This window comes from Podarcis pityusensis, assembly GCF_964106645.2.
Source record: "Podarcis pityusensis genome assembly, chromosome: 3".
Lineage (NCBI taxonomy): Eukaryota > Metazoa > Chordata > Lepidosauria > Squamata > Lacertidae > Podarcis > Podarcis pityusensis.
In genome coordinates this window covers 46,548,814-46,620,902 of record NC_138026.1, presented here as the reverse complement: position 1 = coordinate 46,620,902, position 72,089 = coordinate 46,548,814, and the positions used below count along the sequence as shown (strand labels likewise).

Sequence of the window (72,089 nt, the reverse complement as noted above, 5' to 3'; positions counted from 1 at the left end):
ACCTTGGAATATGCTTTTAAATACTTTTTGGACTATATTGAGGATTGTGGGGAGTGGGGCTGTGGGGAATGGGCGGATTTGATGAAGGGAGATGGAGACAATTTTGGCTTGGAATCCCCCAGAGGCCTACCCCTCAATGAGAAAGGAAAGAAACTAAGAAAGAGACCAACAAAAGACAAGGAAAAGGGCAAGTATAAACAAGAAGAAGAAGAATTGCAGAAGGGACATGGAAGAGACTTAAGGGCCTCGGATATAAGGCTTCCAGGTTGATGGACTAGATGGAATGGGCAGTAAGGACTGACACGATCCGAGACCAGGAAGAAGGGACGTTGGATGAAGAGTGGAAGAAAATTTATAAAGAAAATTTTCTATTTAGGGAATTGGCTAAAAATTAATGAATATTAGGGAAAATGTTGGAATGAAACTATATGACTTTAGCAGAAATGATATCAGGAGTAATGTATATTTGATAACTAAGATTCAAGCTTTAAGGTATTTTAGGGTAAGATAAGGTTAAATAAATTAAGGTAATGTGAATAATAGAATATGGGGAAAGATGGAAAGGATTTGTTGAGCTAATTATTAGGTTAAATTAGGTTAGGATAATTTTTTTTTTTAACAAAAATTGAGAAAGACGGAAAGAATTTGCTGAAATAACTAATTAAACTAGAATACAAAAAGGGAGGTGTGAGGAAGTCAATGAAACAAGCAAATGGAAGGTTTAGATATGTAATTTGGGATTTGTGTTGTTTTTTCTTTTTCTTTTTCCTGTTGTATCGTTGTATTGGTTTTTGTGTGTTTTCTTTTCTTTTTATGTATTATAGTGTTGTTGTTTTTAATGTTTTTTTTCTTCTTATAATCCTGAAACTACTAATAAATATTATTTTTATATTAAAAAAAGATACTAGTTTCACGACTGCTGAAATTCCATACCATGAAGATACAACTTGCTTGATCTCAGTAAAGAGGGCACATTCAGAAAATAAAAAATGCTAATTGTGCAAAAAATGATGGATAGAATATACAAAATGAAGTGAGAATCTAGCCGTACTTATAGTAACTAATTAAGCCAACTATAGCAAATGCTGCTGCCCTGGATTCTTCCAGGAGGAAGGGTATGAAACAAATAAATAAATATATAAGAATACAAATGCATACACCATCCAGATCCATTTGGCTGGAAAGGTTCAGCACTCCCCCCCTTTTTTTCTGCAAAGCAATCACATACTATGAAAGTAGAAAAAAGTCAGTTTGAAAAATGAAAATATTTCTGCATCTCCAATGCCTAACACTTGCATTATATCTGGATCAGTGACTTGTGGTTCCTCACTCCCAATTACACGTTTGCCACCTTCAGGTTTATTTTACAGAAGTGCAAGGTAGAAAATTTAAAAATAAAGTAAATACTAAGCCGAGGCAATGATTAAGAAGGCACAGGTGTTTTCAAGTGATTGTGTTAGCTACAGTCCAGTTCAAGCGATCAGAGGATGGAGAGAATTCTGGGTGTAGATGGTCCTTTGGACCAGGCCTTTCATGCAAATATAAATGTACTGGGGGGGGGGGGGAGAACCTCATCCAGAACCTAGAACGATGCACCTGGCGTCATTCCCTGGAACAGGTTATAATGCTGAACCAACAGTTGTTGCATTCAACTCGGATTATGTTAACTGCCTCTTTGGAAAGTTGATGGACTGTTTCTAGGCACCCGGTTTTCTTCCTTCCAGTTGAATACAGGAGAAGGGAAAGAATATTTGTATTCCTGAGACGGCCTTGAAGCACACTGCACCTTGAATCACGTTGTTAGAAGGCTGCTTGAAAAAATTGTTCCTTGCCTCTTATGTTGCATCCTAGCCTTAAACACACATAATTGATCCATAATAAAACCATATATTCCTTATATTTTTAACCATTTGTTATTTTGTTTAACCATTTCATCAGGATGCAGCAGACAGAGCACTGCAGGACTGCTACTTAAACTCTGTTCTGCTGGCCTCTCCTCTTCCTCAACTGTCACGTGGCAGCAGAGGGTTATATGGGAAGCAGGCCCACTCTATCAGCTCTACTTATAGATCAGCTTTCTTTGGTTCCTTTTCTCATGAATTGCTTCTATACAAGCTGGTCATTACAAGGATGCCAGAACTTTAAAGAACTGATAACTGTGAACACTTGTCTTTCTGCATCCCCTTTTCTTCTTCCTGTAATCCTGCAATCTCTCTGACTGCAGGCAGAGACTTGTTTTAATTGATCTTATGTAAGCCACTCTGGGAGCCTTTTCAGTGCAAAAATGGTGGTGTAAAAATGATTTAAAACAAATATATATTGACTCCAAGCAGATATTTAATGATATTTTTCCTGGTGGTTAATGACACTGTTTGATAACCATGAAGGCACGTGAATCGTGCTACTAACGCCAATGGGATAAGGAAGCTTTCCTTATTAACACTGGACTATAGCATCAGTTACATATATGTAAGTTTGCTTTTCTACCAAATACACGTGATAGATCATTTATACATGGGATTTAAAAAGAAAGAGCAGGGACTACAGCTGATGAATCCCAACAGAAATAGGTTGAAAGATTTAGTGCTCCCAGTAACAATATTTTGCAGGCAATTTGACAGTTCTTACCTAAGCCAAGTGACAGCTTTAGGTGATACACAGTATGCTGACAACTTCTTACATAAAGTATCATAGTTGGCTGTCAAAAGCTTTCTTGGAATCCAGAAATATAGCCCTAGCCAATTTTATGGCAGTGGAAATGTGTTCAGTAATTTCTAGCAAAGCAGTTGGTGAGTGATGGAGAGTTATTTGATAACAAAAAAGTTGTACACCAGCTAGTAGGCAAGTTTAGCCATATGCTTTTGTAACCCTGGCATTGACTCAGAAATTATGATATAGCCCGGACAGTTCTAAATCCCTAAGGGGGGGGGGAATTGTAATTGTATTCTCAAGCAGAAATAACACACCATGTTAGACATCTAAAAGCTTACTGGAAGTTTGCAACTGAAGTATGTTGTGCTACCTATAAGCACACTTTGTGCTACCAATAACACACTTAGGTACCCACAAATACAGACAAAGTGACACAATTCAGGACAATACTGTGGGAAAGCTAATGGGCCACATTCCTTCATTATAGAACTCCATTTTGTTCAAGGGCATTTCATAGGCAATGCACTTAGTCACTGGTAACCCAGTTTGCAGATGGCCAAGTCAAACGTAAGCTGATTTTTTTTTATCAGTTCTTAAAAAAAAACTTTCTCAGCAGACTTGGGTGGGATGAATGTAGATTATTTCAATGGTGGCTTTAATGAAAAAAATAAAATAAAATCCCCACATTTTATAAGGAAAAGATGGCAATAGCCACCTAAAGCAGAACTGAACCAGAATGCCAAAAGCAACTTTTCGTACAACCATTTATACGAAAGGTCATTGGACTGCTATTGATTACTTTGAGGGGGATTGGCAAAGAATTGGTCACAATAGTCTCTAAATGGCTTTGCACAATTTCTCTAGACGAGAATGGCAGCACAAATCCTCTGCTGGGTCACAATCCAAGTTTCTCTTCAGGGTACCCAAGTACCACGGCATTCCCATGCAATAGTTAATCGCAATGAATTTGCTTTTAAATTGTACAGCAAATCCATCTCTTAGGTTTTCAGGGAGTCAGAGTTTCCTTAGAAACAAGGGAAAAGTAGCTTATCAGCCAAGATTTGCAAAGAGAAATATGTGCACCTTCAATTAACACCTCATTTCCTTCACAAGTTCATTTATATTTATATGAGTCCGTGAAAGCAGACAGTTTGGTATGTGCACACAAGATGTGAGATGAACAGTATCTATGATATCATACTAGCAGGGACTTAAACAATGTGTCCAGAGTCAGGAATTTGTGAAAGCAGTACTTAAGCAATTTCTCATTGGGTAGCGCATACTGTGAGAAGTCAGAGTAAAAACTGAGCAACACTGGTTCAGGCTTGGTGTATATAACATGAAAACTTGTTTCTATAACAATGTAGACTGAGTAAAATTGTGAGGGGGGGGGGGACCAAACCGTTAAGCTGAAAACTCTGAGATGCAGAGGATTCTCTACATTTGAAATCCAAGGCCACTAAAAATGTCTGTCGGTGAGGGAGTTAGGTTTGCCTAGTGCTCAGCTTACTTTCTGGATGTGAGGTAAGAGTCCTGAGAGGTAGTTCGGTGCCTATTTACAATTGCAGACCTCACACCCAGTGAAGCCAGATGAATGTTTTTACTGCTGTACGTGATTGACTGATTGCCAAGCCTGGTTTGTTTGTTTTTTGAAATGCTATTTATTGAGAATTTTTTAGGATTACAAAAAAGAACAAAGCAGAAAAAGAAAAAGAAGAAAAGAGAAAAAAAACAAAGAAAAAACAAACCACATCAAACAATACATATTCAAAAAACAAAAATACACAGCAGACACCCAAAAACAAATCCATCATTCTCGAATCCTCAACTTTCATTACCTTCTTTCTTTGACCTCCTCCTCCTCCCTTTTTTTGTATCCTAGTTGTTAATTGTCGCAGCAAATCCTTTCCATATTTCATAATATTCTGTCATTACATTACCTCAATCTGTTTTCATCTTATCTTATAAAGAACCTTAAAGCTTAAAACTTAAATCTTATTTTTACCAACTTCTCATAACCATAATATTCTTACCTAATTCTTTAAACATTTTTGCTAAAGCCAAGTAATTTCGTTCCAACATTTTTCTAACATTCATCAATTTTATAAAACAACCCTAGTAATAAAAAAAAGCAATAAAAACAATCCAATCTTCATCCAGCGTCCCTTCCTCCTGGTCACGGGTTTTGTCAGTCCTTTTTATCCCATTAATCTAGCGCATTAACCTGGTAACCTTATATCCGAGGCCCTTAAGTCCCTTCCATGTCCCTTCCGCGGCTCTTCTTCATATTCTCCTTTCACTTGTGGGAACTCCAGCTTGGCAATGTTTTTGAGTCCTTTCAACCAATCAGCCCCTTTTCCACAGTCCAGACTAAACTCCATGTGGTATTTAAAAACATGTTTCAGAATCCCTCCAAAATTAAGAGCCCCCACAGCCCCACACGCCTCACGGCCCATTGCCAGACTTGAAAAGTCCAAACATCCCTGATTGCCAAGCCTGTTTTAATCATGTTAAGGTTATTCATTATAATCATCTGTTTGAGTTTTTCTTGACTGCATTGTATGCTGCCTTGTTTGTTACTATGAAAAGATGGGGTATAAATGTTCCAAGAGGAGTTCATTGAACTTATTAACAGCGATGCAGCGAGAACTGTTTTCTCTACAATGCCAGTTACAAAATTCTGGATCAAGTGTTTGCAGTCATATCCTGTTCTGTCTGAGACTGTGTTGCACCTTCTTCTTCTATTTCCAACAACATATCTTTGTGAAACAGGGTTTTCCTGCTTGTTAGTTATCAAGTCTAAATACGGAAGTAGACTTGTTGTGGAAGATGATCTTTGTTGTGCTCTTGCAAAGACTGCCCTGAGAATTTCTGATCTGGTGAGAAAGAAGCGATCTCAACCTTCGCAATGATGTTGGCTTTTTACGCATACTGTTGCAAATGTAGCAATGTAGTTTACTATTGTTATATTAAGACTGTTACCCATGCTACACCATGCTTCAAGACAAAATTTCATTTATATGTAATTAAAAATAAATATTTCACATTATATAATTACATATTGTTTTTGTGATTAATCACTATGTTTTAGTTATGTTCAATTTCTAACAATGAAAATACATCCTGCATATCAGATATTTACATTACGATTCCTAACAGTAGCAAAATTACAGTTATGAAGTAGCAACGAAAATAAAATAATTTTATGGTTGGGGGTCACCACAACATGAGGAACTGTATTAAAGGGTTGCAGCATTAGGAAGGTTGAGAACCACTGACCTAGAAGCTATTCTCAAGGGGGACAGTAGCTTTTCTTTTGAAAAAATTGCCAGAAGTTTTATAAATGTGGTATATTAAAAAAACCATACTAAAAATATTTTATTTTTGCTGGGACACTTGCCTGGTGAAGTAACATTTCTGATCTGTCATTCTTTAGATGAATGCTTCACTATTTCAGCTTCAAGAATCTCACCTGCAGAATGACCCATTCCAAAATTCTGTAAAGTTCAATTAATTAAGAACAAGGAGGAGTTTGGGATTTGGCTCTGGATAAATGAGGACTTAACAGAAGATGTAGCTTTAATGACCTGGACAATATCCAGGAAGTCTGCAAAAGGCTAGCAAGCTACTCTGACAGTGAATATATTTGATAGGAAAGAGCATTCCGGCCAATTAAAGAACTGGGCCAGAAATAATGGTTTGTCACTGAATGTGTAACTGAGGCCAATTGGTCCAGATTAGCCAATGGGTTCTAATTTGTAAGTGAATTTAAAGGTCACTGTGAGCTGTCTTTAATGGGTAAAAGATAATGTTAAATTAATATGGAGGCAAAAGATTTTTCAAATGCTAGACATGGAGATAAAAATTAGATTTGCAAATCACACAAAATCATATGGAATGAACTAAGCAAATTGCTCTTATAGCTGAAGGTCATAACTTTAAAATGTCTGGATAAAGGTATGAATATCAATCCATTGTGAAGATGCAGGAAAGATCTCCTAGGAGTCACAAGTAAATGGCTTCCTAAAGGACTTCATAATTAAGGAATCATGGGAAATATGTGGTATCATAGTATACATGTTCAGATTGGTTTACTTTAGCTAAGGGATTATTTAAGTTAGAAGAGGACATGGTTCAATGACCACTGGGTATACATTCTAAATGAATAAGACTATTTTGACCCATTAGATGAGTGCTATAATTTTCCTTTTTTCTCCCCAAGAAAGATGGATTAATCCAAGAGAGAAATGGAATAATGAATTTTCTCCTGGTGCTTTAAGAAACCCAAGAACATCAGAAGAGTCCTGCTGAATCAGACCAGAGTTCATCTAGTTCAGTATCCTGCTCCCAAAATTGACATGTCAGTTGCTTCCAGGAAGCCTGCGAGCAGGAGATGAAGGCAACAGCTCTCCTCGCTCTGCTATTTGTCATCAGCACCTGCTATTCAGAGATATACGGACCCTGAACATGGAGGTTAAATCTCTTGTTGACAACAGTAAGATTTTAAAAAGGCTGGATTTAGGGATGAGGGAAAAATTCAGTTTGCATTTGATGTAAACATACCTAAATTGAAATGAAATGAAACGATACAAGAACCGAAACACAGCCAGCCTTCAAAATTTGCAGTTCTCTGAATTTTCTCCAAACAAACAATGTGTACAAAAATACATATTGACAGGGGACTGCCATCGGGACAGGGGAGGGAGGCAAGGGGATACAGAGAGCCTCCAGCGCTTCTGAGGAGCATCTCCTCGTCCACTGGTGGGGAAAGCCACACCTCCAGTGGAGCAGAGGGGGAAGAGGGAAGGCGAGCGAGGGGAGGGCTCGAAGATGCTACTGAGAGCCCAAGCGCCTCACCTAGCTCGGCTGGCCAGGAAACAGGCACGCCGTTTCCGTAGCCCAGCTTGTGCAGAGGGGTGAAATGTAAGGAGGGGAGGTGGAGATTTCGGGTGTCTAAGTTCTTATGTTGGGGGAGAAACCAGAAGGGGCCACTCCCGGAATCTGCAAGTGACTAAGACGGACATGAACTTTGTGGTTCAGCACTGTAAATAGTTTGCACAAACAAAAACCTGAAAAAGACAGGTCGGAGTCCTGCCTGGTTACTCGTGAGCAACCACCTCACCACCTGACACATATGTTTGGGGAAAGTGTGCATTAAAACTAATATACAGTGGTACCTCGCAAGATGAATGCCTCACAAGACGAAAAACTCGCAAGACGAAAGAGTTTTTGGTTTTTTGAGTTGCTTCGCGAGACGAATTTCCCTATGGGCTTGCTTCGCAAGATGGAAACGTCTTGCAAGTTTGTTTCCTTTTTCTTAAAACCGTTACAGTAATACAGGGTGCATTGCTTGAAGAGGTGCAGTTGCGACTTGACTTCAAGGAGCAACTCATAGCACGCGGTGTGGTAACCTTTTTTGAGGTTTTTGAAGATTTTTTTGAAAAAATGGAAACCGTGCTTCGCAAGACGAAAAAACTCGCAAGACGAAAAAACTCGCAGAACAAATTAATTTCGTCTTGCGAGGCACCACTGTATTAGTGAAAATACAAAAATACATTGCTGGCAAAAATGTGTGTATTAGTTAAAATGGCATACAGATTTTGTTCATTAGGAGAAATTCACACTAACATGCGGATGAATTTTTTAAAATTTAAAATTGCTGCAGAAATATGGAGAACTGAATTTAAGAGTGGGCAAATGAGGAACAGGGGAGATCAGAAACTGACAGTTATTTCCATCCTTAGCTGGAGTATACCATATATTCAGGAAGGGTTTTGGAGAGGGTTATGTTCATTCTCAGTCCTAACTGTTTCTCCTTTTTAAAAGCTTATTCTGTTTGCTAGCTTAACACAATGAAAGTTGGAAATGGCAAAAAATAGTTAGATGTGGGACCCTCTATTTCTTTTAAAATGTCTATCAGGCTGTAACACAAGTTCACAGTGAATGTCTCACTGAAAAGCAAGGTCCTCCTCCTCCTCCTCCTCCTCCTCCTCTTCTTCTTCTTCTTCTTCTTCTTCTTCTTCTTCTTCTTCTTCTTCTTCTTCTTCGCCACTCCACTTTCAAAGCTCTTCTATACATACATGCAGCTTGTCAAGTGCTTTAGGTTGCTGTGTTCATGTCCCAGCTAAGACCAAAGCCCTGTTTACATGTACTTGAAGGGGTGTGACAGTTGGCTCTACTCTGTTGCTTCTACACCAGGCTTCCTCAACCTCGGCCCTCCAGATGTTTTTGGCCTACAACTCCCATGATCTCTAGCTAGCAGGACCAGTGGTCAGGGATGATGGGAATTGTAGTCCCAAAACATCTGGAGGGCCGAGGTTAAGGAAGCCTGTTCTACAGCATTCCCAACAACATCATCTACATCCATGTGACTGAATCAATCTACTGAGCAATCTACACAGGCAGGAAAGGTAGACCAGGAGCAACATGGGAACAACCATAGAGATGGCAGCAAATATGCTGCACCAAATCATGCATAAATCAGGCAAGAGTGGCAGGATCTAGTCTCTCTTTCTCCTGCCCACCCCCCCCCCCTCATTATTTCTGAGAATGCAAATCATCAATAAACATTCATGTGAGATCTGGTGTAATTATCTGTATGAATATAGTTAGATAATACCAGAATCCATAAGAGGAGGTAGGAATATGGTTGAAGGTGTGGAGTCCATTCACACCAAAAATGTTACAGGTAAGGGTGAGATCAGAGTAATTTTCAGTTCATGATCTCCCTTTTTTTAGCAGACATGAGACCTGGGAAGAAAAACCCCTCTCTCTATTTTTGGGGGGAAGGACAATGATAATATATATATAAAATATATATTTGTACCTTCTTAACTTAACTGACCTCTCCGTTTGGTGCTTTCTTCCTTTGCTGTGTCATTCATTGCATTTCCGCTTCTTTCGTGAACTTGGCCTCGTTAAAAGCCATGCAACGAAAACTAGCTACCATCATTATGTTCACTCAGACTGATAGTTGTGATAGCCAGCACTTACACTGTTCATAATAACTGCCACTTAGACATTGCAGGGCCCCTACTGGCACCATGGTGGGTTTGTGTATATGTGCCTGTGTTTCTCTCTCCCGTACTTTTGAAATTTACATGTCTTCAGAACAACTAAAATTCACAAGAACAAACTAATTAATGGATTGCAGTTTTGACAGCTACAAGAAGACAGATGAGAAAGTAACATGCTTCTGGCAGCGTGTTATCAATTGGGAGGCAACAGTGCATTGCCTCTATGTGGTACAGTGAGCTGGAACAGACACTGACAGATGACACAGTCCTTGACAGTGAAGTCTGTACAAGCTGACAGCTCCACTTGCAGTCAGTCAAGTCCACATTTTGCACTGGAAGTGAACCAACTTGATTTGCAGAATATGCTTTTCTTTATCTGCCTTTCTCAAGGCCTGCTTTAGGGAGAAGGATGCCATTTTTGAGGCATTTGCATTTAGCACTGGATCCCGGTATGCACTGCAGTATGTTAAATACACCCACTTAGCGCCGAGTCGCTGTGAAAGGACTCACAATGAAATGCAATTCATAAGCACTCCAGATTTTGTAAGGTGAGCCTTGATTTCATTTGTCACTTTGTTCCACTTTGGAAAATGAAGGGAAAGCCTTAACCCTTTCCACATCGGATGCTCTTTTATATAAGGGGGAGTAAAAAACAACAACGCTGTTTCAAAATCTAGCCCTGGTGCATAGCACTGGGATTACCGTATTTTTCATCCTATAGGGCACACCGGCCCATAGGACGCACCTCGTTTTTTTGGGGGGGGGAAATGAATAAAAAAAATTTATTCCCCCCCCGCCACGGCTGCCGCCCCAAGCCTTGCGCACACCTGCCCGAAGCACGGGGAACCCTCTGGAGGGCTCCCCGTGCTTCGGGCGACAGGCTGCCGCCCCAAGCCTCGCGCGCCCGGCTGGACCTCCTGCCGGGCGCGCAAGGCTTGCGGACACTCGCCGGGGCTGCAGGCTGCTGCCCGCAAGCCTTGTGAGCCCGCAGGAACTCCCGCCAGGCTTGCAAGGCTTGGGGATAGCTTTCTGAAGCCTGGAGAGCGAGAGGGGTCGGTGCCCACCAATGCCTCTCGCTCTCCAGGCTTCAGCGAAAGCCTGCATTCGCCCCATAGGACGCACACACATTTCCCCTTCATTTTTGGAGGGGAAAAAGTGCGTCCTATGGGGCGAAAAATACGGTATATCTTCAGGGGATAAGTAACAGCATGGTGGTTTTTGAAAAACAGCCCTCGCCAAATCCCTGTCCAAATAAAAATATTTCTTCTTTCTGAATTTTATAAAACTATTTTCTCTCTTTTAAAAAGATCACTGTGGTATACAATAAATGAAATATAACAATAGCATAAAATACAACAGAAACAGTCAATGCCTATTTAATATCTAGGGGACATGTGTTTTATAAAGACAACACTATAACCCTGAAGCTGCTACCCATGTGACCACAAGCATGCACCACTACTAAGAAGGTGTTATGGGCTGGCTGGAGGCCAAGGAGCCCCAAAGGAAGAAAGCTCAGAGCCTGGGATTGGTGGTAGGACAATGATGAGTGGTCAGAAGGAGAAGAGGGAGCAGACTGGGGGGAGGAGGAGTTGGAAGCTGAAGAGGTAACAAGGTTTAGTGAGCAGGAAGAGTCTGTGGCAGAGAGTAGTCCAGAAGCAGAGACAGATATAGAGAATGGGGGGAGGGGCAAGAGGCAGAGATGAGTCAGGCTGCTGAAGAAGCTGCTGCTGTGACCAGCTCCCCTCCCCACCCCCAGTCACCCAGAAACAGAAGAGGTATGAAGTGGGAGAGAGCAAAGACAGGCACGGTGACGGAGCCTCATATTGCTTGGGAAGAACCTGGGGGAGGAGGAGACTTAGACAGTGGTGGGAAGGCGGTGTCCTTCAGTCTCCACAACTGCTTCATAGGGGCAAGCTCTACTGAGACAATTTGCAGTGCTCACTAGGCCTGGCTTTCTGAGTCAACTTCTTTCCTTGAATAAAGAATTAAGTACACTGATGCTGTGTGATGTACTGCTGCCCTGCTCCTCGCACCTGCTCCTGGCAGAAGTCTTCTTCTGTTGACTTCAGTGACTGAATGGGGAAAAGGTGGTCTTTTATGTATCCTGGTCATGAGTTGTTTAGGACTTTATAAGCTAATAAAATAACCTTAAACTTGGCAAGTTCACATCTGTTTGTTGACTCGTGTATCACTTGCAAGAGAAGGAAAAAGCTGACCTCCTTCCTCCTTCATGAAACTGCAAACCTCTCTAGTGTTATCTGCCAGTCTGGAGAAAACCTTCATAGTTCTAAATATGCAGTTTGAATAGTACAACTAAGCGTAATGTGTCAGTTCAGTCCCAGTATCTCCCATCAGTCACATACAAGGAATAGATGGATAGAGAATGGAAGCTATGCTGCTGCCCTCCCCTTTTAAAAAATGACAAGCTTTGTACTCTCATGCAGGAGCTACCAAGAAAACACTGCATCTAAATATAAAATAAAGTTTTTTGTTTTTTTTTAAGGTTCATAAAAAGGCAGGTCACAGCCATAGGAAAGGGGTAGCTATTCTGGTGTTTGGTATTTTAGAAAGATATTACTGTATGAAGTGCTCTTACACTGGCCTTCTAGAGTAGAAGACTCCAGAGACTTCACAGAACCTCCCGTTCATAAAATAGTGCAGTTGTGTACAGAGAAGTTGTGGCAGCCATCATTAACGATGTCGCAAAGTCTAATACATGCCAGTGACACTTCCACAATGATGTTCCACAAAGTAGTCACGAGAGGAACAAATGCTTCCCCATCTGGGTGAAACTTTGCATTTTTTGATACAAAATGTTGCAGTTTGATTTATTTGAAGATGTGAAATGCCTGCAGTGCAAATGTAGCCTTGCTGGAGAATGTGAGATCTGTGTGAAACAATAAGAAATGGGATGTAGAGCTTATGCAGACCCAACTGGCACAGAGTGTAATACACGTCTGCAAAGCATTTTGAGGATGAAATCACTTGCATTTCCTGGGACCTTGATGCTACTGTTACAGCAGATGAATCTCAAGAGGTGTCCAGAGCACTGTCTAGTCTGTTGGATAAGTTCCAGTTAATAAGGCTTGAGGATGTGGATGTGCTTGGATCAGTCAAGGTGACCACTTGCACTCTGGACTCTTGCCCCTCTTGGGTAATAGAAACCAGCAGAGAAGGGACAGCTGGCTAGGCCAGAGAGGTGATTAATGCCTCATTTCAACAGTAGGTTGGTCCTTGCCTGCTTGAAGGAGGCAGTGGTAACACCACTCCTCAGGAAACCCTCCCTGGATTCGGAATATCTAAGTAATCACTAGCAAGTGGCCAACCTTCCTTTCTTGAGCAAGGTTCTTGAGTGGGTGGTTGTGGACCAGATCCAGGTGCTCTTGGAGGAAACTGATTTTCTAGAGCCATTTCAATAGGGGTTAAGACCCAGTTTTGGCACAGAAACTGTTTTGATCAACCTGTACGATGACCTCTATTAGGAGAGATACAAGGGCTTTCTATACCATCAACCATGGTATCCTTCTGGAGTGGCTTTCTGAGTTGAGGGTGGGTGGCACCATTTTGCGGTGGTTCTGGTCCTATTTGGTTGGTAGTTCCAGAGGGTGGTGCTTAGGAGCCTTCAATGTGGGGTTCCTCAGGGTTCAGTTTTATCCCCACGCTATTTAACATCTACATGAAACTGCTGAGTGCGGTCATCTGGGAGTATGATGTCAGCAATATGCTGATGACACACAGCTCCTTTACATCTGCAGGTGTAGCAGTGGATGTACTGGACCACTGTCTTTCCTTGGTAATGGACTAGATAAGAGCCAATAAACTGAAGCTCAATACAGATAAACTGAGACATGGTTAGTGGGTGGTTCCCTAAGTTGCTCACGCTGAGGTTACACTCCCTTTGAAGAAGCAGGTCTGCTGCTTGGGGTTCTTTCTGGATCCATTATTGTTGTTTGAGGCTCAGATGGCCTTGGTGGCATGGAGTGCCTTCCATCGGCTTAGGCTGTTGGCTCGGCTGTGCCCCTATCTGGACACAAGCAAACATAATTCACAATTGGTGGTTTTGTACATATATTTTGCCTTTAAACCTGATCTGTCCTGAAATGTGAACTGTCTCTACTTTAAATATTTAAATATTGGCTCTGGAGCCAACTGACAATTCCCAAGTAAGATCCTCCCTCTATTGTGTGGGCAGGTAGTCCCTCCCCCTACCTGGCCTGATCATCTTGGCAACACTTCCCCAGGTGGGATTGGGCAACTGACTGAGGTAGGTGGAGACCTCCAGGTATCCCACCTGGGGGGAGGCAAAGCCAAGCCTGTGCTAATGGTGCCGCATAGGGTCCAGGGGCTGCATGTGACCATGCAAAGGGTGCCCCCCATTTAATGTGGGGAGCGGTCATTCTGGTGGATCTGTATGTCAAATTGAGAGCATAAAGAAACACATCAGAGGTAGGATTCCATTGGTGTAAATGGTCCAGGATCATTCAATGCACAGTGGTGTGCTCACAGCTTTTCTGTAGCAATGCTATGTGTTGAGAATGTGAGGCAAAATAGGGTTCGGGCTCACTTGTCACAGGGCCTTTGTTGAAATTAGTCAATGTATCCAATTTACAAATGTACAGCAGGAATCACACACACACACACACACACACACACACACACACCTTTTCTGAATGTTGCTCCAAATCTTTTGCTTTCATTCAATAGAACCACCTGAAACTAAATCAGAACACAGCTACAGGTCCTAGTGATGAGTATAATACAGGATGAATTCCTCCCATGGACTCAAAATGGGGTGGGTGGGTTTTGAGTCCTACACCAGAAAACTGCCAATATAGTTAAATAGATTTTGAAAAAAGAAAAAAAGAAGGGGAAGGAAGATTTGTTTTTATATAAATCATGTGAGTCGCTTACCTGCATACAGACACACAAAATTGATCAAGGTCACTCACTGAGCATGCAATTTGTAAACTCTGCCATGTAAGTTAAGAAGCTGAATCCCAATTCATGTGCGGGCACAATGAAATATTTATGAGGGTGAGCAGACAAATATTCATGTAGGGAACACATGGGGTATAGACTAATGTTGATATTCAGATTGTGTGTGTGTGTGTTTCTTATGGTCAGATTCTACTTGGGTTTTTCCACTTGGACTTATTTTAAATGGCTCATATTTATACGTAACAGCTTTATATTTATGTTCTGCCTGGTTTGCAGCTGAATTTAAAATGTCATCTTGAATTTTCAACACATGCTGATTGAGTCAGGTGGCAATCTTTCCCTAAGAAAATCCCATTCTGAGTAACACTAAGACTACTGAGAATGTTGTTCTAACTTTTTAATATGTAACACTGTGTTGAGTCAGTTCCCCCCTGCCCCCCCGTAGTGTGTACCCTAATATATTTCAATAACTTCACTGGTAATGTGGTTTATCAAGAGAATTTCAATGAATATCCTGCCCAGATTTTCTGCTTATGTTATGTGTGATGCTCCAGTAACTTTAATAGAGTTATGCATTTTTCACCCAATACTAGCGCTCTGGCCTTTGCTCCCTTCCTGATCCTTCAGATTACAGAGACTGAAATAAATCTGTGCCTCGCAGCGCCATGTATCATGAAGCGAAGTGAGGCAAACAGTAGAAGTAGCCAAAAAAAGAGTTGCGTTCTTTTGAATGTCGTATAGTTTTGTATAGCAACAAACCAAAATACATAGGCAGCCTGTTGTATGGATTTGTGCAGCAACAGCTACAGGGACTTCTTACGCAATTCAAGAAGGGCACAGATCTGATCAGCTCCCATAATCAGACCTTTCACCCGCTGAAAGTGTTTGCACTGATGCCATTTGCCGCTACATGTAGCACTGGGGTCAAAGCTCAGTGGTAGATAAAGGGAACCGCCAATTGTGATGCTGTCTGTGAGGCAGAGGGAATGGCTGCAGTGGTTGGAAGGGAAGGCAGCACTTTCCACTCAGTGTCCTGTGCTCCTAGAGAGCTTCTTGGACATTGCTGGACTTGTGGGCAAAGCCTCACAGTGTGAGGCCGGGATTTCTGGCCATTGCATGGCGCTGTGTCAGATTTGTAGCCTTTTTCTGCACTGGTGAGCAGTGTGTTCTACCAACAACATATGGTAACCCAAGACTGAGGCTCATTGCTCTCTTGGATTTCTTTCACATCCTCCTCAGTAATCGGAGAATAGGCTTGTTTTTCACCCTTATTGGACCTAACATTTCTACATCTCAGTAGTCATTTGCATATAATTACCCTCAAGACTTGGCTAGTGGGACAGAGCGGGAGGTAGAGAAGTAAGCCCCATAGCTGATGAGTTTAGCCACTTGTGTGAATGCTATAAGCACAGGGACTGAACAATTTCCCCAGGGCTGGGAGATTCCTGTATTCTGCCTACTGGTAGGGCAGGGTAGGAGGTGCCCAGAAGATCTGGGGGGCTGTTGGAGAAGGGGCATGCCCTCAGACTATCCAATGCCTCAAAAACCAATGCTTACATTTCACTGGTCACTTCCACACGAAACATTTAAAGCACAATTAACACACATGGCTTCCCCTTAAGAATCCTGGGGACAATCATTTCTCCCCACAGTTCCCAGCACCCTGAACAAACTACAGTCCCCGGGATTCTTTGGGAATAGTCATGTGCTTTAAATGTGCTTTAAATGTATGGTGTGGATCTGCCCTCAGTGCATTGTTCCTACAATGGAAAGGTGGGCTATATATAATTGAAATAATTAAATACAATTTCTCCTCTATGCTTCAGTTATTGGAATGAAACTGCAAATCCTTTTAAAAGCTAACAGGGAATATACTATTGTGTTTTATATGAATCAAGTGGCAGGTAAAATAAATACTGGCAATTTCCCCACCATTCTTAGGGATATCCCCCCCCCCCCATATTGTGCCCTGAATTGCATTCAAAATATTGAATGCAACTTGAGGTTTTTGTAACAATTTGGGCTTAATGATCTCAAAATGTAGTTCATATAATAGTATTCCATCATTCAAGAACAAGGTAAAGTGATGCAGTTCCTACTGACTTTGGCAATGGTGGGTTCAAAAGAGACATTTGCACAAATCCTTGAATCTTTGTTCCAGTTCATAAAGTTGGCCTGCCTCCATGTCTGCTCCAGACAGTGAGATCATACAGTTTATTGTCTGAACATCCTCCCACATTAATATTATGTTGTTCGTTCTCACTATAGTACTTGATCTACTATGAATTTTTAAGTGTTCTATGCATTAGCCACAACAGAGAATGTATATATTATGGACTGTAAAATAGCACATCAGCAAACTTGAGTGCTACTTAACCAAAGAAAGGTGAGAGAAGAAAATATAACATACTTATTTACCTAACTTCCTAGTGAATTTAGTGCTATGCGTTTGGGTTTTTAAGCTGGGTGCCAGACCCTTCTAAACCCTGGATCCAGCAAGTGTCAGAATTCAATCAAGGCTTCTAATTCTTGGAATAGCCAGGCTAGCCTTCTGGTGAGGTGATAACTTAATGGGGATTAAGGGGCTCAGTGCTAGACGGCAAATGGGTAGGGCCCCTTCCCTCCACAGATAAAGCCAGAGTTTAGAGCAGAAGGTTTGGGGGAGTGTTGTGACCTAGAGGTGGGGCAGCAAGTTGGAGAGAGAGTCAGAGCAACATTTGAAAGCAATGTTTGATTTCTGTTTGAATCCAAGGCTGCAGCTATGGGAAAAATAAGACACTTTTGGGGGTGCCAATACTGTGAATCTATTCATTGTAGGCTCAGGTTGTAGATATGTGTAAAGAAACCATAAAGCCATCACAGTCTCCGCTGTCCCTCCTTCCAAACACAAACCCTGGATAAGCTCCTGGAGCCCCTGGAAAGATTAGGGTGGTGTGCAACATTATAAGATAATGGTTGATATCTACAAATTATGTTAAAGAGTATTTAGATATTGGTGGGGGTTGGATAAATATTAGCAATAAAACTTTTTGGTCATTTAGCATTCTATTTACGTGTAAGTGGACAACATTCTCTTTCTAAGCATTTGAAATAATAGAGATGCATTCAGAGGTCCAAAATCTACTTAGAAGCCCTTGAAACAAAGAAGTGGACTTTAACATATTGTGGCAGAACTGAACTGCATAACTACAAGGCAGTAAATGGTCTTAAGTGGAACATAAATAAATAAAGCCACAGCATACAGCTCATGTTGGTTTTTTGCTTAAGGATGGATTTCACCTTGAGTGAGCATTAAATACAAGCAAAGAAATTTAGGCAGCTGAACACACTTGAATGCATCCTAGTTTCAGCAGATTCCAGCTAAACTCTACCGACATTCTTTTTAAATCCAAACAGTATCCTCACAAACCCCTTGCAGGGCCCTGCTGGTATTTTACAGCACAATCCTATGCATATTGGCTTGGAAGTAAGTTCTGGTGAGATCCATGAGGCTTACACTCAAGTAAGGCTGCAATCCTAATGCCATTTACCTAGGAGGTAGCTCCATGGGACTTTCTTCTGAGTAGACCAGGCTAGGAGAATATCAAGATCCCCACTGTATTAGACAAAAACCTTATCTCATCCAGTATCATGTTTTCCACATTGGCCAACCAGATATCTATGTGAAGCCCACAAGCAGGGCATGAATTGCCCCTAATATTACTTTGTCTCTAACTACTGTGAGGTACCACTTTAGGCATATCATCAGAGTGATGGGCCTGGCCATATAAATCAAGATGGCCAAACTCATGGCAAAATAATCTGTACTGTTGAAGAAAGACTTGGGTAATATCATGCTAACCCTTGGGCTTAACGGCACCTTTGTCTTTCTTCAACCAGAAGGGCATTCCCCAGGAGATTTGTGTGCGCTCAGTGACACTTACTTCCAAAGAAACATGCTAAGGATAAGATTTAGAGTATTTTCCCACCAGCTATTTTTCACGCTATAAGAGACAAACTATTAGCATCAGAGGGTGGTTTTGAAAGAAGTAGAATGGTTTCAAGGTGGGAAGAAAGAAGGCCAGGATTTCAGGTAGGATTCTCTCCCACACCTTCCTGGAGCTACTGGGGATTGAACCTGGGAACTTCTGCATGCAAAGGCAGGGGTTCTACTACTGAGCTACAGACCTTCCCCAGTTACAGTAACTATGAAGATTTGTATTCAAGGTGAATGTTCCATCAGTGCAAGGGTTTCTCCTTGTGCAGTGAAGCATTCTCATCCTCCACCTGTGCAACCCTACACTTGTTCTGGGTATCCTCTCAACCGTCTGGAGCAGATGTGGGGATGGTGTAGGGAAGGAGAGTAGGGGAAATAAAACAATAGGGTCTTGGGTTTTTTCTGGGTGACATGCACCACACTGAAATAGAAGTGGTTGTTAATAATAAAGCTTTTTCTGTATATTCATTTAAGCAGTGTTCAATATGGGGTGGTATGCCATACAGCTGCTTCTTAGGTGAATCTATAACCGTCCGACTTCTTTTCAAGCCTAGATAGCTGTGTCTGGCCTAACTATCTGCCTTGCTTCTTCCCATCTTGAAACCATTCCACTTCTTTCAAAACTACCCCAATTACTTCCTCCCCCAGCTCATTTTGGACACTGCATATAATTGTTTATTACTGTCTAGTACCTTTGAGGGGCTATGTAGAAGATTCAGCTAAGATCACATGCACCTCAAATTCATTTTTTATTGAGAGGGAAATGTAATTCAATGTAAACCATTTTGTCTTGGACAATATGTCAAGTAAGCCTTGACATGGCTAAGAACAGGCAATATAAGTTCTGCAAATATACATGAGCACTGTTTAGATATTTTGCACAGCAGCCTAATAACAAAAAACTTATTTTATTGTACATCCAGTGTTGACTCTTATCTGTACTCCCTTTGTGGCCTTTAAACTTCTCAGAAGAATTTTTTTTCCACAATGAAAAATAACCAAAAGGCCTTTCATTCATGAAAATATGAGCGGCATCTGAAAGTCTGGAATATGTAGGAGTAATGTCCTGTTGCTCTATTTTGCTTTTTGAAATATCCCATTTAACCCATTTTCCTACTGAATAGAAGGAAGCATGTCCAGAAAACCATGGAAGATATGGAGCCATATTTTGAATGCCTGAACAACTAAGCACTGGATGTCAACGATTCAATGATAACTTTAGAGTTTAAGTTATTACACTAGGTGTAAGTTATTAAACACTAGGCAAACACATAGACTTGCGCACATTTTACTAATCTGATGTGTCATGTATTGCCCTGACATTGCATATTAAATAGACATGGGACAAGATGGGGATAGGCTGGGAGGGCTTCTGAGCATACAGTGGTACCTCGGGTTAAGTACTTAATTCGTTCCGGAGGTCTGTACTTAACCTGAAACTGTACTTAACCTGAAGCACCACTTTAGCTAATGGGGCCACCTGCTGCTGCCGCGCCACCGGAGCACAATTTGTGTTCTCATCCTGAAGCAAAGTTCTTAACCTGAAGCAATATTTCTGGGTTAGCGGAGTCTGTAACCTGAAGTGTATGTAACCTGAAGCGTATGTAACCCGAGGTACCACTGTATACAATCAATGCAGACAGAAAAAATGAATATCAGATACTGCAGAAGATATCATTGCATCCCACTTTTTGTAAACGTTAGTTGTGGTTTTATAATTATATATATATTAGGTAAAGGTAAAGGGACCCCTGACCGTTAGGTCCAGTCGCAGACGACTCTGGGGTTGCGGCGCTCATCTCGCTTTATTGGCCGAGGGAGCCAGTGTACAGTTTCCGGGTCATGTGGCCAGCATGACTAAGCAGTTTCTGGCAAACCAGAGCAGTGCACAGAAACGCCATTTACCTTCCCGCTGGGGCGGTACCTATTTATCTACTTGCACTTTGACATGCTTTCTTACTGCTAGGTTGGCAGGAGCAGAGACCGAGCAACAGGAGCTCACCCTGTCGCGGGGATTCAAACCGCCGACCTTCTGATCAGCAAGCCCTGTGGTTTAGTTAATGCAGTTAATTAGTATATATTAATTAACTGTTTGTATTGCAATATTACCCCTACATATAAAAAGCACTGACTGAAAACTGTTGCCTTTAGGTAAGTTACGTTAAAAATCTTGACACATTGGATATTTGATTAATCGATATTTGATTTTGTATTGTGATTTGATAGGGATATAATGAGGTGTATTTTGGATTTTTGTAATTGGAAACTAATAAAAATTATTGTAAAATAAAATAAAATCTTGGCACAGGATATATAAATATAAAGTTTGATCATAATATTAATTGGCCCACTAACTGAAAAAGTTGGTCTATATCAACTTTTTGGAGTGGATTTTAGAGAATAGCCTACCACCGTTCCAACAAGACGGATAGTTTCAAATGAAATTCAGTGACAGAAATTCATGAAAGATACCAGCTTTGCACTAGTGCAAAACACTTTCACTTGCACAAGGGCACAGCACGTGATTTTGCTGGTTTTGCACTATACAGCCTTATGTGGTTCAGGATCCAAATAACTCAAGGACCACCTTTCCCCACATGAGCCAACATGAACCTGGAACTTCTCACCTGACACCGTCCCCTGTGTGCCCCCTCTGAGGGAGTCTGAAGGGTTTCAGCACAAGAATGGGCCTTTTCATTGGTGGATCCCCACTTGTAGAATACCCTACTCATGGAGGCATGCCTGGTGCCAAATCAACAATTTTTAGGCAAGAGCTTTTCTTTTTACGCAAGCTTTTGGCCCATCTTTCGTGGGGGTTTGTTGTTGTAGACTTTCCTTTTATATATATACTATGGATGTGTTTTTAGGTTTTTGATCTTGGTTTGGTTTTTTTATAGTTGGCTTTAATGTCTGTATGATCTTGTAAGTTGCTTTGGGTCATGTTTGTGTTTGGGGGAAGGCTACTAAAAATGCAGTAAAGCAACAGTGGCCCTTCAAAAGTACAAGGAGGAAGATGACATCTGGACTGTGTGAGGAGAATTCCATTTTATTCTGCAGTGGAGGCAGCAATGGTACATGGTTAAGAAATGCTACCTCCTGTTCAAAGGCAGTCCCTGTCTCAAAATCTTTGAATTGCAAAGATTGGCCTCCTGACAGATCAGTTTGGGGGCAATATTGTGTACACCCAAAGCATCACTGCTGGTATGTATATTTTATTTGCCTTGACTGACACCTGCAGTTTGGCATCTGCCGTCTTCATGACTGTACTCTTCTCTCTCCATCCCTCCTGCCCAGAAATACTGCAAAGTCATTCCTTAAAGGTATTGTGTGAAGATCAAGATGCTATGGGCCATGATAGGAAAGTTGTGTTGCCTGCACAGAGACACGTTGTGTAGTTATTTCTTTCAAGTGTCAGCATGTAGAACTTTTGCACTGCTTAATTCCACTTTGGGGGTACACCAACTTTGTTTCACAAGTACATTGCCTGACTTATATAATAATTTGCCAGGATAACGTTTGGTGGAGGATTATCGGCTTTGACTCTCCATTCTAGTCTTAGCAACAAAAACCCAGCTTACGTTTAAACTGCGGTGAGTATCAATCCCTCTTTGCAGGGGCTCTGAAGTAGAAATGTGCAGCTGCGCTCCAGGCCCCCAAACCCTAGCATAACCTTTGGCATTCCAATGTGTCTCTGCATGTGTGGAGTTCCACAGCTGTTACTGAGGTTCTATCACAAGGGCAAGCCTTAAGGGCTGGAAGGCACATTGATCAATCCCATCTCACAACAAGCACAGCATTTCACAACCTAGCAGCTCCCTATGCTGCACATTACCCAGCCACTGGAACATGTACAAAACCCACATTGGTATGCATACCCAGCATAGATCTCCCCAGAGGACGTCCATCTTCACAGCGCTCCCTGTACATCAGTTTTGCTCCAGGTAGACCCTCCTCATGGTCATGCTGTGTGTCTGCCTGAGCTCATATGGTCTTGATGGCTGGTTGCATAAAAGGTTCCCTTCTACAGTATAGAATATGATGGCAGTGTGTTGGGGAGGGTGGGTGTGGATATTGGCAGTACTGCATACCTAGTCCTGTGTCTGCTTGTCTGCATGGAGACCACAGGCCCCTTGCCTTCACATGCATGTCAAACCATTCTTCCTAAATCACATCACATCTATTGTTCATCTATTGTTAGGTTGATAGTAAGTGAATAAACCATCTTCTCAGTTTCCTTTGTTAGTCCACTTCTGCGCTGGACTCCACTGGACCAAGCCATCTTGCTTGCTCATTGACTTTCTGAAGTCCAACCTGTCCTCACAAAGTGTCCCTGGACTGTCACATTTGTTCATATGAAAAGCCTTGCATATTTTGAGGCACGCCGTCAGTTGTATAGTCTGAGCACTGAGAGGCGCAGCCAGTTCTATTTGTCACATAATTTCACAAACACCAAATTGGATGAGACATTTAAAATATATATCTGCCAAATCTGAACTATTAATGGGATTTTTCATCTCCTCCTGATGTTGGTCTTGACAAGCCAAAGAATTAAATGAAAAATAGACTTGGCACTGACAAAGAGTTAGAAAAGACAATGTTTTTTGGTGGGTTTTTTTTAAGAGTTAAAGGGAAAATATTAGATTGAGCTTTATTCCTTTGACTGTAGGGGGAAAGTATTGATATTGCATTTCCCCACCCTTTACTGGGATTGATTATCACTTTTGCTATGGTTGTTTTGAACAGTTCCCTCAGACCCATACTACATGTTACACCTAGAGATCTGCAGCTGATACTTTCCTTCTGAGTGCAGCTGTGAGAAAGACAAGTCTGATAATCTGATCAGGAAAGTGGTGCAGGGGTGAGTGGCATTAAACCAGTTTCCCCCTGCACAATTTTCCTGACCTAAATTATCCCCAACGAGCTGCTATTTGCTGTGTGTTTGTTTGTTTGTGTGTGTGTGTATGTAACACAGGGACTTGATCATGAAGCAAATAGGTGTTGGAGAAGGTGGCAAATAGATTGGAAATATAGTGTTGGTTGCTGCTTTCCGAATTAAATTAGCATCCCTTTCCCAAGGCTGCAATTTTTGTGTGGGGGAGGAACCCATTTGAAGATAAGTCCTGGATTTCTCAGGGCAATATGTAGCTTGGCCCACAATGCCAATAATGTCATTTGTGAGATCATTGTAAATTCACAGTGCTCCTCCCATTGCTCTATGGGATCGACATATGCATTTTTTACAATGTAGTATCTCTTATTTTCCAGGACTTACAATATTTTTTTTCACTGAGCAAACATGACTCTCAGTATTTTGTGGTTATGCCCATATCAGATCTAGCTCTGGTGCACCCAAAGCTGAACAAGTCATTTTTCCATCTGAGGTAGAAAATGTTACAGGTGCCTTTTAACATTTTTACTCCATGGAAGTAAAAATGCAACAATAAATGGAAGGTATGGATTTGCTGAGCTTTCATGACATCCAAAACCATCAGCTTCCTAATCAGCCATCACTTTCTGCCTAATAGTAGTACTGGCCCTGCTCTTCTTTCCGTATCTTGCTCTCCATTTGCACAATAATTTCTGTTTAATAATAACAGTAATATGTAAAAATCAGTATACCTGAGTAGATCAATGAAGTTTCGATATATTGGTTGCTTTAGTAATCCACTGCCATTGCCATTTTGTTTGTGCTGGAATTTTATAATGTTTTGGTTTTACTATATGATTTTTAAATTTTTGCTTTGTATTTCTGCTCTGGAACTTTTTGGTGAAGGTAAAAAGAGTAATCACTCTTGTAATTGCTGACACATTGAATACAGCCAGATTTCAAAGTGGGTGCAAAGCAAAGAGGAAATGTACAACGTGACAGAGAAATCCTTGCCCTTTCTTTGCTTAATGCTTTTCCTCACAGCTGCGGAAGACTTAAATTAACACCATCCTGTTTTGTCCTGATTAAGCAGTCCTTCTGGTACATTTCAGGTATTTTCACACTTACATTTACACACAATAATGAAGGGTTAGGCAAGTTCATGAATACTCTCTCGCCACCTAAAGAAGCTTCAGCTTAATAACACTTTCAAAATTACGTGCGGCAGAGTGGATGTTAAAAAGATGGTAACAGGAACTGATAGCGTGCTGCTATTATGCCATTGCCATGGACTAGCAAAGATTATAACAAGGTATAATTGTTGCTTGCTCATTTGTTTGAACTCAAGCAAACTATATCAAATGGCATCTAATTATACCCATCGAATACCATTACAGAAGGCAGCATACGCAGTGGTTGCTCAGTGTAAACAAAGGCCTATATTCGAGGTGTAAACAGACAAGAAGTTGTTGCTGCTGCTAATTAGCTTGGCATTTTGGTGCTTACAACATCAGAAGCAAATTGCACGAAAATTTGTTTGGAGCCCGAGCACACAGTTTACCGCAGCTCCATCTGGTGCATGCCCTCTGATTACCCAGAGTGTTTGGCTGGTGGACTGAAGGACCCCATTTGATAGTGGGCCAAGTTGAAAGGTCTACTGGTGGTAAAACAATGGCCAGCCTTTTACAAGTGGGTCATTGTTGCCAAACAATAAAGCTTTCTGGCTGATTTGAATGTCAACAATTCAGAAAAGTTGATGTTTTGGAGCCATCAAATAAAATGTTTTTTGTGAAACAGTTTATTATTTCAGGGGTAATTATTTGAATCATTCATGGCAAAGGATGTTTACTAATGAGAGCTTGGCGGCTGCAAATTCCAAAGAGACTGAATGCTCTTTGTGCTGACAAAGAGGCCCAAATCACAAGAGAGCAACTGACTGGACAAATCATTCATCTATGCAAATGCCAGCTGAAATGGTCAGATGCATTTATTACCCTCCTCATTATAGTAAACAAGGCAGGAATCGTGACTGGCAGTTATCAACTTGCCCTGAAGTATGATTTGTTCTCCTACTACTATTTAAATGAGAGGAAAAAAGGCAGGCCACCAGGGACTTTGTCGGTGTATAAAAGAGTAAATGTCACATAGCCCAGTGCTTAAAGACTCTTGATTGACAAATGTTTTATTTGACATATCAAACAATGATGGTTTTCATATCAAACAGCCCACATTTCTGAGCCAGAACTTAACCCCTTGCAGGATGATCTAATGCCAAAGTGGGGCCTACAAAGTAGGGAGTTACAATCAAAATAGACACAAACAACTCCACTCCTAAGGAACTAAAAATATATTGTACATCAAGTGACAGGAAGGACAAAATGTTTTTATCACAGCGCGTGCACACACACATCACACAAACTACAGTGCAAAATATTGGATTTTTTTCTCTCCCAGTGGCTCTGAGTGACCTACTTGCATTCTGTCGCTGTGATGTTGCTATTTAATGGTGGAAGAGCTAACTAGTAAAGAACTGATAAAGTCAGAATAAAAATATGCTCCTTTGGGAGAAAGGGTGGGAAAGAAATAGAATAAAAATAAACATTCAAATTAAAGTCTAATGCAACTCGTATTATCTCAAGGTGAAATTGCTTTTTCAAGCAAGGCTAAGGCTCCCATGTGTGAAGATTAAGGCCCTTGCAGCCAGTTCAGCACTTCATTTATGAAGCATACAGGATTTGGCCTAAAAGCCCCTCTGCTGGTGCCATGTTACATGTGGCTGATTCCCTTGTCAAAGACATTGCCAAAACAGATGCCGTTTGTGTCACTGCTCTTGTGTGTCTTCCCAGCCCTTGCTTGGCATACCATCGCTATGAAAAACGGTAAATCCCATCTTGCCTCCTGCAATGGTTTCTTATTGGCAATTCTAACTCACTGAGGCTAGCTCCCCCCCCCCCCCAAATAAGAGAGAAAGATTTGGAGGGTGTGGATGTCATGTGTGATTCAAATCACATCTTCCAGTAATCATATTCTAGCACTTTACCTCCTGGTACCAACAGAGCTCTGGTTTATCTGCAAGCCTATCCAATAGAGTGGGATAGCATCTGCAGTTCAAGGATGCTACTTAGGCTGCAGTTCTCCTGGACCATTGTCAGATGACCTTCTTGTCCACTAAGTTCTAACTGTAAAACTTGCTCCTGTCTGAGTACATTGTCTCTAGAATGATGACGCTAAGCCCCTGCTTCCTTTTTCTTGACTGCTGCCTAGGATCTTGGTGTCTGCCTGGTTCTGACTCCCTGATCTGACCCCTCTAAGCCTTGTTTGCTGCACTGGAACCCAACTCCTGCATCTTTTGCATTATATTTCTGCCTCTGTTCCTCTCAGACAGCCTGCTCTACGCAGTCTCAGCCCTGAAACCTTTCCTCTGATGAGACCTGACAGAAGGACATAGGGTGTAGAGTTATGCTTCAGTTGTATACGTCAATGCTTGTGTGTCTTGCAGCTTAAAATAGCTCTTTGCCATGTCAGACTTGGCAATTTTCAACGCTAAGTAACACGAACCATTTTCGGAAATGTGACACAGCAGATAAGAGCCTGGACCTCTTTTTGCCTGCCTTATGAAGGAAACAAAGCTGGAAAAAAACGGAATTGCTATGAAGCTAGTGAGGCTGCACTTATTACATCAAAATATTTAGCTGATGGGTTAATACAGAGGTGGGGAACTGTTATTTCTATCAAGGCCCAAGAAAGAAAGAAAAACAGTCAGGCCCTGCACAGTGTTGTTACTTAATTGTATAAATTATTTTTTACAATCCATAAATAAATAATAAATATTTGTATTGTCTCGGAAGCTAGTGTTGCCATCTCCTGAAACTCTGCAAACTCAGAGCTTCTGCGATTCATTGACCAAGAGGAACAATTCTATGGCTATCCCTGGAGAGCAAAGTGAGTGAAGACACATCTGCTTCTGCTTTCAAGGAGAGTGAGAAAGATGGGTAGGGGAGGGTTGGACACTGCTGCTGAAAACTGTACGGATAGCCTTCCAGCAACAGCACCCAGCCATCTCCACCTCTGGATACACAACCTGACTGCGGGTGTCTGCAAGGGATTCTCATATGGTGGAGTTAATGTTGCCAGCCTTCATGTCATGTTTCTTCTTTGTAATGCAGAGTTGGTCTGCCAGTGGGTCTGGTGCCTGAATCTAGCTCCCCACAGAGCACATCCTTGGGGATCCTGCCATCTTCCATTCTGTGCACATGACCAGGGCAGTGTGGATGTCACTGAAACAGGAGTGCAAACATGCTGGGAATGAGAGCACATCTTTGTCTGAGACTCTGTCCTGCCATGTGATGCCCAAAATCTTCCTGACAGAGCGCATGTGAAAGGTGTTGTGAATCCCACCATGTGGAACTGAGGAGAACCTATGAAAGCTTGCCTGCCTTCAGTCCCCTCATCACAGCCTTTTTCCTGGCTGTACCCAGTTAACAAGAGCTTCTGCATACCCAAAAGTGTGTACTGAAAAGTGAAAAGGACACATTCCAGCCAGGCAAAAACACCTGTAACCTGGGGAGAGGCCTAAGGTTCCCTCCCTCCCTGCACCAATACCAACAACCATGGCTTCCAAATGTCCAGAAATCTTATAATTCTAATTCTGGATATTGTGCTGTTAAAGTTACTGCACACATGAACTATTACCACAGCTAAGATAGCCCAGTCACACTTTGGCTTTCTCCTTCAGCTGCATATCTCTCAGGAACCTGAGTTCCCTGAGTGGTAAAGGAAGATGCAAGCAAACTGGCCAAGCTGTCTGCCATTGATGCTCCTCCATGGGGGTTGAGAACAAGGATGGCTTCAGAGCCCAGAGCATCTGAGTGCCAGGAGAGCCAGTGTGGTGTAGTGGTTAAGAGTGGTAGATTCGTAATCTGGGGAACCGGGTTCGCGTCTCTGCTCCTCCACATGCAGCTGCTGGGTGACCTTGGGCTAGTCACGCTTCTTTGAAGTCTCTCAGCCCCACTCACCTCACAGAGTGTTTGTTGTGGGGGAGGAAGGGAAAGGAGATTGTTAGCCGCTTTGTTTTTTTTTTTTTTTAATCATATTTATTAAAATTTCCAATAATAACAGAATAAAGAAGATAGAAAAGATAAAGAAAAAGAAAAGAAAGAAAAGAGACCAATTTTAAACCCTTATGTTCATAACCTTCTTTCTGGGACTCCCTCCTTCCCCTCCCGACTGTATTCCCCTTTCCCTACGTTGGTTCCACAAGTTCTCATTCCCAATTTAACCTAATATGTTATGCCTAATAGCCAATTTAAATTACAATCTTAACATCACTCCTCACCTTTAACAAAATAAAACAAAGATTTTTTTCCCCAAAATCTACCCCGTTTCCTTCCACGAATTCCCCCTTTTCTTTTTTTTCCCAAAACTTGTTAAATCAAAATACCAAAGTTATATATAAAGAAAAAAAAAAAATTTAAAAGATAGAAAATAGAAGAAGATTCCAAAAGTTGATTACATAGCCTTTGGATTCTAGAATTCCCCCTCCCTTCCCCGGTTTAGATTCCCTATGTCCATCAGTCTGTATGTTGTCGGCCTGGAGGTCTCAAGTCCACAGCCAAACTTTCTCAATTCATCTTGCCGGTTTTCTTTAAATTTACTTATTTTGATAATATTTAATTTCAAAAGTCCAGTCTAATCGAGGCCTTTAATTTCCCTTGATCATTGTTACTCCTCCCATTGTTCTTGCCGTGGCGTAGTTGGTCCTTTACTCTTTTGTTTCTTACTTTCTCAGGTTTCTGTCTTGTTCAGCTGCAAAACCATTCTTATTCTGAAATCTAGTATCTCTACAGAGGTTTGTTATTCAGGAGCTTACTTAAATAGAAAGATTCTATTGTGTTGTCACCTCTGTAGACAAAACAAATATTTCAGTTTTGCTACTTTCCCAGGAGCTAAGACCAGTAATACACATCCCAGAGTAGTTTTCCATATACGCCGCTTGTAATGTCCCAAAGCCCCTCTAGAGGGATTACAATAACTTTGTGTCCTCTCATCCAAAAGTCAAATTGTTGTTTCTTTTTCCATCCGACATTTTGTATCCATATTTATATCCAATTGTATCAAAATCAACCAGCAAAATACTTGTAGCAAAGTCCTCTTTATATTCTCAAGATTTGACAGCTACTTTGACAGCTGTCAAACTCTCCATCTCTCTCCGCCAGGTTCTCTGAATCGCCCCGGTTCCCGGGGGGGGGGTTGCCTTTTCCCTCTCACCCTCGACTCTCCTCCAGCACAATTCTTGTGATGATTCCATCGTGGAATTTGGTATTTTTAGTCAGCAATAAACTTCAGAATTGATCTTGGTTTCTCAGTCCTTGTTTTAGCATGTTTACAATCAGGGAGGGGACTGACTTCCTTTTTAGATCCCCCCCGCTCGTGCCGAATCCGAAAAAAAAAAATTCCTTTTTTTCCCCCTCCTTTTGTACCCGGTTACCCAATTACTCACGGGTTTTTGTTAAATGTCCGAATTTCAAATGGAAGAAGCCAGCGCTCTCCGACGAATGGCATGCGGCTGCACTCGGCAGGGGAAGCGATAGACTCAAAGTACCACGCCACTCCCAGGCACCCGATCCGTAGCCTTTAAAAAGGCTCCTTCACGAGTCGGGAGGGCGCTGACGGTACCAGCCGAGTCCCCATGTCCACGGGCCCCGTGCCCGTGGTTTTTAAGGGTCCCCGCGTCGCCGGCGCGGTAGGACCCAGCCCCTGCCGAGCCGGCTCCCTCCGGAGCTCGGAGGGAGTCCGCCATTCGGCGATGGCGCCAACCCAGAAGTCCGATTGTTAGCCGCTTTGAGACTCCTTCGGGTAGTGATAAAGCGGGATATCAAATCCAAATCCAGACCCCTTCTGGGATGTTGCTTCAACAAAGCTGGAGAAGCCAGAAGTGGGAAATGTGAGTGAGCGGCTGCCTACATCATCCCATAGCTCGAGTGAGCAAGCCCTGTGACTCCTCTAAGGGAGGAAGAGAAGAGGAGCAAAAGGCTTATTTCCCAAGCAGCATCCAGAGAGCAGCACCTAACCAGACCAAAAAGCAATAAGAGAGCTAAGTTGCTTTTCTTGCTCCTTCAGTATTACGCTTTTGAAAGGAAGGTGGGGGATATATATTGTATAAGGACAGAACACGTTTAATGGTTTTAAGAAGGCAGCTGCTTAATCTTGGACTAAGAACCAAGTAAGGCTAAGTAATAAGCGTTATTAATAGCCCTAACTGTAGTTCATTAGTATATACCAAATCAAAACCAGTGACAAGAAGAAATGAACATTTAAAGACCTATTACTCCAGACAAGATTAATAACTCGGTCTCTTAGTTAATGGGTTTATAATGATTTGATTGGGATAAAAGTTAAACTCAATCAAACAAGAATCTATAACGATGCTGAAGTTGGTTACTAGTTTCCAGTTCTGTACTGCTCAGAAGTTCCAAACCCTAAGAAAGAAAGTTCGTGTATCCATGAACTCAGAAGTTTATATGTCCCCAAATCCTAAACTAATTGTTGGGGTGCCCTATCTCATGTATCTTTATGATCAGAAGATATTTGATCCCAATGATAATGTTACTTACTCAAAATTAACACCTGTGCTAGACAGGATCCAGTGGCATCTCACAGAGGACACTGCCCCCTTTGCTTGAGTGTATGATTTGCTGTGGTCCTGATATATATTGGTGTGGGCACCCCCCAATTACTATTTTTGTCAACATATTTTGACATATTTGGTGTGCATAGATACACCTTGAATGTGCCATGCATCCACAAGATTCAGCAAAACAACTCCCTAGTCATAAAGGCTGCCTTTGAATTATCACCAACTAATGATATGCCCACTGCTATGAAGCAAAAGGTAAATATGAAAGTCTCTCTCATAGAGCCCAGGAGAATGAAGTGTGTCACTGAACAAAGTGTAATACAAAGATGAGCCTGCTGGATCAGGCCATTGGTCCATCCAGTCCAGCATCCTGGTGGCCAACCAGATGCCCATGTGAAGCCTGGAAGCTGGACATTAGTGCAACAACACTCGGCCCACCTCTAATTCCCAGCAACTGGTATTCAGAGATATAATGCTTCTGGCAGTGGGTGCAGAATATAGCCATCATGGCTCATAGCTGTTGTATAGTTCTTATCACCTTTTTCTTCCTAAAATTCCTGTGAGGTAGGTGAGACTTTGAGACAGTTACCTGTACAAACCCATTCAGAAAGATTCACAGGTGAGTAGGAATTCTGGATTTAGGCCTAACTGATCCCAAACCAACATTTAAACCAGTGGACCATGCTAGCTTTACTCACAGTATTTGCAGGTGTTTTTACTTTTTACTTTGTTGTACCACCTGGTGTCTTCCATGGCGACACTAGGGCTCTCCCAGTTTGTATCGGGCCCCACACATCAAGCAGGCCACACGCTGGATTTGATCTTTGGCGTCGGTATAGATGTGATCATGTTTCCTTCGATGAAGGTGCCATGGTCTGATCACTACGCTCTGAAAGCCAGGATTGACGTTCCACCCCCACCCTGCTTAGGTGGCGAGCCAATTTGGGCTCGCCCGCAGAGGCTGATGGACCCTGATAGATTCCGTCAAGCCTTGCGGGACCTTTCTCCCCCTGGCGACTCATTGACTGAGCTTGTTGAGGGCTGGAATACCCAGCTCCTGGCAGCCATAGATGAGATCGCACCTAAGCGCCCTCTGCGACCCCGCAGAAACCGGGCTCCCTGGTTTACCGAGGAGCTCCGGAAAATGAAGCGGGACCTCAGACGGCTAGAGCGAGTATGGCGGGGTGCCCGTGACTGAGCCTCAAGAACATCTTATAGGGCTTTTATGAAAACCTACGAGATGGCAGTGAAGGCCGCTAAGAAGTCCTACTTCTCGGCCTCCATTGCATCCGCTAGCTCTCGCCCAGCGCAATTATTTAGTATAATTCGGTCTTTAACGTCCCTCGAAGGACAGCCAAATTTAAATAACAATTTGACACACAGCTGTGAGGCATTTGCGAGCTTTTTTGCGGAGAAGGTCCTGTTGCTCCACCATGACCTCCCTGCTAATTTGGATACAATAAAGGAACTGGAGGCCCCTGACTGTCCTCGGGTCCAGTATTGGACCACTTTGACCGGATATCCCCAGCCGATGTGGACAGACTCCTCCGAGCTGGAAAGCCCACCACTTGTCCTCTCAACCCGTGCCCATCCTGGCTGATTAGAGCGTGTCCAGACGAGGTGCGGGCCCCCCTGGGGGATATCATCAATTTGTCCCTTGGCACCGGGACATTCCCAGGGGAACTGAAGGAGGCAGCGGTGCACCCGCTTTTAAAGAAAACATCATTAGATCCCTTAGATCTATCCAATTACCGCCCGGTTTCGAATCTTCCATTCCTGGGTAAGGTGATTGAGAGAGCGGTTGCTGAACAGCTTGGTAGGTTTCTGGATGAAACATCGGCTCTGGATCCATTCCAGTCCGGCTTCCGCGCTGGTCATGGGACCGAGACGGCTCTGGTCGCCCTAACAGATGATCTCCGCAGGCAGCTGGATCGAAGCGGGTCAGGGCTGCTGATTCTTCTAGACCTGTCAGCAGCCTTCGACATGGTCGATCACGAACTCCTGGACCACCGCCTTGCCGACGTGGGGATCCAGGGCACAGTCCTTCAATGGTTGCGCTCGTTTCTCTCTGGTCGGGGACAGAGGGTGGCACTTGGGGGGGAACTGTCATCCCGCCACTCCTTGGTGTGTGGAGTGCCCCAGGGTGCGATACTCTCCCCGATGCTTTTTAACATCTTTATGCGCCCCCTCGCCCAGCTTGTCCGGAGTTTTGGGCTGGGCTGCCATCAGTATGCTGATGACACCCAACTCTATCTGTTGATGGATGGCCATCCTGACTCGGCCTCAGACACACTGATCAGATGCTTGGAAGCTGTGGCTGGATGGTTACGTGGGAGCCGGTTGAAGTTAAATCCTTCGAAGACAGAGGTCCTCTGGCTGGGACGGGACGATATGGGATTGAGGGGGCAACTCCCATCTCTTGCGGGGGTGCAATTAGTGCCAGCACCATCCGTTAAGAGTTTGGGTGTAATCTTTGATACCTCCCTCTCCATGGAGTCGCAGATTGCAGCTATAACAAAGGCGGCATTTTTTCATCTCCGCCAAGCTAAGCAGTTGGCTCCTTACCTCTCTCGCCCTGACCTAGCCACTGTGATCCACGCGATGGTCACCTCCAGACTGGATTATTGTAACTCGCTCTACGTGGGGCTGCCCTTGAGACTGACCCAGAAACTCCAGCGGGTGCAGAATGCCGCAGTGAGACTCCTTACGGGGTCTTCGCTGCGAGATCACATTCATCCGGTGCTATACCAGCTGCACTGGCTCCCGGTGGAGTACAGGATCAGGTTTAAGGTGCTGGTTTTAACCTTCAAAGCCCTATATGGCCTAGGACCCTCGTACCTACGGGACCGCCTCTCCTGGTATGCCCCACAGAGGAACTTACGGTCTTCAAATAAAAACATCTTGAAGGTCCCAGGCCACAGAGAGGTTAGGCTGGCCTCAACTAGAGCCAGGGCTTTTTCGGCTGCGGCTCCAACCTGGTGGAACGCTCTGTCACAAGAGACAAGGGCCCTGCAGGACTTGACATCTTTCCGCAGGGCCTGCAAGACAGAGCTGTTCCACCAGGCCTTTGGTCAGGGCGCAGCCTGACTCCCTCCTTTGGCAATCTTTACAAAACTTTAGTTTATGGTTGCCATCAATTTTGATTTTAATTAATTTTTATAATGTTTTCATAATTGCACTATTTTAGTGTTGTTAGCTGCCCTGAGCCCAGCTTCGGCTGGGGAGGGCGGGATATAAATAAAATTTATTATTATTATTATTATTATTATTATTGGGGTATTGTGTGATTTGTGTTTTTATCTTGTATTTTTATGCTGTGAGCCGCCCTGAGATCTTCAAATAAAGGGTGGCATACAAATTTAATAAATAATAAATAAATGCTATTTTTATATGGACTTTGATTTTCTTATTTGTTCAATCACCTGAAACAGAAGGGACAATTAAGTAGAAAGGAGAAACCCTTCAAATACCCCTCAGACTCGAGTCAAGCTCGCCATCCATGCATCATTTAGATGTTTTAGATTACAAGTCTCACCAGCCTTGGCTAACATGGTATATAGTCCAAAACATCTAAAGCCTGGGAAGACTACCTTAAACAATCTAAAACTGTAGTCAACGTGAAGATATTAATGCCAGACTTTTTATTATTCTAAAATGTTCCAGGAACAGCATCCAAATTTACATAGCCATTTATTTCTATGGTAGCTGGAATTCATGCTAATTGTACATTAATTCCTGGGATGAATAATTGAGATATCAGACGCAACACCTCAAAAACAAAACAAAAAAACCACCCCTTAAATCTTGTTTAGTACTCAAAGTAACAAGTTCTAAGCCATGAGTTAATCAAGAAAACTATACATAGGTCTTCATTAGCATACCAGGAATCAATCCACAAATGATAAAATCACAGAACATGCAGACTTAATGGTGCATAATTCAATCATGCTTAACTCATTCTGAACACATCAGTATCTTCAGGTTTCATAGAAATGGTAATTTTGTAGATGGGGTATAACAATCATCTGCCTCAGGGAAAACATTCCATATACTTATGTTTTGAGGTTTGTTTTAATTTTCTTGATATTTATAGGGTATGAGTGGATGTGTACATTCAGTCCATAGGAGCCAACTTCCAGGGGCTGTGGGGGCTTCAACCCCCACAATAAAATATTTGAGGGGGCCGGGCTCCCACAAAGTTGATGGGCATTTCCATTCAAATGGTATGTGTGCACTGTGTCATGTGATCAATTATGTGGGATGGGGCTTCCCTGGGCTCCCACAATATTTTATTCAAGTTGGCACCCCTGATTCCGCCTAAGGCCTTCCATAGTTCTGCTACAAAGATAAGTTAACAACTACTAATTGGAACATATTATTATTATGACTCATGTTAAGTAAGACAGAACCAGGGAGTCAATCTGACTTAGAATAGGACATGTAAACTCAGTCTGAACCTTTATTTCCCCTCCCTCTCAAAAATTGGAACAGAAACTGATCTGAAGTTCTAGGTTGAACTGGAATAAGAATTGAACTTAAAATGAATAATTCAGGATACCCCTTCATAAGAATATAATTGGGGGAAAACTGACACAGTAATTCAGTGACTAGGTCCAATAATAATGAATCGAGCCAATGGCTGGGAATTTTGCCCAGACTTCTGCACTTCCCTGTTTGATGACTGTAGGAAATTCCAGGTATTTAATTCCCCAAAGGATGGTTGTGCAGGCTACTTCTTGTTCCCTCTGGGCTGCATGTAGCCTGAATCCCTTTTACCACACCTTTGAAAGGCAGAGAATAAGCAAACTATTGATTTCAGTGGTGGCTGTTTCTTGCAACTACCAGTCTCCTGGAGGCACTGGAGCATCAGCAGTTTCTGGACAGAATGAAGGCCTGTTGCTGGTCTGCTGGAGGACTGCATAAAGGTAAAGGTAAAGGGACCCCTGACCATTAGGTCCAGTCGTGACTGACTCTGGGGTTGCGGCGCTCATCTCGCTTTATTGGCCGAGGGAGCTGGTGTACAGCTTCTGGGTCATGTGGCCAGCATGACTAAGCCGCTTCTGGCGAACCAGAGCAGCACACGGAAATGCCGTTTACCTTCCTGCCGGAGTGGTACCTGTTTATCTACTTGCACTTTGACGTGCTTTCGAACTGCTAGGTTGGCAGGAGCAGGGACCGAGCAACGGGAGCTCACCCCGTTGCGGGGATTCGAACCACCGACCTTCTGATCAGCAAGTCCTAGGTTCTGTGGTTTAACCCACAGCGCCACCCGCGTCCCTTGGAGGACTGCATACCTGCCACCAGAAAGCTGAGTTGTCATTAGTCAAGCATGGCCATATCCTGCAGCTGCCTGCCTGACGGATGGCCATGACACCCTCCCCATCAGACATTTGGCCATTAAACTGAACTTGATAAAGGCTTCTCTCTGCTTATCTACCACTAGTTTTGTACCTGGCATAAAGCCTTGTGCCAAGCTGCAAACGTTATGTCAGGCCGTTGGCACGTGGGCAGTGTCCCTTGCCAGTCAGAAATAGTGCCTATTTTCGCTCTCTAAAAGCTAGGCCCGTTTGGTCTCTGTTTTGTGTCAGGTTGCTTTATATAATTCAATCCTTTTTTACGGTTGCGCCGTTGCTGATATCAACATTATCCACAGCTAAGGATGAATCAAGGCTCTGGGTATGGGCAGTCAAAAAGAACAGGGTGCCTTCTGAGGCCTGGAGGCACAGAACCGAAGATCGCACAAAATGTGGATTTCAAAATAAATTGCAGTGGCAATGCAACATGAAGCGTAGCTGAGGAAATAGTTGAATGGCTGCTTAATGTAGTTACGAAATCCAATATTTGGATTGTGCAGGATTGGGGAGCAAGGGCAAACTATCCCGAAAGCAGCCCAGAAAAGGCGATAAAAGGCCAAGGGAAAAACTTAAATTTCCTAGAAAAGGGTGTGTGTGCATTGCCACGGCTGCCCAAGCATGGCAAAACCGGTCACAAAACGTTTAAGAAACGCTGCTTGAGCGAGCGCTGCAAACGTAGCCCAGCCAGGGCTCCCGCTGCCAGCAGATGAACTGAGCGGGAAGGAGGAGCGAGCGAGCAAAACCCCGCCCGGCGTCATGGCGCGTCGCGTGAGCTGCGCCCGCCAGCTTCAAAGATGGCGGCGGTAGCTTCGGCGCCGGTCGCGAATGCGTCCCGCTGCCCAGAGCTGGCTCGGGCAGCGGAGCGAAGATTATCTGAACAGTAAGCATGAAAATGGGTGGGCAGCCTTTTCCTTTCTGGCCGAGGGCGAGGCCGGAGCCAGCACCTGGCGGCCTCCCCCTGTTGCTCAGAGGTCTGCCCTGGTAGCTTGCATGGGGGTTTTGGAAGCCAGGGGCGAGGGCTTCGAGGCCACTAGTTGTCTTATCTCTGGCCGCATCAGAAGACTTGAGAAAAGGCCAACGGATGGCAGAGTTCCCTTCTCCCCTCCCTCCTTTCTTTTGCAAATAATGCAGTGTTTTCCCCTTGGCGGAATAAAGCCCTTTTGCGAAGGAGCTCTTTTTAATTCCACAGCGGGCAAGATCTTGGCGAAGGAATAAGTTATTTGTGATGGTTAACACGTGTCTCCAAACTACCTTGTGATTAGGTTTTTAATAAGGCCTACCCTTGAATCCTCATGATTTAAAAATTGCGTGTAGTTTTTCCCTATTGGAGGTCATTCCTGCGTTTACTTTAAATGATGTGGCAATGCTTTATTATTATTATTATTGAGCTGCAAGTGCGTGTGAGAGGGAGAGAGGTTAGGCTAGTAATAAAACAGGCTTCCGGGAAAGCAATAGAGTAGGAGTGGTTAGAAGCAGATCGGGATCTACACGCAGCGTTTAGGGGTGGTGATTTATAGTAGATCACCAAAGGTTACCTACTTGGCATTTGGCAACAGCAAGAAGATTTTCAATAGGCTGCTGTACTGAAGAAAACAAGGTAGCCAGGAGTGGACTGTGTGTTAAAAGGACTGTTAGCTTTATTCAGTTCTGAGACAGTAAATGAACCCCTAGTTTCCAGATGTGCTCAAAAGACACTCTGTTCTTTAATTCTAATGGTGTGCCATTTGCACTTTACTGGTTGAATTTCTAGTAAACAACAACAACCAACAAACCCAAACTACTGTAGATCCAAGAAGCCTGAAAACCTGCCCCACCCTGCAATAGCGTCAGTGAGATGGTTGTGCAAAGCCTTGAATTTGATGAGGTTTGGAATGAATGCAGGGAGTGAGAGGATACCAATGGAGAGAAGTGGAAAAGGTAGTGACAAAGTGGTGGGAGGAAGATAATTTCAGCAGTTACTTTGTACGGTGTGGAGAACAAAGACATGGTAAATGGTCTATGAAGAAGAGGTTGAAGTTGTGCAAATGACACATGTTAGGGACAATTCTACAGGACCTGAACATACAGGAATGTTTTGAATTGTTAAAATTGAGAAGAAACTAATGTCTCGGGACGGGGGAACAGATATAGTGAGGATTTAGTAGCCTTTAATTTAGATTGATAGGGGAATTTATAAGGGGAAATGGGAAGTTCAGGCTCTTCTTATTTGATCCTCGCAACAACCCCGTCAAGTTGGTTCGGCTGAGAGACAGTGACTGTCCCAAAGTCAGCCACTGAGTTTTATAACTGTATTGGGGTTTTGAACTCGAGTATCACAGGTTCCAGTCTGACACCTTAACCACTATACCATACCTTATTACAGTGGTGCCTCGCAAGACGAAATTAATCCGTTCCGCGAGTGTCTTCGTCTAGCGGTTTTTTTGTCTTGCGAAGCAACCCTATTAGTGGATTAGCGCTATTAGCGGTTTAGCGGCTATTAAAGGCTTAGCGGCTTAGCTGCTAAAAGGCTATTAGCGGCTTAGTGGCTTAGAAAAAGGGGGGGGGGAGCGGAAAAAAAATCTCAAGACTCACAAGACATTTTCGTCTTGCAAAGCAAGCCCATAGGGAAATTCGTCCTGCGAAGCAACTGAAAAACGGAAAACCCTTTCGTCTAGCGGGTTTTCCGTCTTGCGAGGCATTCGTCTTGCGGGGCACCACTGTACAAGTAATCAAATAACATCCACTGGGTTGAATCTGAACTCTTGGACGATGTCCAACTCACTTTCTCTATAGCATGTTCCGGAGGGGAAAACAAGGTGTAAATAAGAGACATTTGTGGGAGTCATTTTGGAGGCTTTGACATTTCCTAGTAGAAGTGGCCCTCCAGCAGAGTGGGTTGCTGGCAAGTGTACTGTTTTGCATGATGCACGTTACGTAAAATAAATAAAGCATCTAGTTTGAAGCAGAAGATGATGGAGTAGACTGTTGGCACTGGTGAAATCTCTGCTCAGCTACTGAATGGAGTGCAAGCATCCCAGTTGCTGGATATCGGGTGGGAGAGTTCTCTTGTGCTCATGTCTGGATTGTGAAGTTTGCACCGGGGTTTTGCTTGGCTACTGTGAAAACAGAAAATACCCTGAACTACAGAGGTTTTGGGTGCAGTGGGCTCATCTTATGTTCTTGAGCATGAACAGATAAATCTGTAGAACAGTGGAGTTTTACTCGTCATTCTGGAGCTGTCAAAACAAAAAAAGTTCTCTCTGAGAAGATAGATTAAATATATTTTAAAAATTTATAGAGTTGAAATGAATTAAGCTATCTCTACCTTCTTGGCTTTGTTTTCCAGCAAAATAAATAGTTTGCCTTTGAAATGCAGGCAGCATTTAGGTTTGTGTTGTGCATGTTCGAGTAAATGTCTGTTACACAAATACTGCATCTATTTTAAGAAGTATTTCATCATCCCTGTTGCAGATTCAACAGGTTATAGGCACTTCTCTTTGCCGCTGAAGATAAACAGCTAAGAGCAGAGACAAGAAGATTAATTTGGGGGTCATCTTGGCTCATAAGTCTGTACATAAGTATATTTGTCAAGGTTAATACAATTCTGGGATTACTAAGGCACTTTGAACACATAACTTTTTGTTCTTTTTATTAAAATGTAGCTTCATTCCCTCCTTATGTTAATGTAGTAATTATGTATTTGAAACTAATATTATGTATAAATTATCTTTTTTAAGTACTTCAATTATATTAACATTGCTTTAAGTTAATATTTCTGGGCAATGGCAAAGCCATTTTTATTCATTTATCTTTTATATTTTTATTTTGGGGTACAAAATTTTAATTAAATTTATTGTATATTGAATTTATAAAGTGTTTTTTAATTTTTTCTAGGTTTTGATTTACTAAGTGTGACTCTATTGGGTGTTTGAAATGTGTGACAACTTGATATATTTGTTCAGTATGGCCTCCATTCTGTGCATCTCATATTTATATACTTTGCCTGCTTTCAGATGCAAATTCTTCTTCTCCTCCTCCTTCTGCTTCTTCTAATAACCCACACTTCACCCTAAGGTCCCAAGGTGGACTACAATATGAAAACACAATATTGAAAACAGCTTTTAAAAACTGACAATTATAAAATTAAGGTGAATCCTAAAAATATACCCCTCGTGTGTCAAAACATGGTGTGTGACATTGGGGATGCACTGCAATATCTGGTTAGCACAGAAGATGCTTTCAAAATTAAAGTTACCCATGAAAGGAACTCTTGCAGAGCATGTTAACTAATGCCATCAGTAGGGTGTATTTGGTCAGCTGCATTATTCTTACCTCAAAAGATGCTGATTTCTAATATAAGACATTTACATTAGCATAGAGATTCATGCGGAACAATAGACTTGCTTGCTTTAATTCAATAATGTGTGGAGAATAGTTATTTCTAGAGTCAGACATAAATAAAAAGAGGATGGGGTTTCTGTACCTTTTAATAGTTACATAGAAGGGGGATTTCAGCAGATGTAGCTTGCCGTGAAGCCTGTTAGCATTTACTGCAACAATTATAGCATCTCTCTAATTTTGGGGATTTTATTCATGCTTTTGGCAGATTTGATCAGTGTAGCCTAATGTCATTTGGACCACAGTGATCTGCTACTCCATATGGTGAATGAGGTGTGAGATTGCAGGGCAGCATAGCTATATAACCTGTCCATGTTTGGTGATGCTGCCTTTTCATGCAAAATGACGTTATTTTGAGTACAGCGGCCAAGGTTATGATTCTGAAATTAATTGGATGCCTTTTCACTATTACTACTGCAAAAAATGAAGTGAAAACTAAGATTTGTCTGCAAGCTTTGTTTTTAAGGCAATATGAGACATTTTGTTAGACAATAATATTTTAATGAAACTTTTATTAACTTGTTTTTCCCAAATGTTGCAGTGGCAACTTAAGGCTGGCCAACTCAAACTAGTAAAAGCAATTTTGTTTCTTGAATAGTTTTCGTATTGACTGCTCTTTGTTTTTGTTTTGATTTAGGTGCCTGTTGGTTTTTCCAAACGTCCCACAAAGAAGCAATGCATGTCTCTTGAGGATCCCTGACCTTTAGCAACTTGATAATAGCTATCTGGATATCACCAGCATTTCCCATGTTAACAGTTCTGAGCATGTTTTACTACATTTGCCTTCGACGCCGAGCCAGGACAGCTACAAGGGGCGAACCTATGAACAATCGGAGAGCTATTGAATCAAACAGAGCCTTACCTATCAATGTCGAAGTGGTCCAATATGCCAAAGAAGTGTTGGATTTCAGTTCCCATTATGGTAGTGAAAACAGCATGTCATACACCATGTGGAATTTGGCTGGAACTCCTAATGTGTACCCTAGCTCTGGTGACTTCACACAGACTGCTGTATTTCGAACTTACGGAACGTGGTGGGAAGTCTGTCCTAGCGCACGGTCAGCTTTCACAAGGACACCACCCAATTTCCATAGTCACGACTATGTAGAGCTTGCTTTTGATGAACCAGTTTATCCCACAGCAATACATGTCCTGGAAACCTATCACCCTGGTGCTGTCGTTAGGATTTTGGCATGTTCTGCAAGTCCTTATTCCCAAACGCTGCCTGCTGAAGTAAGGTAATTCATCTTATTAATTTACTTTTCATTTCCTTGATATGAGATGTGAGATATATATATATATATATATATATATATATATATGCAAATTTATTACTGAAAGAGTAGGGGGAACACAACACAAAGAGAGTGGGGGAAGAAAACAAAACAGTCAGCTCATATTCAAAATACAATAAATATCAATACATCAATCTTAATTTACACATACAGTTCAACATATGCCCTCCAAATGTCCGAATAGGTATCCAGACAAAGTTGATGTTTAGTCACAATGCTTTGAAGGGTTGTTTTTTTTTAAGCAATATGTGTGTAGATGTGTTTCATACCGGGTTCGATGATGCTGAGACCCACCAACAAGGTGTGGGGTGGGAGGCACAGAGGACACAAACCCTTGCTTGGCTGGTCTTCAACAGGTCCTGAAGATTATAAGAAGAACTCTGTAGGAAGATCCACCTACTCCCTTTTCTTTATTTCCCCAGTGACTAACCAGTTGCCTCCATAAAGCCCACCATCAGGACTTTAAGGCAATAAACTTTTCCAGCAAATGATATTCAGTGTGCCATACCATATCTGAATATGGAGCTTCCATATAGCCATTATCCCAAATAGCTTTTGGGGCCAGGGTAGAATTAGGCAATGGCACCCTGTAATCTTCTGTCTTTATAGGATGGTGTTGTGCTGTAAAAACTTCTCTGCTGCTATAGGTGACAAGGAGCTGAACAGTAGCTCTTAAGAATGACAGTATTGCATCACATGTTATTATTCATCATTATTTATTAAATTTGAACACCATCCTTCATCCATAGATCTCAAGGCAGAAGAACTTTGGATTTCAACATAATCTTCTCAGCGTAATGGTGGGCATTTGTGTGTTACCATAGTGGACTACCAATGGCTTCTTCATTATAAAGCCAGTCCTTGGACAAAATAGCTCTTGAAATGGCTTCAGAATTCCATCTTTTTGAGCTATTTCGACAACAACATCAAAATATCTTTAAAGTTTTATTTCCAAAATATTGGATTGCATAAACTGGGCATGTACTAGTTGGCATCCCAAGGAGACCATTTTTTCCGCATCAAGGCTCAGAAAAATCTTCTGCCATAAAATGTGTGCTGTCTGTACAGCCATTGTCTGGAAAAACACTCACATAAACACATATGTTGGTTATCACTTCATCTGCAATTACCTGCAATTTTTTAAATAGCCCCTTTAATTGTTCACTTATTGAAATGCATGTTCACTGTGCATTCTCAGTTTTCCCTCCTAAACCTGTGTAAATTGTGCTATATTAAGAAGAAATCAACATCGGAGTCAGTGAATAATGTTAGTATATTATCTAACCTTTTTATTTTGTGAGATATTTATTAAGTTTTATGAGATAGAAGAGTTAAGTGTTTTATATCAGCCCCCTTTTAGTGTTCTTCATGCTGTATTGTTTATCAACTTAAACTTAATTTCATTACCAATACTAAAAAAAAAATTTTTGTCTAATAATGGTGTTACATGTATACTTTTATTTTTGTAGATGGGAAATCCTTTGGTCAGAGCCACCCACCAAGGTAAATTCACCTCAGGCACGTCGGTTTGCACCTAGTATCAAACGGATAAACTTTCCTACAAACCTAATTCGTCTAGAAGTGAATAGTTCTCTTCTGGATTACTACACCGAGTTGGATGCAGTAGTACTACATGGTTTGAGAGAGAGGCCTGTGCTTTCTCTTAATACGTCATTGATTGATATGAATGATCTGGATGATGATGATGATGAAGAAGATGGAGAGCAAGACAGCTGCAGCATGGACATCCTTAATAAGCAGTTTAGTGCGGTTGCCTTCAAGGAATGGACAACTAATGGATACTTTGATAAATTGCCTTATGAGGTAAAGGAGTGGGGATTCTTACTTTAAAGCAGAATTGCCATAACCAATTAGGATACAAGGGTACAAGATAGCTTCATATCCGTGATTAGTAATGGCTTCACTCATAGTCCTTTGGAATCTGCCCATAATTTTTAAAAACAAAATCCCATTTTCTTGATATGTTTTAAATAAATGATGAGTTCTTCTCAAAGTGGTATTAAACAAATCCAAATAATATTTTGTAAAAATACCAAAATCCAACAAAAAGCTAGCTGAAATTCTGTTGTTAATGGAACTCCACCCCCCCCCCCCATGAAAATAGCTTTCTTCTTTTGTTCTGTTACGGAAAATAACCTTTGCAAGCATAGTTTATCCTTGCTGGTTATACTATGCAAAATAATTTTTGAAATTATTCAAATACAATGTTTGTTGTATACAATGTTTGTTGTATAGTATTGATTATGGAGGAAACTGATTGATACTAATTGATTCATACTAAACCAAATCAAGGAGATATATATTTTCCCCTCTTGTAAAAAGAAAAGGGGTCACTCTAAATCAGGGGTCACCGAGGTTTCCCTTGCCTGGGCCGGTTCACTCCAGCAGAGATCCCTCCATGGGCCGGATTGCGTGCAGTCACGATGTTCGGCACCTGCACATGTGCAGATGTGATTTCTGGTTTAGCGCAGCGCACGGGGGCTTGCCGAGCGAGCGACTCAGTTCGGGGGCAGCTCGTGGGCCAGTTAAACAACCCCCTTGGGCCGCTTGTGGCCCACGGGCCTTAGTTTGCTGACCCCTGCTCTAAATCCCTGCCATTTGTTAAGGCTATAACACCAGTCTCAATTTGGGAACTATTACTCCTCTTTAATTTCTTCCTTTTTTAATACAAGTCTTAGAAATATTTCAAAATTCCCTCCACAGTTCTTTTCTTTTATGTAAACTGACTTTTAAAAGAAAAGCCGTCAGAAACAGACAACAGCTACCTTTTTTTTCCATTAATGCATAATAACCACAGTGGTTAGAAAGAGACTCTGCATGTTATAGGATTAGTTTTTAAAAGCGGATATTCAACAGCATTCTGGGAGTCGTTCTGAACACATCATGTCTCCTCACTTATTCATTATAGTATCAAATGGTGCTTTATGCTAGGGCGCGCGCGCACACACTCTCTCTCTCTCACACACAGCAAATTTCTGACAAGACACCAGACTCTAAAGTAGTAATGATTAATGGCTATTAGCCTGTAGGCTTGGAAGCTGTTATCTTTGTTTAATCAAAAGCAAAAAAAGTACTTCAGTTACATCTTAATGTCATAATCTTACTGACATTTCATTATACCCTTTTCATTTCAGGTATCATGAAGTGTAATTTTAGTCTAAAGTGGGATTAACTTTTCTGGTGTTGATACTGACATGTTAAAAGATTTTTTTATCTCTAATGCAGAGTTAGTGATGTGTAGATTATCAGATACATTAAAAATGAAATTAGTTAAAGGGGACATTATTGAGTTTTTCATATCCTTATTAACCATGTTATAGTAGAGAAATATGAGAAGCATAATTTTGTTCTCTTTAAAAGAACACTATTTTCCTTTTAAACCTTCCTTTACAATTTTCACTGCAATGGCAAGGAATGTCGTCAATTTAACAGTCTGAAAATTCACTTTGTACTTCTTTGACTAGCTGATGTGTGGGCTCACAAATAACAGCATACAAAGTATTTCAGCCTCATCCTATTTTTGTAACAAACAAAAAATACTAACAGTGCAATTTACATGAACCACAATAACACATAGTATGGAAGAAAACTTGCCTCTTGCACAGGACTGACTTGATTCCTACTCTATCACCAGCGCAGCTATTGGTATTGTGGTGTCATTGTAAAATAAGTCAGTCTGCAATTCTGAAAATCCTATATTTCTGTTTTGCTTACAATAAAACGAAAACCATCATGTATCTCTGACAGCATTTGGAGTATACATTTCATTGTGGATTTTGGTTCTTTTATATTAATGTCAAACTTGATTTTTCTGTTCATATGAACTTGAGTTGTTATACTTGACTCTTGTTTTGGCTATGTGACAAGATATAAGTCATGTGGCTAAATTCTGAATAACTAGTAGAATATTTCTAATATTTATATCCCAGGTATCTTAATTTATAGGGTCTCAAGAGATCTAACTTTTATTTTATTTATTTTATATCCCACCCTTCATCCAAAGATCTCAGGGCATTTGCATTTTTGGTGGACACAGTCAAGCCCCATTAAGTTCAATGGAAGGGAGTTAATAATGTGCTTCACTCTCTGATAGACATTAATGGAACTTAAAAAGAACATAATCATGCCAAATAATGAAATAGCTGATTTTGTATGTTTGTGTTGGGCAAGCTGTGTGTGTGTGTGTGTGTGTGTGTGTGTGTGAGAGAGAGAGAGAGAGAGAGAGAGAGAGAAGGACTCAACTGGTGGTGTTTTTTAATCTTGAAAGCAGAAATACCTTCTGTTATGCTAATGCATGGTTTTAAAAATCCTTAAAGAGAGAAAAGCAGGTGTTTTTTTTTAAATGAAGTTTAATTATGTAAAGTATTTTAAAAAGCAAGGTAGAGAGGAACAAAAGAAGCACTAAATAGAAAAATGACTAGGAACAGAAAATGTTTTTCCCCTTAAGTGTATTCACTTTTTAAAAATCAGTGAACTAATGGGATATATTATCAAATGCAGTGGAAATTGTAATTTTAAGGACAGTGGTGTGATGTTCTTTTCTGTGTTTTCAATTCAGCTTATCCAGTTGATTTTGAGTCACCTTGCAGTCCCAGATCTGTGTAGACTATCGCAGACATGTAAGCTACTTTATCAGCACTGCTGTGATCCTCTACAGTACATTCACCTCAGTTTGCAACCTTATTGGGCAAGAATAAACGACACAGCTCTAGAATACCTACAGTCTCGCTGTATCCTTGTCCAGTGGCTGAATTTATCTTGGACTGGAAACAGAGGAACCATTTCTCTATCTGCTTTTAGCAGGTCAGTGCTCTGAATCATGATGTACTAAATATTTGAGAATCATCCCCATAACCCTGCTTCCCACCCCTTTCAGGTAGGACAGGTATGGGTTTCTACAGCAGCAGCAGCAGAGGGGAATTGAATTTGACACATAACTACATTTCTAACAACTGGCTTTTGTGTGTGTCAGAGGCAGTGTTGCTCTCTCCTTGGAGTGAAGGTTGAGGGTAAGTTCAGCCTAATTCCCTGCGGTCTCTGCCATTTTATCCCATGCCATTTCCCTTCCACCTGTCAAACAGTTGGCCACTAAAGCCGTATTTGACAGTGGTAAAGATGTAAGTGGACCCATACTAAAGCAGCGAGGCCTGTGACTTGCCACTGCTTTGTTTATGGATCCCTATATCATGGCAATAATTACCTATCTGAGAGAAACGAGGAATGCTTATTGGGTCAGAGAAGGTAGGCTTCACTGAAGAATTGGGAACATAATGCCATTTCTAAAAGGTTAGCAGTAACAGAGAAGCTAGCAAGAAGAGTTCCAGAATGTTGCAGTTCCACATATTAGTGCCAGGGTTTCGGTGGTTTTGATCTTGCTCAGCCTTTCGATTTTGTGATAGGCAATCTAGCCAGGACAGCAGAACTTGAGTTCCCAACCTTTAACCAGGTTAAGCGAAATACTGGCTTTCGTATTAGTTTTGATTCATATACTTTATTACTCACTTTATTTACAGATATTCAACATCATATATACAACATCCTCATGGTCAGTTCAATAATAGTAGTAGCCTCGCGCCCTTGGAGCTTCTCTACTAGATTGGGAAGTCAGGTTAAGGAATTATGATGACCCAAGATGCTTATAGACAGAGCAGGAAAATATTATTTGATGCTTAGTGGAGAATGGAAACTCATGAAAGACTGGGCTATAATCGTTTGTATGGTACTGATTTAAAAGTGTGGTTTGCTATTTTTAACCTAATTTTTTAATATTAGCAATTTTTATGTCAGACATATTTTTTAAAAAAGTAACTGTCCATCTAGAAGTTTTTGGGCTGGATGTAGACCTACCTTTTGCAAATGAAAGATACATGGAAGGACTCAGTGGGAGAAGGGAGCAGAAGCAATTCCCTCCCCCTTTCCCCTGCAGTTCCCCACATCACCTCCCATATGGTTTCTGAAGGTCCCTCTGCCTGCTGGTCCAGGTTTTCAAGGGCTATATAGGCAGAGCTCCTCTTGTGGTTAGCCTAGACCCAGCCCATTGGTTGAACACTGTTAGGCTGCAATCCTCAGCCCATCTTATTACAGTATATTGATGCTTGTGGACCCATGAGTAAGTTGTCCAGGATTTTAGTTTTTAGGTAGAAAGAAACTAAGAGGTAGCTTTCCCTAGTATATCTATCCTTTGGGGGCCAAACTTTAGATTATGTTTATAGTCCTTTAAAGATATAGCTAGCTAGCTATTTGTTTATATTTCTGAAAATGTTGAGTATCGGTAGAATATGTATTAACTCCAAGGAAATAGAACAAATTAGAATAGTGATCTAAGAAATCTGACAAGCAAAGGATATATTACCATGAGAGGACAGAATGCTTCAGGCATGTGAACATCCTGAGGCAAAGCTGAAGGTAATTTAACTTATTGATAATGTCCATCTCCTTAGGGCTATATAAGAATGTCATCATGTTTTACTTTTGAGAATTACTAAGTTTGCTAAACTTCTGTGCTTGAGCTAAAAAGGGAGTTTGGGAAATACTGATTGGGACAATAAATCAAATTTAGTAATATATATTTGAATAATTTTATATTGCTCTGTCAGTGAAAGAATGGCATGTGAATCGAGAAAATGGTGCGCATAATCATATTACATACAGATAATTATGATTTGGCGTCAGAAGAGCAGCAGAGTTTTTAACATTTGCTAATGTCAATTATAGCAGGATAAAGTTTGTGCTGCTGCAAAATATTTGAGTGTTTTGGGAGCAAGAAATTATATTTTAAAGAAATTATACTTTAAAAGTTGAGATTTCAATCCCTTTCTTACATGTAACATTGTAAATTGTGAAGACAATGAAACAAATCTATTTACATTTATTCTGTGGGGGGGGATTGGGGGGGTGAAAATTAAAGGAATGCTTATGTAAGAATTTGTCTAGGATGTTCACATTACTTGAATAAAGTTGGCTTGGTGTCTTATGGTCTTAAATTTCGCAGTACAATAATGTTACAAAAATTAGCCTCTACAGTATGCTTCTTATGTATGTAAAATGTGTATGAAATAATGTGATGCCAAAATTCTAGGGCTTGATGTGTTTCAAAATTTCAATTGCATGGTATAATTGATACTAATAATATTTAATGGGAAAAAAACTATGTTAGCACTTCTAGAGGATTCTTCTTCTGATCAATGGAAAACTGCATTAGAATAAATTCAGTAATAAATACAGATCCTAAGAAAATTTGCTTTTACTCTATTGGACTTTGTGAATGTGATCTGGTCTGCAAATAAGCTCCGTTTATTTGTGCCTGTACTCACTTGTCCCGACACTGTCCCTTCCTTACTGTCTTCTTGGTGTGTCACAATTAATCTAGAGACAGTAGTTTCTGCCATCATCATTCTCTTGTTTCCCGGGTTGCGTACACACCATATTTTAAGGCACATTTTCCTCCAGAACACCCTGGGAACTGTAGCCTAACTCTCACAGAACTAGAATTCCCAAAACACATTTTTAAAAACTACAGTTCCCAGGATTCTTGAGGGGGATGCTTTAAATGTACAGTGTGCATGCAGTTCGGGTCTCCCTGACACTACTGTCCCTCACAGCGACAAGCATATCAGTGCATTTAGACTTAGGGCACATGCTATGCTGTGAGGATATATGGGAAACCTTTGGAACACAAATAACTGCTTCACAAGTTACAAAATGCTTTCAGAGGAGACATTTTGGTGTAGAAATTAACTTAAAACCCAAGCGTGAACCCAATAACCTGTAATGTGTGATGATTACATGTCTGTGTGGTTATTTGCATATACAGTCAAACCTCGGCTGTCGAACGTAATCCGTTCAAGAAGACCGTTCGACTTCCAAAACATTTGACAACTGAGGCGCGGATTCTGATTGGTTGCAAGAGTTTCTTGTACTCACGCGGAAGCCACGTCGGACGTTCGGGTTCCGAAAGACGTTCGAAAACCGGAGCATTTACTTCCGAGTTTTCAGCGTTCAGGAGCCGAAACATTCGAAAATGGAGCCGTTCGAGAACCGAGGCTTGACTGTACGTACATCAGAAGCTACAATTGAATTCCCACAGTATGCACACATTGCAGCATTTCTGAGTACCAATTTTGTAATTTACAAAATGGGCTCTAGCTTTCTGGTTTAGGTGCATCATGATGCTTCCATGGCAGAATTTTCCTTCTTGCAGTTGTGAGGAAACTTCTCTTGGCTGGTTAAACTGCTTTCTCTTGGTCCCTGGTGTTGATTATGCTCCCCCCTCAGTTCTGTGTTTAAGCTGTTGCTTTACTAATAAGGCTTCTTATTAGGAATGCATAGCATTGTTCTCAAGCTATTAAAACATGGCAAGAGAAATAACTGGGCTTTATCCAGGTGGCCCCCCCCCCCAATTTAAACTACTGTAAGCAAAGACGCTTCTTTCCTTGTTGAATTAACCCACATGACAATGTGCTTTTTACAGATTCTTGAAGGTTTGTGGTTCAGAACTAGTGCGGCTGGAGTTGTCTTGTGGTCATTTCCTCAACGAGGCTTGCTTGGAGGTCATTGCTGAGACATGTCTGAATCTTCAAGAATTAAATCTCTCCTCCTGTGATAAGCTACCACCTCAGGCTTTCAATCACATTGCCAAGTTGTGCAACCTTACACGTCTAATTCTCTACCGAACGAAAGTAGAGGTAAAGTTTCTCTTCTTCTTTTATCAGTGATGATAAGACTTAAGCCGCAGAAACAGAATAGAGTGTAACTTCAGTGAAGTACTCATGTTTGAAAAATTCAAGAAAAATATATATCTTAGGGCAGTATACAGCAATCCAATATCACACATAGGATTTCCCCTCCCCCCTCCCAGATCTGTCCCAAGGATCCCTCAGTGTTCCAGAGCAGATTTTGAGGGAACACAAAGGGAAATATGTTCTATCAACAGTGTCAGTTTTGTTGGTTGACAGCCATCACTGGATTTCATACTTAAGACTGTAGCTAATAAATACAGCTTGCATCTGCTAGTATAGATACATTCCTAGTTTACTGCATTTCTCTGCTCCCTAATCCCTCAGGATTTTTAATGTGTATGGTGGGAATTCAATACCATCCATTCTATCATGTGTAACTTAACTTGCTCTCTCCTGGAATGCTGATTGCTCCTATGATGTCCTGAGAGTCATCTAAGCGAAAGTCGGGGGGGGGGGGGATGCCATAAGTTTCCTCCATCCTGAGTCAGTGACTGCCAAAGCATCAGTCACGATAATTTTGTTTAAAGTTTCAATTTCAACAATAGCACATCTTTCTCTTAGTAACCGAAGTTAGTAAATTTAAGGTTAGTAAAATAATTTTTTCCTGATCTGTTTTGTGAGTTACTTACACACAGATGTAACAACAGCTTGCGTTCTGCAAGCGTAAATAACTTCCTTGCTGCCAATGGAAAATACACCTGTTGTAGTCTATGGGTTATTAAAGTATGTGCAGGCAGAAGATCCACATGTACACATGTTTCATTTTCAGGCTCAAATTATTGGCTGCAATTGCAGCCAGTTTTATTACAAACCTACGTCACCCCATGTTTATTCAATGCACATGGCTAGTTATCCCTGTGTTGGGCCAATAGTGGAACAATTTTACCATTTGAAAATGCCTTTTAGAAGAGACTTAGCCTTCTGCTTAAACAATCTAGCGGTAGTTTCCCTTCATGAAATGCAACCAACTGTGTACAAAACCAAGATGTAATAAATTTTCTAATTATAAATAATTACAACTTAAATATTCTTACTTTTTGAAAGCACTTATTACAAGTTATAATTTTGCTTCAGTCATCTAAGTAATCTTTAAGTTATACTAAATTAAGACTGCAGTTGTACTCAAAAGAGTTTTGTGCTGGTGGTCTTAGTATTTGCTGACTCTTTAATCCTTTATTCATTGAATATGCATTCACAGCATACTTCCAGAATTTGTTGGCATTGATGCATTTGAGGTGCACAATGGACAATAAAAGTACTTTGTTCATAGTAACTTGACAATACACATCATTATTTTGGCTTGTATATGTATGTTATCTTGATTTGATTCTTATCTTGCTTTTCTGTTTCCACTTCTGTGTTGGAGCCAACATGATATCTTGATGAAGCTATCCAATCTATGATTCTAGTGCTTTTACATTCAAAAGCATCAGGATGTCATGTTTTTAAAAATAAAGTATCAATTCATATGTTGTGTAACTAACTACCCGACCATTTCAAACTTTTTTATGCTGTTGTTGCATTTGAATGTACATAATAGGAATTATAATTTAGAACTTGTTGCAAACCTATGTTTGTATAATTATATATTTTGTACAACATCTTAGAACTGGCATTGAACAGTGTTTAATGGGGAATAGATTTGCAATCTATTTGCAATCTAGTATCTTAAGGAATCTGGAATCTGGGTACATACTCATCTTCTCCCTGCCACCTTTAAAGTCCTTGCTGCACCCAAAAAAGGTGGTACAGTGGTACCTCAGGTTAAGTACTTAATTCGTTCCGGAGGTCCGTACTTAACCTGAAACTGTTCTTAATCTGAAGCACCACTTTAGCTAATGGGGCCTCCTGCTGCCCCGCCGCCGGAGCACGATTTCTGTTCTCATCCTGAAGCAAAGTTCTTAACCTGAAGCACTATTTCTGGCTTAGCAGAGTCTGTAACCTGAAGCGTATGTAACCCAAGGTACCACTGTATATCCCCTGTAGTATAAAAGTTGCCTGAAGCAACAAAATACTTCTTTCAGTTTTCCGAACATACGTGTAATCCCCCCCCCAAAGCGCAGTACATTTTGTCCTAATTTGCACCAAAAAACTCACTTCTAAATATGTCTTAAAGTGGCCCTGTTTAAATAGAATCATACAACTTGTTTATTTTCATTTCAATTGCATGTCCAGGCATTGTGCTCCCCAGTCCCCAACCCGCAGACAAATAAAGGACCACATAGACTGGTTTGGATCGAAACAGGCCACAACTGTATTTAACGCAGATGAAAGAGGTTTGGCACGTAGGTCACTCCAGGCAGGGGCTTCCTAAGAATTATATCAAATAGGGTGACGCCTGCGGGGACCGTCATCTGGGGGGAATTCCCTTGGCCCTGGCCACACCAGGGCACGTGCACATGGCCACTCTCCCTCGATCACTTTAACAGGATATGTTTGGAGGGGCAGGCAGAGACTACGACCTCCCCTCCATCCAAGACAAAGGATTGCCCCAATGCCCAACGCAGTTGTGACAGTTGCTATGAGGTAGGCAAAACAAAGAATGGAAATATATTTGAAGCCTAACCAAGGCAGAGCGTACAATATTAAAATAAATACTGTAAAACACATGCAAGCAATAAGCAAACATCCTGAAGTGCAAAAAGCTATATTTATGATAATCCCAATATATCTCCACTAGATCGGGGGGCGGGGCAGGAGGGGGGCGTGAGTGTTTTCAAACAATACGCACAATATAAGTAAAAATGTGAAAGTCACAACATATCACTCCATTTGAAAATTCAAATAAAATAATTACAGGAGCCAGGTTTGAGGAGGAACATGGGATTTTTTTTATGTTGGCTAAGGGGGCGTGTGTTACAAAAGCTTGATAAATACTTCAGTAGAATAAGGCATGTCCAACTATATTTGATTAGTCTGGCTTTCATTTTCTTTCACCATTAAATAAATGGACTTGTGCAGCATTGTGATAGCTGCACTTTGCCCTTTCCATTCTTTTCTCCATCTCCCCTTATGTTGTAGAAATATTCCTTTGAAGACTAAACCTATTGAGTCATAATGTCTGTATATTAAAGTAAGCCTGATTAGAACTCATTTGTGCCTTTAATAATTGATAATAATCAATTGTCCATAAAGGCTACAGTACTAATTTGAAAAACCGTTATAAGGATATGCAATGAAATTCAACTAAGGGGAAACGAGGAAGTCGTTTTACAAAGTAAATAACTGTTATTTTCAATAAGGGTATGATTTATGTTTGTTATGTTTTGTTTGTTTTGTGTTTTTCTTTGTCGTTGATATTGTAAAAACTAATAAAATTTTTGCAAAAAAAAGAAAAAGACTACAGTACTAAAGAGGTTATCAAACATATGTTTGAATACTGAAAATCAGTATTTGCTTACAGAAATATTAAAAGTTATTTAGCAGTTTACTAACATTAAACGTATCAACCACTGTGGTGGTTACATTTTAATAGTAACTAACTTTTGCACAATATTGCCAATTGTTACATTAATCTGATATTGCAGGCAGATAATTAGTGATTATATAGGACTTACTCACTATTCATCAATGTTTAACTGTGATATGTATTTATGCATTTTTTCCCCTTCAGTAAAAATCCTGAAAAAGTCTTTTTCAAGCCTCAAAGAAATACACCAAACTTATTATGTTACATTAAAATATAACATTTTTAATGTTTTTACTCTAGTAGAAGTAAATCATTCAGAATTTTTATTTAATTATGTTGGTCCCCAGTTTATTTTCCTGTGAAGCCTATTTCAAAACTAAATATCACACTTCAGACTAAGATACGAAATACAGAAAACTACGTCTCAGGACAACTTGGACTACTAATTTAGAATATGTGTTTGTGATTATTTTGTGTGAGATGTGTATTATATGCCTAAAGTTGTAATGCTTACTGCAACCTCAAAAAAATTTGCCATTTTGCAAGGTGCATCTGATATTCTGGTGGAGTCACTCTTGCTGTGTTTTAATGATGTGGCACCTCACCATAAGTATGTTTAAAATAGCAGCAGCATGACTGTAAAGTGCATGTTGTATTTGTTTCCATCTGTATGTTGCTAGTGACAGGAGCTCGATGATTGTCAGTACCCTTGTCAGCAAGAGCATCCTGTGACATTAAAGTCACCAGCTCGGTCCTGATGCTGTGTGACTCTATTGGCAGTTCCATCAGGCTGCAGCCGATCAGTGAATGTCAGAGATGCTGTACTTTTCTGGGATGTCACCAGCCCTCTGTGTTTTTGGTGTGGCCTTGCTTGTTGTTTGAATTTGCCAGACTTCTAAGAGCTTTCCTAAGGGAAAAGAACTGATAGGTCATGGGAATAAAGGTGTCTTCAGGGCATGCAAAACCACATCCAGAGTGACTTATTATATAAAGGCTTGTAATGATTACCTTGACTCTAAGCCAATCAATGGTTAGAGCATCTGGGGACTCATTAAATGGCATTTGTGGTGTCTGTTACCTAGGTTTTGAGCTGAATTTCAGGGAAAGTGGTGACAGCCTTTAATGTCTAATTGACCCTTTCTCTTTGTGTTTGCTTTCTATATTTGCTTCTGATGTGTTCCCCAATGGCAGCAAACAGCACTGCTCAGCATTCTGAACTTCTGTTCAGATCTTCAGCACCTCAGCCTGGGTAGCTGTGTAATGGTAAGTTTTAAAAGTCCAGGCTCAGTGTATGTTATCAGAATTTAGACTTCCCAGCTCACTTGCAGAAAAATCTAACCGCCTGTTTTCATCCTTTCATCTAATACCTATGCACTTCTTATAAAAAGATAAAATAAATGTTTGCTTGAATTTACATCTGTCCATCTGCCAAGCTTCTATTTCATCACTTGGGCTACTTTGCAGGAATTGCAGAAATCCTCCTGTGTATAGTCATAGGTGGGTAGAATTAATTTATGTATTTAGTTCAAGTCATGGAAATCCCTGTTGTGGTGTTTCCCATACGATGATGTCGCTTGTCACGTGCATGTGTATATTCAAATATATAGCTTCCAGATTTTTAAACGTTCATTTCCTTCTACTTATGCACCTTTAGGATTATGAGCTAGACTGCATATGTTTTTGAGTTGTATATTCCCCCCTCCCAAGCTCAAATTATAATTATTCATCAGATTCCACTGCAGAAGCCGAAATCTGCCATGGAAAACCATTTTGTGTGTGGAGTGGAGTGGACATTATATAGTTTACATCCCAACCCTATTTCGCCCTCTGCTTTCCAGTGTCACACACAGCCATGAATGCGTTTTGCAAGTACTCCCCCCCCGCCAAAAAAGTATAGGAAATAACTATACAGTGTTATCGGTGATTGGTCCATGATCTGCAGCTTCCCTGCTCCTATGTATCACAATTCTTCTGCAGAACAGACATTGTATTATTACTACTATTCATTGATTTATATACCACTTCCATGCCAAAATGGCTTCTAAGCAGTTTGCAAGTATAAAATCAATTATAAAGTGTCTACACTTAATTCAAACACACAATAAAACAATTCTGTCAAAACATTAAAAATGCAATATATATATATATATATCTCATTAAAATATTATATATATAAAACAAACCCATTAAAAAGCATAGCACTTAAAGCAAAGCAGTTGAAAAATAGGAGCATGCTTAATTTTGTGGCAGAGTAATAAAACAGATAGTTTCATTTGAGTAATAATCCTCTATAGTTGAAGAATATTCATGGTGCCACTCATGACTGACTCATAGCCTAAGTGACATTATCAAGATGGTTGCCACCCATATACTCTGCCATGAAACAGGTTTTTAAACATTGTGTTCCCTGAGTATATGGAATTGCTTCAATACAGAATTTACCACATGGTGTATCCCAAATAGTCACAAAATGAAGGTGAGGGGGTCCCTGGGGGCCACCCATGACCTCTTGGCAAACTGGCCATCCCTATTTAGGAGACCTGAAGTGTGTGATGTTGCACAGAATAATGTTTGCAGGCTGCATATGGGTATTAAAGACAATTTGCTTATAAACACGCTTGAAATTTGTGGTACTTGTGTCCAACCTGCAACTAACAGGTTCATAATTTTAAATGCAAGATTGAGGGCATAAATACCAGTCTCCTCCAAATGAGTGTTATTTCTTCACAGATTGAAGACTATGACACAATAGCTAGCATGATGGGAGCCAAGTGCAAAAAACTTCGTACGCTGGATTTATGGCGATGTAAAAACATTACTGAAAATGGAATAGCAGAGCTAGCTTCCGGCTGTCCACTGTTGGAGGAGCTGGATCTTGGCTGGTGCCCAACCCTTCAGAGCAGCACCGGCTGCTTTGCGCACCTTGCGCGTAAACTCCCAAACTTGCAAAAGCTCTTTCTGACAGCCAACAGGTCTGTGTGTGACTCTGACATAGATGAACTTGCTGCAAATTGTACTAATCTCCGGCAGCTTGATATTTTGGGTGAGTAGCCATAAAAACACTTGGATCTTCTTTAAATCGACCGGTTGTATCAACAGCAGAAGATAAACTGTATGTGTTGTATAAAAGAAGATGTGGTCTTGAAAGTAAATACTGGGTTCATGATTCACATATAAAAAGTTTCCGTGAGAATGCTCTCACGGGTTCAAAGCGTAATGGATTATGGGGTTAGACCAGTTTAATTCCAGATTCTTTGATTTACTGGATTGTGAAGCAGGCAGCAAATTTGTTTAATCGTTTATCCTTTGCTGCTAAAGGGACTAGTTTTCTGATGATTTCCTGAAAATGTTTTAACTGCAATTGCCGGTTTTCAAAAGCTCTTGGAATTTGAATAGCGTGTGACAGGATATATTTATAAAGTGTGAACCTTATGATCAAACAGTTTCTTGCAGAGCACATAATAGAGTGCTCTGTTGGGCTTCTTTCTTCAAAAAGAAACCAAATTTTTATTTTTTGAAAAAGAAATCAGCATAATTATTCATTTCCTATTGCAATTGGTATAAGAGACTGTCTCCGCACCCCCCCCCCAGCCCCAAAAGCTTAAAACTTAAACTACAGCTTAAAACCATAGAAAGCTTTTGCTAGTCAAAATGAAAGCTTTTTCATGAAGGTTAAAAAGGAGTTGTTTTTATAGGTTACACATCATGTTAACTATCTTAGCCAAAAGTACAATAATAATGGAAAGCTTTGTGTTCTGATACACAGTCTTGAAATATCCATACTAAATAGTTCATATGAATGTTTCTGTGTTTGTGGCATGTAAAGAGGAAGCCAAAAGAAGCTAATTCATTGACACATAAAATCAAAGCACTAGTTCTGGGTATTCCAGGCCTAGAAAAAATGCTGCTCCAGTGTAATGTGGTAAGAAGGGCGTTGTTCATTTACACAAGTGTCATGCTGTGTGACTGCATAGACAGCAGGATTCTTCCATCTTTGCTGGTGTTACAGAAGCCCATCTATACCGATGGATTGATCTCAAACTTTCATACAGCAAAAGAAAACAATACACCAAACCCCTTGTATAAAGTTAAAATATGCACTTCCACCAATTTTTCCATGGCAGTGGTTACCGTATTTTTCGTCCTATAGGGCGCACCGGTCCATAGGACGCACCTCGTTTTTTTTGGGGGGGGGGGAATGAATAAAAAAATTTTATTCCCCCCACCCGCTGCGGCTGCCGCCCCAAGCCTTGCGCACACCTGCCTGAAGCACGGGGCACCCTCCGGAGGGCTCCGCGTGCTTCGGGCTGCAGGCTGCCGCCCCAAGCCTCGCGCGCCCGGCAGGACCTCCCGCCGGGCGCGCGAGGCTTGCAGACACTTGCCGGGGCTGCAGGCTGCTGCCCGCAAGCCTTGTGAGCCCACAGGAACTCCCGCCGGGCTTGCAAGGCTTGCGGATAGCTTCCTGAAGCCTGGAGAGCGAGAGGGGTTGGTGCGCACCGATGCCTCTCGCTCTCCAGGCTTCAGCGAAAGCCTGCATTCGCCCCATAGGACGCACACACATTTCCCCTTCATTTTTGGAGGGGAAAAAGTGTGTCCTATGGGGCAAAAAATACGGTAATAAAGCCTCCCCAGTTCTTTGTGTTTCCTCAGAAATAAGTCCCATTGTGTTCAAGTGTGTGTTTAGGATCGAAGGCTGAGGCATTTTTCTATTTAGTCATGCTGTTTCGTATTCTAATAGAATATGGATTTGAAATTTTGTTTCCAAAGAAAGGACTGTTTTGCACATTTCAGGAGATCAGTCAAGACCTTACTTTTTAGAACGGATGTGGTTTGTTGGATTAATGATGCTTTGGGTGTTTTCTAAGCTGTGTGGCAAATCTTAGGTAAAGGTAAAGGGACCCCTGACCATTAGGTCCAGTCGTGACCGACTCTGGGGTTGCGGCGGCACTCATCTCACTTTACAGGCCGAGGAAGCTGGCATACAGCTTCCGGGTCATGTGGCCAGCATGACTAAGCCACTTCTGGCGAACCAGAGCAGCACACGGAAACGAGCAGGGACCAAGCAATGGGAGCTCACCCCATCGCGGGGATTTGAACCGTCGACCTTCTGATCAGCAAGCCCTAGGCTCTGTGGTTTAACCCACAGTGCCACCTGTGTCCCATGGTAAATCTTATGCTTTAACATATTGTTTTTATTCATCTTAAAATCTTTGTTGCAAGCTGCTTCTACTACTACTGAGGTGCTTGGGAGGCAGGCATGGGATATAAGTATTTTTTAAATTTTAAATTCCAAACTCTTCAAGGCTGAAGATGTCTTACAACAATAACTGAATCCATAAAAATGCAGATAGACTTGCCTTCACTACTTTTGACTGCTTCAATGCACTCCCATCTCCCACACCTGTATGTACTTCCTTCTTGAGCTCAGTCTCTGCCTAAATCTCTGTAATCTCTTCCATAGGGAGAACTTTAATCCCTTCTTTTGGAAAGTTAGTTTTGCCCCCTTTCCCATCTAGCTCTCTTGTTGGCACTAATAACAAAAAATTAAGAACAGAGAAAGATGTCACAGCAAAATGTTTAGTTTCTCTACTGTAGAAATTTTGATTCAGGAATCAGCGCAGTTGCTGAATTTGAGAGGCACAACTAAAAGGACTTACCTATTTGCAAGTCTGCAACTTGGTCAACCTGTTGGATGATGTTGTTTTTCTTCGATCCACAAAGAAATGCCAGGTTTAGTGGACTGATTAAAGTATGAAAATGGGTAATATGTGAAAGTGGAATACATAGTTTTGTTCCTTGCCTGCAGGGCACCATATGCAGTGCCATTGTGTGATCACATAAACTGCAGCATATGTGTGGATTATGCTTAAATAAGGGCAAAGAACATGCTCCAGAAAAACAAACTCCCTTTTGATATTTTGACTGCAGCCAGGCAGCATAAAGTACAGCTTAGAAGAATGTGGTGGGTTTAAGCCATCTGTATGCACAATACATCAGTTGCTATCCAAAGTCGTTGAATTAAAATCTGTAATTCTAGGTAAGTTCACACAAATTTAAAAGCTCTATTTTCAAATATGTAAAACCACCCGGGCATGAAAGGAGGAATAACAATGCGTTTCCCCCTTGTACAAGAATATTTCACTACCTCGTACATGCTGTAACCCCCCCCCCCCAAAAAAAAACCTCCCACATCTTCCTAGAATGCCAAAACCTCCAACTGTCCCCTTCATGGCTGTCAAAATCATCAGCTTTCCTTGACAGTTTCAAAATGCAGTTACTCAGTTTCTGTACAGAAATAAGCAGCACATTAATAACATAGTCCCCTCTCCAGAAAGGCATCTTGCGCCTGAATTTCTAAGAGCTTCCCTTCCAAAGGTCTCCACAGAACTCCCAGGCCACTCTTTAACCCTTCCACCACCATTTCAATGCAGTATTCCCTGTCTTGGGAGCTGTCGGATTCCAAGAACATTTTAGAGAACAATCTGAAGATACCGTACTTGTTCTAACTTCTTTCCCCACCGGGTAGTAAACAACTCTAGTCCTACTCCTGTGTAAACCTATTGGAAGTTAATGGGCATGACTAAGGTTTATTCATTTCTGTGGGTCTACTCTGAATAGGACTTAGCCAAATACAACCCACTGTTCAGATTTTTGAATAGATATACACATGGTAAATAAAGCAAAGGAATGAAATTCTGCTTGTTGGCAACAAGGTGGTCTTAAGCACACCTTAGCATGCCTGTATCAAATAATTTGTACAAGGAAAAAATTGACTGTTTTTATCTGTGATTATTTAAAACTAATTGTGGGTAGGTAGCCCAATGACAGCAACTATCAAAAATTCAGAACGAGCCCTGTGAAATGTTATATTAATACCTTTTGATGGTTAATGCCATGAAGCTTGGAGGAAAGTATATGATGTATGATTTCTTCTGACCTGTTTTCTAAGTGATGTCCCTCTCTAAATATTCACAAGAACACAGCGGGTGCATCTGGGGAGTTGTGGATGGAACACAGATTGACAAGGCATGCTTTTGTTTTAATTAAACCACATTTCCGCACACTGCAAAGATTGTGCAGAGCGTGTTTTGATTTCTGTAGTTAGTGCTTTGGGCTAGTCTCAACTGGGCCATTTTATTGATAGAAGACTTAGCGAGTACGGTACACAGAACTGGGTTTCCAGTATGTGTCAGAGAGGATAATAGGAAAGGAGGCAGTTAGTGTGAAACTAATGACTATTATGTGACTTTCTGCTAATTCCCCACCATCACACATTTTATTCTACCTTTCTCAAAGAAGATGAGTAGCCCTTTTATCATTACAGCAACCTTATAGAGACCATCCAGTGAGTTTCAGGGGTGAACAAAGTCTTCTGGGTTCACTATGCCACACTGCCCTTTAAGCCTGTGTGTGGATGTCAGAGAGGCTTCAGTTTATACTATTGATTTGGATAAGGGAAAGCCCCATTAAAATGAAATCTTTTTACTGACAATAAACATTGTACTTCCTCACCTTCCCAACAGCACATTGTACTCTGTTTATTTATGTAACTTTCAACTGGTGTCTTTTCCCTTTTGTCCCCTCCCTTTCTTTTCTAGGCACAAGAATGGTGAGCCCTGCTTCTTTAAGAAAATTGCTGGAGTCTTGCAAAGATCTTTCCTTACTTGACGTGTCCTTCTGTTCACAAATTGATAATAGAGTTGTCCTAGAACTGAATGCCAATTTTCCTAATGTGCTCATCAAGAAGAGTTTCACTCAGTGACTCACTTCATATGCTGCTATATGGAATTGATTTGACAATTCCGTTTCCTGTGAATTTGTGCTGACTTTTTTCAAAGAAAAATATTCTGTGAATAATGGGGAAAAGTTAACTCTTCTTGACATGAAGGTTAAACGTCAAATCAAAGATTTAAAATGTGATAAGCCATTATTCCGTGTACAGTTTCCAGTTACTGTACTTCACAAGTGGACCTCCATATTTGAACTAGAAAGAATCATGTGAATATAAGGTGGCATACATTTAAATGCATATTATGGATCATTCAAGACTGCTTGGATTTTAACAGTGAAATAAGCTTGTAGCAAAAACTAAGCAAGAAATAAAAGAGAGACCTCAATTTTTAAGTTTTAGCATTAGTCTTTTAAGTTGTCTCTCATTGCTTCTACCTTCATTCTTGCTACAAGAAAGTTCTATGGTCCCCAGGGACTGTAGGATTGCACCCTAATAAACTAAACTTTTAGTTACACATAAAAATCTCTGACCTTCTTAGTTAATCAAAGAGCTGACAGACACTAAAGACCCTGCATTACATGATACAAGTTCTATGGCTGTCTCTTGCTTTTAGGAATCTTAGCAACTTAAGCATCGGGCTGTTGCCAGCCTTCCTCATTGATGGTTTCTCTCTCCACTTACGCTGCTAGGTTGAGCCTAAGGATGGGGGAACCAGTGATGGTGCAGAAGAAAAGACTTTGAAAGACAAAGTAGATACAAAGCAAGCCAGGAGAAGTTGACCCATCACTAATTGTCAATCCTACATTTACATATCTGATTTTTAGATGTACAATTAAACTATTTCTGTAGCTAAATAAGAATCCCTTTCAATTAGACAAAGACTTCCAAGTTTAAAAACACAACAAGTATTAATCCGATAGATTATGATTGAAACAATGATAATAAAATATTACAATTTAAGAGGAGACAAAGGAGAAACCCCATGCATGGACTCAACCTCGTTTTTTTCAGTTTCTGCATGTTTTATGCATCTAGCAAGCACATCTCTTTTGGATTTATTGCAAAGTGGGCGGACACTTCATGTTATAGAGTCCCATGTGATTGGAAGCAAAGGTTCCTTCCTTGGTAGGATTATTCTGTTGGAGTAAGCCAACTTTTGGAAGCAAATGAATATGAATATGATTTATTAGTGTAGCTGAAGCCATTACAAAAAACAAAATTTGTAAAACATATTACACAGTTAAAACAATGGTTTAAACCAGAACTGAAATCAGTAAGCATGAGATGGTATAAAATAGCTGTATCTCTTTTATTTCAATGAGTCTTTAGCATGTGTAAGTTTCTCTGGATTGCATGCTTATTATGCTGATGTTGCTTCTTATAGAAAATAAGACAACAGGATTTCAATTCCAAGAAGTCTGCTGCAGCAGTGAATAGTACCCAAAAACCCACTGAAATTTAAACTGAAAAAGGAGGGACTCTTAGAGAAGGACATGATTTCAACCAGAAATAAATCTCAGCTGTCAGTTCAGTCATAAATTAAGGCTCATATTTTTACTCAACTATTTTTACTAAAAATGGGCAGGTGGAACCACTTGGTTCATTCCTACCACTTTTCCTGAAACTTTTCTACAAGCCTGCAGAAAATGCTAAGTAGGGTGTGTTGGTCTGCACTCCTACACAGAGATCACCATTTTTTTAAGGGAATTGGAGATAGCAGGATTGCTTAGCTGATGAAATCCTTGGTTGTGTCTCTTCCCCCAACCCTGTTGTGAGGTCAAGTATGTGAGTACACAATCATGTGTACCTGCCTATAGAGGAATGTTACTGATATCCAAGAGGTATATAGAGAGAACTACAGCATTCTTTGTGATCATGGTAGCTGGAGAATTTGTTGCCACAATCATGGAAATCGCCGCTGGCTGCTTTACTTGCTATGCAGCTGACATTAAAGTTCCTTCATGTGTTGGTTTACCAACATATATAGTCACACGTGGATACAATAAATACGCCATGCATGTGTGAACCAGGCTTTAAAACATTGTACTTTGCTGAAAGATAGCTATCCTAAAGTTGTTCTGTAAAGATATTTTTTATTTTGCATTTTTAAAAATGTAACTTTATAAATTATATCCAGTGTAATTAAGAATTATATATGTACATACCTGTGACAGAAGAGTGCTTCTTTGGACTCTGTATATTTGCAGATGTTAACCTTCTAAAATAAGCCTTGTTTTATGTAGTTCAGGATATGCATGTTTATGTTTTCTTTGCAGTTAGATAAACACAGTTTTGTTTAAATATTGTTATCACTATAGTGTTTAAAACGTGTGCCTTCTGTTTTTACAATCAGTAATATGTCTAAAGACAATGGATTATTTTCTTCATGAAAAGTAGGCTAGGAACGCAAGACTTGTCCAAGAACAAATTAAACTCTTTATTCAGACTTCCGCAGCCTTGTCAGATAATATTCACTGGTACCGTTCAAATGATTCATAGACTGGCATTGACTGGAATGTTCAGAAAAGACTTAAGGGTGCCACCAGACTGCCACTATTTTGCTCAAGGGAACTTCGTGAAGCTAAAGTGGATTAAAAGGCTGTGTTGCCCTAGTGCAACATATCCACTGTAAAAAATAACAATAATCTGACATTTTGTAGCATGAAAAGTGACAAGGAAATGCAATGAAAGTGTAGGATGATACTTGTTATATAACTGGTCCTCAAACAAATCAGAATGAATTCACAGCAAAGATTAGATTCAGTCTAACCTCTGCATAAGCTTTGTGCAAGCAAACTAGGATGAATAAACAGGTGGTCTGGAGGTGACTTGAGGTTCAAATTAGATCCTACATTGGCTTCACATCTGTGCTCTTCTAAGTGTAGGTTTTTACAACTCAAATTGCCAGCACAGAAATCCTGGCTACACCCATGGAAGCCATCCATCTAAGATAACATTTATAAGCATAGCCTAGAGGAATTTTCCAACACAGTCGAACTGTTGATTGATTGATTGATTATTAGGCAGCATCCCTTCTACCACTATTAGTTTTTTTGAAAGACCAATTTGTCCATTTTCTTCTAACTCAAAAAGAAAGGAAAGAGTATTCCTTATCCGTTGAGGATAATGTTTTGCTTCAGAGTGTTGGAGAGTAGATAGTGGTGGTGGAGTGTTCGTTTTATTTTCAGTTTGGTCCTATCCCATATAAAAGATCTAGTGCTTTAGAGGGATTTTTTGAAATGAAAAAGCATTATGTCTTAAAGTAAAGTATGGTGTTTGTAAAGAAGATTTTTTCTGTAAATTTGAACACTCTAATCCTTACGGAAATACAAGATTGGTAATTTTTGAAAGAAGTGCAATCACACCAGTATGGAATAAGAACCGCAAGAATTGAAGAAAAAATAAATTAGTTATCTTTTTACTGGTGTGAAAACTAAAGGTTTACACAGAGTGCTACCACAGCATATATTTTTCCTGGATCCTTCCCCAAATCCTCATGTTATATCCATTTCCCACACAGCAATATGTTTTTAGATGAGAATGCCCATTGCAGATCTTCACCTATTTTCACCAAATGGAGAAAACCTTCATAAAAATATATATTAGTATACAGCTTTATTAGTATACACCATTTATTATCCCAAAAAGTTAGATGAGTGCTTTGGGGCTTAAGCGGTGCACTTGGCCTTGAACCTCTTCCTAAAAATGACAAATGTCTCTAAAGCTGAAAAGGGAACATTCTTTAGCTAAATGGCCACATTGCCTTCAAAGAACCTTTCAGGAACCACATACTAGTGGTGGACATAGTCAGGAGTGAAAGTGTGTGGAACAATGGAAGTGACTCTTACTGTAGTTATATGTGGCGGAAATGTGGTCTACTTTATGTCAGAAGTTTCTACACACACACATTTTTCATTTCTCTAGCCATGCAAGCAAGAGGCATTATTTATGGTTCAGGGACACAGTTCACCTGGGCAAAATCACTCTGTGAAGGACTGGAGAAGGGCTAGTGAGAGACATGGCTTGGAGAGGCGACGGGAGAAGTCTGAAGACTGCATTTGGCCCCTGGATCAGAAGTTCCTCATCCCTGTTTTGAGGAAGCCCAAATGCCACAGACACAAGGGAAAGGCATTCCACGAATAAGGGACAGGACGTAGGAGCAGCTACTGTCTTTTTCTTGCTTACATGATTCTCTATCCCCCATCACCAGAAATGGTAGACCTCAGACGATATGCCTCGGAAGGAGGTTAGGCTTCTTGACTGCGGCTGCACTCACATGACTGTTTATTCCATTTTCACAACTTTTCTCTAGCTGTTAAGTTATGCATTATATACAGTGATACCTCGGGTTACATACTTTTCAGGTTACAGACTCCACTAACCCAGAAATAGTACCTCGGGTTAAGAACTTTGCTTCAGGATGAGAACAGAAATCGTGCGGCCCCATTAGCTAAACTGGTGCTTCAGGTTAAGAACAGTTTCTTTTTTTTTTTTTTTAAATAAATTTTTATTAATTTTCCAAACACAAAATAACAAACAATACACAATACACAGACATACAAACATATAAACGTGTATAATTTCATAACCATTTTTTCATAAACCTTATTTTCCGGACTTCCCCATACCTCCCCTTTTCTGCATCCTTGTTTTATATTTCTTCAGCAACTCCTCAGTCAACTAATTATTCAATTCAATTTCTTTTAGGTTCTTCTAATATTGTTAATTACAGCTGCAATTCTCTGTTTCCCAACCCCTTGACATTTTAACATTCCTGAATTTTACAACAAGTTCTAAGATATACTTTAAATTTCTTCCAATCTTCTTCCACTGTCTCTTTCCCCTGGTCACGGATTCTGCCAGTCAACTCCGCCAGTCCCATGTAGTCGATCACAGGTTAAGAACAGTTTCAGGTTAAGAACGGACCTCCAGAACGAATTAAGTACTTAACCCGAGGTACCACTGTATGAGCTTTCACATGTGATGTGAAAGCTACTTCTGGAACAGTGGATGTTTAGTGCTCATTTTTGTGTTCTTTGCTTCCAGAAAACAAAAAACAAATCTTTGCTTCCAGAAAACAAAAAATAATAATTGAAATGAGTGCTAAACTTGTGCTGTATTTCACTACAGGCCCACTAAAGCTCACTATAGTTCCGGAAGTGACTTTTATATCATGTGGAAGCTCAAACTAACAGCAGGGCTTGTGTGAATACATGGAAGCAAACAACAGAAAGCAATGGAGAGAACTTGAAGAGGCGTATATCCCAAGATGGATGGGAGATGGGAGAGAAAGAAAGATCAAATACAATGCAGAAATAACAGGGAAATATCATGAAAATGGAATTAACTGCCATGGGAATGCAGCTTGGGTGTCCCTCTGCCACCCACTTTTCCAGCCTCAGCTGCAAGGCAGGAGAAAGGCAGAGAAATTACTATTTATGGCTTACTGCATGATCACAACTCACCAGCAGCAGCTATTAATTGGCAGCTTTTCCTTCATAATAAAAATGGCAATGTTGGAGCACACTTTGTTTTGAAGTGCGCTTAACAGAAACACTGGTACCATCTTGCTGCTCTCCTGTGAACTCATTCCAATGTGTCTTCAATCTTAAAGTGTGGGTTTCTGCATCACTTTCCCAGGACCTTTGGTCATTACTGAAGTTTGGGGGAGAGAGCAACAAAGGAGTTTTCAACAACAACAAAAGTTTGGATAGAATATTTGTTCTTCAGGTAAAGGTTGGGTTCTTTATGTTGTATGATTCTTTTTGTGGCATTTTTTTGCATATTAGAAGCTGGAAAATGTTAAAACTATCATCAGAATCATTAGCATTGCAAGGGCTTGTATTACATAAAACACAAAAGAACAGTAATAACAAAAAACATGTTAAGTGCACATTTAAGGGCTAAAAAGCAGAGTTGATATCAATGAGTGGAAAAGTGAAATTGAACTGAAATTTTGTTTCATGCAATTGATAGCTACAATTAAATTCAAAGTTAAGCACTCTTGAGCCGTTTAATTTGAGAGGCTTAAAATATGTTTACTTCTGAGTTGGGTTGTGGCCATTTCTATGGAAAGACTGAAGAAAATAAAATTTATTTTGGAATAGTTTCTAAGCAAGAATGTATTTCAGTGTTCAAGTTTTAAAGCAGTATTAGTTTTCCTGCCTGCTGACCAGCTTGGGGGGGAAATGATTAATATATATATTTTTATTTGATTGTGGGTTTCATTTTTTTTTATTGAGATAAGTAACATGGGAAAGTGCCTGTAAATGCAGCACTAAGAACATTTTTTTTCATATTCCCTAGGAAATTATAGGTATCTCAGATAATATTGTAAATGTTTCAGTTTCATTACTAATTGTTTCACCATTTTGGTCTCACTGCTGCTTGTATAAGATAGCTATTGAAATATTATTCTGACTGGCTGGTTTGGGGTGGGTTTTTTTTGCTAAATTAATTCATCTTTCTCTTTTGACTGAATTTATTGTGAAGTACTTAGTGTGCAGATCAGAATAAATGGTGTGCCTCTGTTCACTAGCCCCTCTTACATGTTTTTAGAAACGCTTAATAAAGCCAAACTGTGGAGCAGAATTGTGATTACAGAATGGTTTGAACTTAATTGCTATTACATAATGCCTTTTTATTAGTTGCTGGTTTGTGTTTTATACACACACACACACACTCCTTCAAAGAGAGTTTGTGAAGCAGAATATGGAAATAGCCAAGATAGCTTAAGGATTCCTTTGAAGAAAAAGCCACTGGTGAAGTACTTGCAAAAGTTAGATGTTAATGGCTGTTGTAGTTTGCACACAGCCTATAAAATCATTATTACTAATATATTCTTTTAAAAATTAAGGGGTTAGGCAATTTTATTTTGTTAAAGATGATGAGAAAACTCAAACAACTCCATTTTATTATTATTGTTAGGTCATATCCTAACAATGAGGGAGGCCTGGGAATGAGGTCTCTAGAGTGATGCTCAACACAGCCCTCTCTCCCTATGCAAAGAGCCTGTCCAAGACTCTTATATCCATCGGTAATACCTTTTCTACCCCTGGGTGATTTGCTGGGTATGAGAGAAGAAAATGAAATATTGAACTAAGGCTTTCTTTTTTAAAAATTAAAAAGTCAGATGCTTTGTGAGAAAATTAGGTATGTGTTGAATTGAAGTAGGGACCCCTGAAGTATTTCAGGACACCTTGACAATTCAGGCATTTTATTTAATGCAGAATACAAGTGTATTCTGAAAGCATGGCCATAACACTACTGGACAAGGGTGGGTTGATGGGAGAAGGGCACGCAAACACCAGAGAGGGAAGAGAACACGTAGGAAGACCTCTTCTGTGACTCACAGATCAATCCTGTAATCAAGGCCAGCCCTCCCATGAGGCAAAGTGAGAAGACCACCTCAGGCAGCAGGATCCACAGGGACGGCAGATCCAACTCCAATGAATGCATCACTTGCTGCTGCCGCCATCACTGCAATGTCAGCAATGGCTGTGATGTGCTCATTGGAGGCTAGATCCGCCTCCTTAGTAGCCTCACCCCCATACTGTCTCTACAGCGGTCTCTTGGCTGCTGGTCTCCTCCCACCCTTGCTCCAAATGTAGTTTTGGGTTCCTGGTGTAGATCTTCACTCACCCCTTCTTCCCTGGTGGGTGGTTCGCCTCAGGTCTCGGACTGGCCCTGCCTGTAATCCAGGGTAGCTGGATATTCAGCCATCCCTTCAAGACCCACATGGCAGTGCACCTGTGCATGCACACACAGAATAGTCATACAAACTATACACACATACACATAGATTCGCTACATCAAACAGAACACAAGCACATATTTAGCACATACGCAGACATACAGACACACATACACTCGCACAAACACACAAGCAGCATTTCAGCAATGCCACTGACAAAGAAAGCATGTTGTCTGTTCTTTAGCAATCACTCTCTAAAGTGATAAAATCACTTTATCTTCTGATCAGATCAAGAGATAAAGTTCCAGGGGGCTGAAAGGCCACTTCCTGCAGCTTGATAGATCAGATCCAACCAATGGGCTGTGGTTAGCCTGTAAGTAGAATGAATTAAGGGACACGTGTGCCGCTGTGGGTTAAACCACAGAGCCTAGGACTTGCCGATCAGAAGGTCGGCGGTTCGAATCCCCGCAACGGGGTGAGCTCCTGCTGTTCAGTCCCTGCTCCTGCCAACCCAGCAGTTCAACAGCACGTCAAAGTGCAAGTACATAAATAGGAACCGCTCCAGCGGGAAGGTAAACGGCGTTTCCGTGCACTGCTCTGGTTCGCCAGAAGTGGCTTAGTCATGCTGGCCACATGACCTGGAAGCTGTACGCCGGCTCCCTCGGCCAATAAAGCGAGATGAGCGCCGCAACCCCAGAGTCGGTCACGACTGGACCTAATGGTCAGGGGTCCCTTTACCTTTACCTAGAATGAATTATTTTACTTGGAAAGTGGATCCCTTAATTCTTCCCTTTCCAAAATCAACCTTAAAGGTGTCTAGCACAAACACCCCAGAGCTATTTGCATTTGGCAGGTTTTCCTGGGGCACCTCTCTCACATTTGCAATTTTCACACTACTTACCCATGATACACTAGGAGAGATTTAAGTAGTTCTCATCCTAAAATGGTAATGGCTGCCCTTGCAAGAAAACCACTGCATCTATTATTTTGAGATTTAACAGGATTCATACCCTTAGAATGTGCATCCTTGCCTTCAAATTTATCTATTCTGCCACTAAATCTAAATTTTATATGTTTCCTTTAAAAAGAAAACAAACTTTTAAAATGGCTCTATCAACCTTTGAGAATCTACTTTACCTGCAAATTTCATCCATTTCTGTCAAAAGGGAAAGGTTATAGCTAATTTTTGATATCCCAATAATAAATGTGGGTAGGGAGGATGAAACGGACTTGGACACCTAGGGGAAACTGAGGAGCCTCTGAATTGTTCTGGGCCAAATCAGGTGGTTTTACAAAGCATCAAATCTGGATCTGAACCAAATCTTATGGTTGGTGCATACTTTTACCTAGGTAGCCAGACACTTGCATTCAACCTGTGGTTAACAGTCAGTTTCTTGTGCACTTTCCCAGAGAGCAAAGGCAACCAAGTTACTTATTAACTAGAAAGAAATGGTGAATCCATCATAGCTTGCAAGTCCACAATAAGACATAATGCACCTGCTTCCATTAATTATTCAAAGAATTTCAAGAGCAGTTTAAAGTTAAGCTTTGCATTGTTTTGTTTTATCTCAAAGGAGGCATTTTAAAACAAAATTTTAATTGCTAATGTGCTACAATCATGTTGAGCTTGGCTTGTGTGCTTTTTTCTCAGTATTTGGCCTCAGGCCAACATCTTTTCAAAGATCATCTAAAATGTATTGTCCTGTTTCTATTGTTTCCAATGGGGGTAGTTTTTGTGCAGTATCAACCTATGTCTCTGAGTGTGTTACTCAGGCAAGCTCATGTCTCTGATATCCGTAAAATCATAGTAGAATGGTAAGGACAATTAGTGTTTCTGCAATGCAAATTATACAATATAATGAATTGTATCTTGGGGGGGGGGATATTTGGAGGTATATTTGTATGTTCCTTTTCTGTGTTGGGAAGAAAACAAATTTATATTTACTATGGGGTTTTGGGGGGGTGGGTTTGTGGGTGGGATTCTGCCAAAAGGGAAAGATACAAATGGAACTGAGAAGAATAAAACATTTCTATCCAGTGTTTAACACTGCATGAATAGCGGGAACAAAAGTCACTTAAACTGATGCAGTTACATTGATTATAGTTAGAAAATACCCAAATACAGGGTGATTGAATCTAGCCCACAAAAATGAAGGGAAACTAGCAATCTATCTAGGTATATGTTCATGGCATCATTTGTCTACACACTACAGTTTAGTGTGTGTTCAGTGTGCTCCATGTGCTGTTTTTGTTTGTTTGTTTGTTTGTTTGTTTGTTTGTTTGTTTTAGCACTGTACATACAATGTCAGCCCTGATTCAGACGTACTGTTTCTTTCAATTAGTTAATCTATATTTTTCACAAGCCGCTTTTGATGCAAAAAG

General features: G+C 40.9%; 1 protein-coding gene across 3 annotated transcripts; it reads left to right on the top strand.

Annotated features, from left to right (window-relative positions):
- Window positions 1-37,191: 37,191 nt before the first annotated feature.
- Window positions 37,192-64,460, top strand: FBXL4 (F-box and leucine rich repeat protein 4). 3 transcript variants are annotated; one of them, XM_080998768.1, is made up of 8 exons: window positions 37,192-37,322; window positions 41,457-42,057; window positions 43,584-43,938; window positions 46,694-46,938; window positions 50,606-50,819; window positions 55,474-55,545; window positions 57,013-57,325; window positions 61,881-64,460. In XM_080998768.1, the coding sequence occupies exons 2-8, from the start codon at window positions 41,567-41,569 to the stop codon at window positions 62,042-62,044; spliced, it is 1,854 nt and encodes a 617-aa protein (XP_080854894.1). In that variant the 5' UTR covers window positions 37,192-37,322; window positions 41,457-41,566; the 3' UTR covers window positions 62,045-64,460. The 3 variants fall into 3 exon arrangements, with proteins under 3 accessions (XP_080854894.1, XP_080854895.1, XP_080854896.1); XM_080998769.1 differs by having other exon boundaries at window positions 37,226-37,338; XM_080998770.1 differs by lacking the exon at window positions 37,192-37,322 and adding an exon at window positions 40,446-40,569.
- The last annotated feature ends 7,629 nt before the right edge of the window (window positions 64,461-72,089 follow it).

What these genes read in the sequence shown, in the direction of transcription:
- FBXL4 (XM_080998768.1), top strand. Translation starts at nt 41,567, where the DNA reads ATGTTAACAGTTCTGAGCATGTTTTACTACATTTGCCTTCGACGCCGA. An exon ending in ACGCTGCCTGCTGAAGTAAG is followed by an intron (nt 42,058 to 43,583) that starts GTAATTCATCTT and finishes TTATTTTTGTAG; the next exon opens with ATGGGAAATCCTTTGGTCAG. An exon ending in TCTCTATCTGCTTTTAGCAG is followed by an intron (nt 46,939 to 50,605) that starts GTCAGTGCTCTG and finishes TGCTTTTTACAG; the next exon opens with ATTCTTGAAGGTTTGTGGTT.